Below are 72089 nucleotides of genomic sequence, written 5' to 3'. Positions count from 1 at the left end.
TTAGTTTGTTGTCAATTATTATTAAAAGTGAGAATTTGTGATCCAATGTAATATTACTCTGAAAAGATTTAGTATCTTTCACAGCCTGTAAATAACTTGGTTGTATTTGTCTGATGCAGAGATGGTAATAAGAAACAGATTTCAAAAGTGGTGCAAAAAGGAATGTGTGGTTGTTCTGACAATATAGTTTTCTTAAATTTAAACCTGATAAATCAGCTTTGGGCTCTCTTTGGGCTCCTCTCTCTGAGGAGAATATTTTTAAGTGAGGCAACATAAATGAATTCCTTAATTGGAACATAAACATTAGCACTATGTTTCTACCCTTCCGTTCATTCTAACGAGTAAACAGACACATGTCGGGGCTTTAAACTACGTTTGGCAAGGCAATATAGAGAATTTGTTCACAAATTGCAGAAGGAATCTGATTAAGGTCTTCCCACTAACAACTTTTTGACCCCCAACAAGCAAAAAGTGACCTATGCATTGCAAGGCTAGATACATCGGTGTCACAGAGGGCATTGTGACATATCAACCGTTTACCAAAAACATTTCTCTTCATTACCATGAAATACCTATCTGAAGCCATATAAAATTTGGCAAATGAATGTTAATAGAGCTGCAGTAAAGAGATTAGATCAACTGACCCCCTTGTATGGAAAGTTACTCAGGCACAGGAAAGCTCTGCTCAGTTTCCTTCATCTTGTTCCTTTTTTTTTTTTAACTCAGGAACCACAGGACACGAGATACATCCATTCAGGCTCTGCATCTCCAGCATGAATGTTGTTTATCCTCCCCCATCCTGCTCATTCCTATGGATTCACACTACAATGGGCTTCCCTCTAGTGGGGGGTAGCCCTAAAAATCAATCTTAATGTAAAGGGTGGAGTAACGCTTGGCTGTTGTACCATGAAAAAGTCAGTTTAAGAGATGCAGAAATTTTCTCAGGAATATGGGATTTCCATCCTCAGTTGTCTGAGTCTCCATCCCCTAACACCAAAGGGTTCCCAACCCTTCCGGGTCATAGTGCACCAGCTGAGGGTTTGTTGATATTGCTGCTGTTCTCCTTTTCACAGGAGCAAGTAAGCACACGAGTATGGGTCACTGATGTGAAGCAGCCAATTTGTCTGTGGAAAATGAAGTCTGGACTCTTTCTTCCGTGGCTGAGGTTTCTTTTATGCTCTCAAGCCTCGTAAAGCCACTGTGTAGCTCCAGGTGTATGTATGGTTTTGTGTGCTTTTAACGTAGCTTCTTAGATCCTTTAGATTAAAATCCATAATATTTTTCTAACATAATAGTTTTGGAAGGGTCAGCTCTAATGAGTTTTATTGTAGTTGGTAGCAGCTCTTGGTGTATATGGATCTTTAATGGAATCTCAACTTCCATGGAGCTGAAGCAGATAGGAATTTCTCAGAAGAACAGAAAGGAGTGAGAATTCTAGTCTTTTCCATATTTCTAAGCAGCCAGTTATTTTTGAATCTATTGCAGATGTATCCCATTAACTGTCAAGTTACTTAGTAAACCCACCAAATTACTGCACACTCACTCAATAAAAGTGCTAGATATATAAAAGAGCAAGGAAGTTCTCAAGGTTTTTCTTAAACCTCACCAGGAAAAAAAAGAATTGTTTGTTCTTTCTTTTTTTTTTCTTCTTTTTTTTTTTTTTTTTTTTTGAACAAGGAGTACTGCCAGGGAAAATGAATGTTAAAAAACAAGCAGCACAAAATGAGGGCTTACATTTCCAAACCTCGACATACCACATGTGCCTATAAAATACAGGAAATGGGTACAAATGTGAAGCTGCACACAGGATTAGAGGCACATGAACACATTTAAAGCAGGTGGAAATAATGTCAGCTGGAGCTGTAATGTTAGGTTTGTACCAGGGGGCAAAGTGTAGATGGGGCTATACAGCTATTAAAGTACTCTTGGTACAATTTTCTGAAAAGAAATCATAAACACAAACAATTTCTGGCATCCTTAAACAAATGTACAGATGTTAGTTGCATCTCTTCCCATTGCTTTTAAAACAGGAAAGCCTCCAGGCTTTCAGCTCAACTGCAAAGCCTTCCAAATCCAGAGAGCTACTTTGTCAACAAAGGGAGCCTTGGGGAACATCACTAAAGTGGCTTTTTTGTCAACTGGCATTACAATACCACGCAAGGCCAACACATGACATTAAGCTATTGGAAAATTTGTGGCCTGGTGCTAAGTTATCCTCGAGTAAGTGTGTCACGCATTAAAGCAATGACGGGATGTACACAGGACAAGTAATAAAATGGCCTCTACTGCCCCCACAGACTCATCCCTGCAAGATCAGCACGGGTGGGAACAATCCTCCACAAAAACGTGTCCGTTTTCCCCTACCAATTCCCAGTTAGGACTCTTTTGATTATGCTATATAAGAAAGACCCTGGAAGAATCAGTGTAAGATCTACAGAAGAAACCACCTTTTAATTTCTTTATGGATAAGCCTACCAGCAGTGAGGGTAAAAGCTATGCCCGAGGCTACAATCTTCTTTGAAGATCCTGGGGGCAGCTGGATCTAACAGAGCCCAGCAGCCAGGGGAAAGGGCTCAGAGCTGGCACAAAGGCACAGCAGAGGATGGTCCCGACCCTGTCTGCATCCTCTGGGATATGAGTCGCTCTGTGTGCACAGTTGGTAAAGTTTACTGCATCCTGTGCCTCTCCTGCCAAACTCTCGCTCACAGTGAGGATCCAAATCAAAGACCCTCCTGCCTCTCCAGCCCTGCCTCCTCATAGCAGCTTAGATTACACATTTTCTACGGACTAGAAGAGCACCCATATCCTATGGTTTAAAAGCAAAGACTGAAGAATTGCCTGGGTCCGAAGAAATTTGTGTTTCCAAAAAAGACAAAATGTGAATGATTTCAGAGTCTGGAATCCCTTCAATCAACGCCTTCCAAAAGCAACCCAAGCCCTACATCCAAAATCTACTGAGGGAGAGAAAACAAGCAAACCTTTCCCACTTCTGAAGATATGGCATACTTGTTTCAGTGCCCATTAAATGAGATAGTAAGTTTTCCTCCTCTTTGCCAGGTTAAACTACAGATATTCCTTCCCATTCTCTTGTACTGTCTTCCAGAGCACAAATAAAGCACATCTGGCCCTTCATTAACTCTATTTGATTTTCTTTGATCTCATGTAAACGATGAGAAAAAGATCTAAGACTTGCTTCTCCTCTTTAGACATGTGCATAACTCACGTCAGTGTCAATGGGAGTTAAACATGCCTATGGAGAGGAAGAAATAGAAACCACTGTGTGTTTCACTGTAGCATCTTTGCATTTGCAAAATGGAAACAAAATGGTCCAAAACCTAATTCCCAGATCACATTCCTCCAAGTCTGAAAGTGGACCTTAGAGAGGATGTAGAAATACCAGGATACTGTGACAGGACACAATAGGGTAGTTGATGTTCTTATTCATAAAGCAAACCATCTCGGTTGTCATGAATTCAAGTGTCTGCAGCTCAAAGGAAGAGAAAAACAATAAAATTTAAAATGCATTTTGAAGTTTTCCACAGTTTACTTTATCTTCCCTTTATATACAAGACAAAAATTGCTGTAAATTAAAGCCTGAGATCACAGAGCCTTCCAAAGCCCCTCTTTCATTTGCCCCCCCTCCCTTTCCCAAACAGCACCATCATTCCCCAGCTGAAGGGACCAAGTTCAGCATTGTCTTCTCTCACTGCTGGTCAAGTTTGTAAGGATGAAAGATATTCTCTCTGTTTCGCATTGGCCAAAGGAGCAATGGATCTGGAGAGCTGGCAGTTGCCTGTTAACACCCCACACTTTCTAAGGCATGTGGGGAAGTTTGGGCCTATAAAACATCGCTAGTGGTGAAGACCAGGGCTACATGCAGCCACCCAGGCAGCCATGGTCAGTCGGGGGGGGCAGGGACTCCGCGAACCCCCTCACATCCCCTGGAGCAGGGTGTTTGGGGCAAATGCTAACCGAGGCCTTCACCCTGGCACGCACCACACCCTGGCACCGAGGTGCCAGCTTTGCCCTGCTGCCAGGGGGGTTCTCAGCCCCCATCCCACCCCTCGGCATCCCCTGCTGCCCCTTTAGCGAGGCTTTTCACGACCGAGCGATGGATTTAAGGGCTCATGAGCACTGACAAGCCTGCCCAAGAGCGCATCGGTCCGAATACACAGCCCCTTCGGCCCAGCTGAAGTCCTGTATATGCGGTGTGTACATCTGTATATACACGCGTACGCACATACAAAGGTCCGTCCCGCCCAGGTGTTGCAGGACGCGCCGGCCGCTTCGCCGCCGCTTTGCCGCCGGGCCGGGTCGACAGAAAACCGTGCGAGAGGGAGGGGCTGGGGAGCGCGGGGGCCCCCGCCCTGCGCACCGGAGCTCCGCGGGCGCGCAGGCGGGCACGGCCCCCGCCCGCCGGGCTTTAAGGCGTTCCGCGGCACGGCCGCGGGCGGCTCGCCCCGCCCTCCGCGGGTGCGCAGCCCTGCGCCCGGGCAGCGGCGTGGCCCGGCGGAGCCCCGGCAGGGCGGGGAGCCGCGGGCGGGGAGCCGCGGGCGGGAGCCGGGCCCTGGGCCCTCCCAGACGGCCCGTTTCGTTTCCCTGGCGTTTAATGCGGGCTCTGATCTAGTGCAATAATCAATAACCATCCTTCAGCCTTTGAACACCAGGGGGCTGAGAGGACTTTTCAAGACAAATTCCTCGGGCGATGATGTATACTTCACACTTACTGTGCACTTTCCACTGAGAAAAGAGAGAGAAAGAGAAAGAAAGAAAGAAGAAAAAGGGGGGAGGGGGAAGCGAGGGAAAGAAAAAAACCCCACCACACCAAACAACAAAACAAAACACCCCCACCAAACACAAACCACCAAAGGGAAGAATTGCATTTATCTACAGAAATCAACGAGTGACAGAATCCCGACCGCAAGGCGTGCCTCTATTTAACGAGAAAGCTTTAATCGATATACGTTTGTGTGCCTGTATGTATGTTTATCCGTACGTATATATTTATATTATAATGTATACGTGTATGCATATACACACACGCGCTAGTTTGTTTTTAAAAAGGCGCCAAGGGGCGTCACGCACGCAAACCTTAAAGGAGAGTGACTTTCAAGCCCCGCTTTGCGACACGTAGCTGGAGTCTCCACAAGCGCCTCGCCCTCGCCCCGCTCCCCGGGTAATTACAAGCAGAGTGCTCTCACAGTTTTTAATAACTGTCTCCCTTTCAGCACATCGAAAAAGCAATATATTTAAAAGATATATTATGTATGCAACACTTGATAGGGAGCTCGGGGGAAATGATCTCCTGGATGTTACTCCGAAAGTATTTTGGTCTGGCTGATTGCAGAGGAATTTAATTTTGACGAGCCAAATCCCTTCTTTCAGGTGACGGGGGGAATCGGACCGGGCTCAGGGGCTCGGCCGGCACCCTCTCTGCAGTGGGCGAGCGCCAGGGGCAGCGTGGCGAGCCTGCGTCCGTGGGCTGCGCGGCAGAGAAGCCTGTTTGATGGCTTCTTCAAAAATCGCTGCCCAGATGGAGCTCAGCCTTCTCCTCGACAAATGCCTTTCTGCCCCTAAAGCCTATCCGCCTGCCTCTTTCTCCGACGGCTCACGGCAAACCCGCCCGCCCGCCGCCGCCGGGGTGTCCCGGCCGGCCGTCGGGGCGCGACGGCCCCGTTCCCACGCGGAGTCCCCCCAAAAGCGGGCAGGCGGAGCCGAGCGGTGTTGATGCCCCGCTACGGACGCGGGACTGCGGGGAGCTCCGGCGACATCCCGGGGGGCGCGGTGCCCCATCACCTTCCCCCGCCGGCGGCCGCGGCCCGGGGCTCGTCTGGGCTTCGGGGGTGTTTCCGGGGGGGGAGAAAAAAAAAAGCAGAAAGCGAGTGTCCGCGCCCCCGGGTGCGTGGGTTTGTCTTTCCCCGGGAGTGAGGGACGCGCGGGGCTGATCCGAAAATCCGAGCGTGAGTCGCCGGGGCGAAGCCTTCGGGCTCCCAGCCCCGTGTTCAGCCGCCCGGGTGAAAACCGGTCGGCGAAGGTGCGTTTCGCTCCGCGAGGCATTTCAATTCTCCTCACATATAAACACATGAACGGCCTTTCAAGAAATTCAGACAACTTTGTAAAACACCATCTACTCACACGTTCACACCGAGAAGAGCAGTAAAAGGGTATGAGTGTAGGGTCTGGATTTTATATTTTCCTGTCCTCTGGGGTCTGGTTTTAGACGGAGGGAATTGGTTTTTATTTTAGAGATTTTTTTTTTTTTCTTTTTCTGTGTGGAGAAAGATTAACCTTTCGGGCCGAGAAATACAGGTGCTCCCAGGAATTTCTCACTCCTCAATGCACAGATCTAGGCGAGGACCGCAGAGCCGCCTTCTGCGGGACGGCGAAAGGGAGATTACAACTTTGAAAGGTAAAACAAAGGGCTCTCGTATTTCCCACTGAGCAGTACCTAGTTATGGCAGGGAAAAAGCCAAGTCCTTAGTAAGTGAGAGAAGCAGGAGGAAAGCCAGTTCAAGGCGGAGAGGCAGGGACTTTCGTTCAGAAATTGATCTGCGCTTGAAAAAGGAAAAATTGACTCTTCACATCTGTCCGACTATTTCGGTTTATTTATAGCTGATGGGGAAATATCATCTTTTCCTTCCCCTCCCTGGAAACGGGAAAAGCGCTGGTAGCTCACTCCTGCGGGATGAGCTTTTCTGCGGCGGAGAACAAGCGCGGCTTGCGAGACCCGGCGGCGGCCGGTGGGGGCTGGGGGCGGCACCGAGCACCCCCCGCCCCGGGCCGCCCCGCACCGCCGGGCCGCTGCTCGCCGCGGCCCTGGCGTCCCGGCCAAGCCCTCGACCGCCTTGCAGCAGGTCGGGGTCGTGTTTCGGGGGAGCTGTGCGAGGCGCGGAAAAGGAGGCCCGATCCTGCTGTCAGACTCGCCTAACGTTCGGAGGAAGTCTGAGCGAGGCAAAGACTGGGAAGATCAGCTTCTAAAGCAGCCCACTGGGCTGTTTTGTGGCCATAAAGTCCTTAAATAACCTTGCGTTTAAAAAAAAAAAAAAAAAAAAAAAAAAGGAAGAAAGAAAGAAAATAAAAAGAATGGGGGAAAAAAAAGGAAGCCTTCTTTGACATGGTTCAGTAATAAAACAATCGAAAAAGCAAAACCTCTCCCACTCGGGCGCTCCAAGAAGGGAGTTTGCAATTAGCTGCGAAATCCCCCTGTGAGTTAATGACCTAATTTGTGAGGTATAAATTCACTAACTGTCTTTGCTTTCTTATTTATTTTTTTAATTTTTTGGGTTTTTTTCCTCGGACCTTCTTGGAAACGTCTTTATTCATTTGTTTGTAATATACCAAAAACTACGAGACATTGCTGCGCAGTATTCAAAGAACAGAAAATACTCGCTTGGGTATCCTTGGCTTTGTAAATAACCGCTTTGCCAATAGATGGCATAGTGTCCTTTCCATTGTGAGGAAGCTCCGCTTCCCCGTTTATTTACCTTGCTTGTTTTGTTTTGCTCACAGGAATTTTTTTTACGCATAAACGTCTCATTGCATTTCCTTCCCTGGAGTACAGAAAACATAGGTATCTTTAAAAAGGTATATTGCAAAAATTAAAATTACAGATGTAATACATACTGTGAAACCTATAAAAATGCGTTTACAATGGTTACTTAAAAAAGAAATTTATAACTTTCATATGTACCTTACTCGTGCAATATGCAACTGCCATATGTTTCCTAGTTCCATAATTCAGTTTTTCCTGGACAGCTGGAGCAGGTAGTACTTCTTAAAGTACATTTCATGTAATATGAGAACTAGCCCTGACTAAAGACCGAGGGTTACCATAAAAAGACACAAGCTTTGCTTAAAAAATGTTGTTTAACTACACATCATTTCTTACAATAGTATGATATAAATGTTCCCGTAGCCCCACGTTATGATAAAACCGGGAATATACTGTATCTTTTTACGGCTGAAATCCCAGCCTCGCAAACATAAATATTGCCAATTAGTGACTCTACCCTAAACTATAGCGATTTAAGGCTACCTAATTTAATTTAATTCCATACATGTTTTCATATTTTTCCTGAGACAATAGTGAAAATACGAGTTAAATTTATAGGAAAGCAATAAAAAAGTAAAGCCAGAGGTTTCTTCAATCCTCATTTAGCGTTCGCAAACGTTTATTTTGTGACTGGAGTAATGAAAAGGCTGGGTTTTTAAATCGTTTGTCTGAAACGAACAATAAATATAAGTGGGAGCGTCGTATTAAAGGCTGGAGATTTCCTTAAAAATTATTCATACTCGCGGCTGCGTAATTCCAAATTAAGGTAATAATTTAAGCGCTATAAAACGCAATCACCAGAATATTTATAATTTTAACACGGGTGCCTTTAAACTCTGCTTTCAGTTCTTGAATGCAATTCCTCAGCATTTTCACCCGCCTGGAAAGCCGGGCGGTTGGCCGCGCGTTTATTTCCGCACGTCGATCTTATTTATACCCCGCAGCAGGGGACCGAATATATATATATATATATATATATATATATATATAATTTTTTTTTTCCTCCCTCAGTTTTAAAACGGGACCCGAGACTGCGTGGGCACGGGCCGGTGAAGGGTGCGCGGGGAAAGGCCGGTCTCCGCCGGGCGGGGGCCGACGAGCTGCTGCCGGCCCCGTCGGGCGTCCCGTCGGCGGGCGCGGCGCGCCGGCCCCGATCCGTTCGCCTCCTCGGTGAGCGGCCGCCCCGAGGCTGAAGCGGGAACGAAAGGCGCCACGCCACGCCGCGCGGCTAAGCCCTCCTCTCGCTCCACTCACGGCGGCCGGTCGTGGGCCGCCGTCGCGCCGCCTCGGCTGCGCTCCTGGCACGCAGGGGGGCCACCGGTGGCCTCGGGGCCACCGGGACAGCCGCAGTGGGGCTCCCTGCGGGCCAGGTTAACTCAGGGTCACCGCAGGCGACGAACGGCTGTGCGAGCGGTGAGGGCGCGGGGCTTCCCCTCGCGGGCCCGGCTCCTGAGCTAGGACCACCGGCCGGGATGCTGCGCGCACCCTGGTCCTGGAGGCTGGGGCCGGGCCCCCTTGTTTGGGGAGCCCCGGCGGTCTCAGGTGTCGGGGAGGCCGGTCCGCACCCCTCCGCCCCGGCCCGGCCGCGGAGCCAAGCCCGTCGGGCGGGCGCTCGGAACGGCGTGTCCGCGACAGGCCCCGGGGCGAGTACCGGGGGGATGAGCCCAGGGTCGCCGGGGCTCCGCGGGCCCGGGCCCGGCGCAGGGTAGAGCCGGGGCCGCCCGCGCCCCTCGCCGTGAGCCGCGCTCGTTACGCGCCCGCGCAAGGCGACGCACGCAAGCCGAGGCAGGGTGCGGGCCGCTCTCATGGGCAGCCGAAGGAGAGCCCCGCCGCCGCCCCGGAGGGCCGGGCCCGCCGGGCCCCCGATGCCACCTCCCCCGCCGGGCTGCCGCCCCCCTGCAAGCGGCGAGAGCGCCCGGCCGGAGCGGGACGGGCAGGCTGTAATACCCCGCCGTGGCCGGGGGGGCTGAGCGGGGCTTTCCTGCCTCTTTTAAACTTAAGCCACGCTTAACCTTCTCTCAAGCCTGTTTGGAAGGCTGTATCTGTATCTCGGGGAGAGCCGCTCCAGGCTTACGGCGCACCCTGTTCCGGGAGAGCTGGAACCTGGATTCGCCCCCAACACCCTCAGTCCCCTCGCTCAGCCGCAACCGCGGAGGGCGAGGAAGAGCGACGGAGGTGAAGGTGCACTCGGGGTGCACAGAAACAGATTTTACTTGGGTTTTCTCACTGGCGACTATAATCTTCCTCCATTTATGATAAAGTTTGACTGACTAACCCCCATCAGCTACCTGCTGTCAGTTTTACACGCCAGGTCTCCTTCGGGTGAAGCGATTTGGCTCACGGGGGGGAGAGGGGGGAAGGGGGGAAGAGGATAGCGATATAAATATGTTTTCCTTAGTGACCGCTCCTATGGTCCCCTGCTGGGAACTTACAGAAGATCGTGTCTTTGAAGAGAAAAGGACGCTATGGGTATTTTACTCTCTGATGGCACCCGGCTTTAACGTTTGCAGGAAAGGTTTGCAGAAATCACACTGTGAATGGCAAAACATGGCCATAACCAGCCCCTAAATGTCACTCGAGATTTTCGAAGGGAGCGCAGGAAAATATCTTTCGGGTGGAAAACAGTTTAATTTTTTTTTTTTTTTCTTCCCCAGGAAGTCTAAATATGCGATTCTCCTACATCAAATAAGTAGCGCCTCAGCCGACTGCCTAAAAACCCGGACTGCATTTTAAAGTCCGGAAATAAAAGTAACCCCAGAAAGGTGTTTTGAATATATATATTATTCCATTAGCAGATCACTATATATAGAGATTCTTCTCTCTTTCATCATCCCATAAAAAAATTAATCGGACAGACATATGGATCACAGGTTGTTCGAAAAATTTAAATCCACCCAGTTATTTTTAAAAAGTCAAGGAATGAAAACAACATGCCGCATAGCGACCTACGGAAATCTGGCAAGGAAAAGAAAAAAAAAATGAACAACAACAACAACCAGCGCCCACCCTCCCGGAAAAAAATAATCCGGCCGATTTGTCCATCCGCCATAGGACGGGCAGGCTGCGCGCACCCCGCGGTGCGGCGCGGAGCGGCGCGGAGCAAGGAGTCAGGGTCTCCTGCGCGGAAAAGCGCGGCGGTTGGCTCTAGGGGGAGGGAAAGGAATAAAAACGGGGCAGGACCGGCAACCCCATGCCCGGAGGCTTCTCCGGAACCCCGCGGCAGCCCCGCCGCTCTGTCCCCGTCCCGGTCCCCGCCCGTGCGCCGAAGCCGCGCTCCGCCGGCGCTGCGCCGCGGAGAGCCCGGCGGAGGGGAAGGGAAGGGAGGGGAGGGGAGGGCGGCTCGCCCCCCGGCAGGTCCCGGCGGCCGCCCGGGGCCGGCTCCGCTCTCCCCGCCCGCGCCGCGCTCCGCCACAAGCGCAGGCTCGGCCTAGAGCCCCCGCGCCCCCCGCCGCTCGCACGCCGGGCCCCGGCGCCGCGGAGCGCACCCTCCGCCTCCTCCCGCGCTCCTCCGCGTCCCCCCCCGGGGCCTCTGCGGCGGGGGTCGGTACCTGCTCCCGCGGGCCCCGCCGGGGCCGTCGCACCGGTGGCGGTGGCGGTTGCGCGGGCTGCCCGGCGGCCGCGGGCGGCGGGAGCGCGGAGCGGAGCCGCGGAAGGTGCCGTCGGAGATGGGCGGGCGGGGAGGCTGCCGCGGCGCCCGCGGACAGATAGCATCCATTTCCTTCCTTCCTTCCTTCCTTCCTCTCCCTATCGATCTCATCCCCACCGCGACGGCGTTTAAACTCTTGCAAGATCCTCTAGCTTAGCACGTTTCGATCACTCCCGCACATCTGATTTCCTTCAGATTCAATCATGGCTGGAACAGGCAGAGCAGACAGGCTTTAGACCACGGAACAGTTAATATGTCCCAGATTTAACGTAAAGATAAACTAACTCCACAGCACAGTTCGTCGGCGACAGGCATTAGGCATTTTCTGCTCTCCTATCGATTCAGAGCGACAGCCTCTACAGGGGAATCTTTCGTAGTGATGAATTTTTCTCGGACAAATTGCCATCTCTTTCAATGTGGAGAGAGTTAGTGCTCCTGCGGCGCTTTCGTTTTTGTTTTGTTTTGGTTTTCTTTAATCAATTATCTCTCTGTCACATACCTATATTTTCACGTCTGGAAAGCATTTCTACAATTTTGACGCTGATAACCTTATTTGAAGGGATACTTTAATCTCTAGGGTATATTTTATTAATCAGCCCCTTCCTCAGACTTTGTGACGAAGCAGCTCTTAAAAAGAAGGATAAATTTGCATTTTAGAAATAGGTAAAATGCGATAGTGGAAACGGTTACGTCTCCTAAATGGCAGCTATTTCCTTTTTAGATTACGATCAGAAATCTCAGCTGTGCCACTCGACGGCCCGAACAGGACCTCGGAGGCTGTAACACAGGCGAATCACACTACGAATTTCTCTCTCTCTGTTGCCCAAAACAGCGAAGTGAAGCTGAGATCCTGTTTCCCGAAACAGTGAAATTTGCCCCGTGATTTTTTACAGAAAAATTATTTTTATTCCGTTTCCTTCAACGGAGCATGTCACCCCATTTAGTTCTGCGAAAAGAAAGAGGAAAAAAACCATCTCCCAATAAGAGAAAAAAAAGAAAGAAAACAACAAAAATCTCAATAGTTTTTTCATTTCACTGGACATGCAAAGAAAAGAATATCTGGTTCCAAATCTGTAACAGTTTTACTCACTGGAAAAATACTAAAGGATTTTCCCGGTAACTATTCTATGCACCTGAATATGATTATTATTAAAGTTTCTGCGGCGGGATGCATCGATGTTCATACAAGGTTCAGTTTAATTCTCTTTTTATTGCAGCTTCAGCGCCTAATGGGCTGGGTTTGAATGGGGCTACGGATGCTGCACTGAAACCCCTCTGCATCCCGTATTTGAGTAACAACGCGATGAATCTCCGAGTGTAACAGCTGAATAATGCTAATAATTACTAATCCCTAACAGCAAGAAAGGGCACAACGTCATTTTTTGTTTTTTTTTAAGTCCGACCGGTTTTCCCGAGTGAAGCGCAGCGCCCCGGGAGGGTCCCCCCTTCCCTCTGCCTTTCGGAGGGAGCTGGGGCTCCCGGCCAGCCCGCGCTCCGCGGGGGGGATACGAAGGGGGGAAGGGGGGGGGTGTTTCTCATTAGCGTGTATTGCGGGGTGCATCGGCCGGGGGGGCGGGGCTGCTTCAGCCTGGGCGCGGGGCGCGGCGGGGCCGGGGGCGGGACGGCGGGGCCGCCCCTTCACCCCCCCCTCTCCCGGCCGCCGCGGCGGGGGCCCCCTGGTAGGACGGCGGGGCCGGGGCGGCGGGGCCGGGGCCGGGGCGGCGCTGATTGGGCTGCGGGCGGCCGGGCCGTCGGAGCCCCCGCCCCGCGGCTCCGCCCGGCCCCCGCCGCCGCAGTGACACTAATGAGCGAGTTCTTCCCACCGGTCTCCTGCCTGGACGTGCTGACAGATCAAGGCAACAAATTTCAATTACAAGCCCTAATTTGTGTCCGCAGAGCGTTTGTTACCCATGTCAGTCCTGCCTGGCCCATCAGACGGGGCAGAACGTGGAGGAGGAGGAGGAGGAGGAGGGGGAGAGAAGGAGCGCATCTGCAGAAAGGAATAGATTTTTTTTTCTCTCTAAAAAAAAAAAAGCCAAACCAACCCAACCCCCCCCCCCCCAAAAAAAAAAAAAAAAAAACAACCAACAACCAAACTTGGCTGATAACTCGGATTTAAAAAGAAAGGCGAGGAAAAGCCCTAGCCCCTTGCCTGCGCGGTCGGGAGGACGGGAGGGCGGCCGGCGCGGCGGGCCGGGCGGGTGCCGGTGCCGGCGGCCGCGGCGCGCCTGGATGCGCGGGCTGTAGGGGGGCGGGCATGGCCGACAAGCGGCGGTCCTCGCCCGGCACCACCATGAGCCTCAAGGCTCACGCCTTCTCCGTGGAGGCGCTCATCGGGGCCGAGAAGCAGCAGCAGCAGCAGCAGCAGCCGCCGCGGCAGCCCAAGCGGCGGAAACTGGGCGGCGAGGACGAGGCGGCGGAGGACGAAGGGGGCAGCGGCTGCTGCGCCAAGAGCTCCCCCGCCGCCGCCGTTGCCGCCGGCGGCAGGACCTGCGGCGACATGGAGCTGGGCTGCGCCGCCCGCGCCACCGCCGGTGAGTGCCGCCCCGCCGCTCGCCGGGACTGCCGGGCAGGAGGGAGGGAGGGAGGGAGGGAGAGGCCCGCTCGCTCCCCGCCCGGCCGTCGGCTGCCCCCTTCCCCACCCGCAGCCGGCGCTCTCTTTCCCCGTCGTTCCTCCCGTCTTCCCGCACTGCATGGGCACCCCTTAACCACCCCCCCACGGCCCGCGCCTCCCCGCCGGCGCTGCCGGTTGAAGCCCGCGACGCTCCCCGGGTCCCCGGCCGGCGGGGCGGCGCGGAGCAGCAACAGCTGCGGGCTCGCTTCCGAGGAGGGGGAAAGCGCTCTTACGGTACGTACGTGTACGCGTGCTGCTAGCAGTGTACCCGCGACTCCGCGCGTGTGTTAATACAGCACGTACACGTACATACGCGCGTGTCTAACTCGGGGCGTGCGGCCGGCGGTGCCCCCCGCGCTGCGGGGGCTGCAGGCCGCGGCCGGCGGCGGCCACGCGAAACGCGCCCAAGCGAAACGCGCCGCCGGTCCCGCACCACGGACCTGCCGCCGCCCGCTTCGGCCCGGCCCGGGAGTGCCCCCCGCCCGGCCCGGCCCGGCGCTGGCGGCGGCTGGTCCCGGGACTCGGCGTCGGGGAGCCCCGCACGCCGCCCGGCCTTCGGGTCGCCCCCCCGTCCCGGCGCGCAAGGCCGCGGCCTGGGCCCGGGCTGAGGGAGCCCCGCCGGCCGCGGAGTCCGCGCTGCCCCCGGCCCCTCTCGCTTCCCCCGCTCTCCGCTCTCTCCGCAGGCGGCTGCGAGGAGGGCTTCCCGCCGGCCTCCCCCCCCGCCTCCCCCGGCGGCTCCCCCGAGGGCTCGGGGCCCGGCTCGCCGCTGCCCACGCCGCAGGCGCCGCGGGTGGAGCTGCAGGGCGCCGAGCTCTGGAAGCGCTTCCACGAGATCGGCACCGAGATGATCATCACCAAGGCGGGAAGGTAACGGGCTCCCGCCGGGCCGCCACCCCGGCTCTCCGCCCGCGGCGGGCGGGCACATCAAAGCGGGCAAAAACCGGGGGAGCACCCCCACACCCCCCAGATTTACGAGACAGGTAGATGGCGATAATTTTAGGTGGGCACGGGAGCATGTGGCGTTTCGGGTTTCCTGTTCATTAGGGCGAGCGAGGTCTGGGCGCGCCGTGTCCTTCGGAGGGGAAACTTCCCCTTTCCAGTGGATACACATGGTAAAAACCTGGGTAGTATAAAAGTATCTGAACTTATTAGAAATTACAAAAACATATTTTATTGAATCCATATGCTACCTTCTACATTTTCAGAGAGGCTTTATTAATGATTGAAACGCAGTCTTAAACAGCACAAAGCAACATTTGTCTTAAGAGAGTCCAGTCGGGGATTTTCTGTTTTATCTTACAGGTGCACTGAAATAACAGCGAAAACTAGTTAACCGCAGTCAGGTTTACCCTCCTGCTTATTCAGAAATAACGGAGATAGGATTTTTCTTCCCAGTAACGACTTTTAATTGATTTATAGATTATTTTTTAAATTATTATTATTTAGAACAGCAGTAAATACTGAATAAACTGGAATAGCTTTCAGGTTTATAAACCGCAGCAAAGTACCTTTCATTAGCTTGCAGTCAGTTGGTCACTAGGACGTGGATTTGTTAGTGGTGTTTTTTTTTTTTCCCTTGACTTCAGGAATGAACTTTCTTGATAAAAGGCATACCAAATGTGAGCTACGAAGTGCATTTTTGCGTTAAAACCGCCGCATCGGTTATTTACTCCGTTTTCTCCGCAGAAGGATCTAAATCATGAACGTTTGTTTGGTTTTTTTTTCGTTTTGGTTTTTTTTTTTTTTTTTAGAAATTACCTCGTAGATTTGTTTCTGCTTTCAATAAAGAAGTTTTACTATACCTTTCAAAGACAGAGTAGCTCTTGCACTTCACCTTTAGTAAGTTGCAGACAGGAAGTCCCGTCTCAATAAAGACCATATTGTTGGGTTACAGCATGGCACGTTGGCTTTTATAACTGCATCCTTGCGGTGTTACAATTGTATCACCGTGTATTTAGCTTTCTCATTTGCTGCTACAGAAATGATATACCATTTGCTGCTGTCAGTTGAAACCTCAGTGGCAATTTGCATTTCTGTAAGTATTGCTCTCCCTGGGTGGAGGTGGTGTTTGCACATCTCCAGAAATACATTTCTACCTAATATCTCAAACGGGCTTTAAATGATTGTACTGCTAAAGTCAGGTCTCAAAACCAAATGATTTACTGTCTAACAATAAAGTTGAAATGATGTGGTAATAGCTGTACTCCCAAAGCATATCCCAAAACATACGAAGCATTGTTCGAGTAAATGCACTTTAGAAATCTGTTTTGACATATCGAATGGGCCATTTCATGGCTATGTAACTATAATCGTCCAAAAGGACTATGTAGGCTAAAAGGAGGAACGAGAAAAATCCCACGAACCGGTTACTTTTCCTAAACAACCGTTCTCGAGTCTGTTTCATATTAAACATGACCTCTCTCTTTCCATGTTCAGGCGGATGTTTCCCGCAATGAGAGTGAAGATCTCAGGTTTAGACCCACATCAGCAGTATTACATTGCTATGGATATTGTGCCAGTGGATAACAAAAGATACAGGTATGATGACTTTAAGGCAAAAAACATGATGCAAGCTGTAGGGAGCTTGGCTATTGGAAGAAAACATTAACACTATATAAATTAGCAGAAGGTCGTGTTTAACTCTCCTTCAGATTCCTATTTCCATCCCAGTGCATTTAAAAAAAAAATTGTGTCAAGTATGCAAAACCAACTAAAATTTCTGTTGAACCTCTTTCTATGTTTGCCTTATGTTGTGTATCTACTGCAGGCAGATGCTGAGGTTTTGGCTTTCAGAGAATGCCGTTCTAGCGTGGTCAGGAAATGTTACCGTATTTTATTCCTCATCATGTCAGTGGGAGTTATTTCCTATTAACAAATAAATATGAAAATGCACATTCTTCTAGTGCTAAATGGCATTAGCATTAATAACAATAGCATTGATGTCCAATTTAATGGCATATAAACTTTCTTGGTCATGCTTCAAACTGATGATGTAACTTTAAACTGTTTATCACTTAGATATTTGGTTGCTTAGATTCACAAAGAGTAGTGTTTCTAATTACTGTTTCTTAAAGAATTAATGGCTTTATTGTCTGAAGAATAACATGAGGAGCAAAAGTAGTTGTTCTTCAAACATTTAAGAGTAGGGATTCCATTCTTGCTGTTTCAAGGTAGTCGTGTTTCGAGGGAGCTACTTGTACTCTGCTGAAACCACTGGTCTTGTAGAAATGCTTGCAGGATTGGGCCCACAGCAGTTATTATTCTGAGTTGTAGATGTTTTGTAGGTCTTGCTTTACAGATGCGATCCCATGCTTTGTAGTAGCCAGGAGGAGCCTGGCCAAGTAGTTCAGTGGAGGCAGGATCAAGTCCTTACCAATTGCTGGTTTGATTTTCAACCCTATACTTAGCATAATGTAGGGAAAACCACTGCAGATTTAACTGTAGAACTAGGAATATTCCAGACTAAGACTAAAAGGTTTGTTCTGCAGGAATGCCGCCTTGTTTCCTAAGCAGGCACTGCCCTGTGGTTTTTCGTGTCCTTACTTCATTGACTGCAATTTTGTCCTTTTCGTGCGGTGTATAAGACATTTCTTAGGACCATTTTAGATTTTGTGCTTTTCAACAAGGTGCCGATAGCAGTGCTGAGGATGTCCAGTGCATACAGTTAGGGGAGGCTTTCATGACTGTACCGTAGAGAAAAAATGCTTTTTTTCTTTGGACCAGTGCAGTGCAGCTCAAATGAAAGCCCTTTTCTCGCTTTGCGTTGCACGTGTACATTTAGTTAGCAGCCTAAGCATATCATTCCTAGAAGTTCTGAGCAATTCCTTAATTCATAGAGAAAGTGAGGTAATTATTCCAAATTGAATAAAAATGTTAATACTAAAAATTAAAAACAGTTATATTGAATATAAGTTGTTTAAAACTCATTTAAAATAAGTAACAGTCATAATGAACTGCACTGTCTGTCCAGTGTGGTATGTGATGCCCAGATAACTGAAGTAACTTAAAAGTTGCGTGAAGGGCAGTATTAGCTGGCACACTTAAATTTCACTAATCATGTACTAGTACCATGCCTTTAACCTTCCTGCTAAATATTGTTTCACGTTTTACTTGATTCCACTTTTTGTTCTCAGTTGTGCAATCTATGATTTTTTTTTTACTGCTGACTGTTGTTGTAACTTTGGCCGTTCATGTGGCTTTACAAACTGTCTTGCAGATCTTTAGATGTGAAAGATAGAACAGCAGTCACATACAGAGCCTAGTCTTTAGCTGTCATAGCAGATAGCAAAACTAAATGAAAATGAAGGAAACTATAGCTAGGTCTAGATTTCTAGCAAAATGGGACCTTGTAAATATTTGGAAGCTAAAGCTGTTGCTCAAAATATTTTATGTGTATTAATGGCTTTATTTACTTTCATAAGGAAAGCATGTATTTCGTATAAACCAACAAATATAAAATAAATGAAAAACATTACAACGGTTGACTGTGTGATCTGGGGTTGAGAATTTGCCTCCAGAAGGGAATTTCACCACCATTCTAGATCTTAGCTTTACAGCTTGATATGAATTGTAAGGAGCGATGTGTGTATTTGATCATTTTGTTTTCATTTCCATTTCCGTTGTTTGTCTTTTTCTAATAGGGAACTGAATTGTACAAAGAAATGATAAAGTCACTCTTGTTTTTATTTAAAAATATATCTGAATTATTGGAATTTTACTGTACTTGAAAAAAATACCTTGAAGTTTTTAAATAGTTCGTTTTAAATCGCTCTGTGAAGTATCTGCCTTCAAAATAAGTTTTCTACCAAAGCAGGCACTATTTTTAATAGAAAACGACTTTGTCAAGGTTGGCCTATCAGATTAAATACGGGCTCTGTTTTTTCATTTTTAAGCCTTTCTGCAATACTATTGAAGAAAACTAGTATGAGCTTACAGAACTAGCAAAAGCGTAGTTTGACATAGTTTCATTATTTTTCCCAATCATAATGTTCTTTCCCTTCATTAGCCTTATTTATAGACTCTTATATTAGACTCAACATGTTAAGTATTCCAAATATGGAATTACTAATCAATTTGATGAATGAAGGACTAGATTCTTCCCTGTTTTCTGATGCCTGTTCAGAGCAGAGCTGTAGCAATCAATGAACTGACACCCGCTTGAAGCTCAGTGTGGGGCCTAGTGTTCAGGCTGTTACTGATTTTTAAGAAGATTAAGGTTAAATCAGAGCATGGATTGTAACCATACTTTTTCAGATACTGGAACTATGTTTTGAAACAAAAAAAAAAGCTTTTATTTATTGTCCTTCAATGTTTTGTTAATTGGTGGGTTCTTGCTGTATGTATGGGCCCTACTTCTTAAATACTGAATGGGTCTGATAAATTATTTCGGGTTTTGTGGTTAAAGGTAATTTATTTTCTTTTTATAGATATGTTTATCATAGCTCCAAGTGGATGGTGGCTGGTAATGCTGACTCCCCGGTACCGCCTCGTGTTTATATTCACCCCGATTCACCTGCCTCCGGGGAGACGTGGATGAGACAAGTGATCAGCTTTGACAAACTGAAGCTTACCAATAATGAGCTGGACGATCAAGGGCATGTGAGTACTTGCTCTTTTGTGGTATTATATGTAGGCGCATTGCTCGGTCCTAAAAGACTGACGTACAGCTTCAGGGTGCCAGAAATAGGCTTGACTTTTCAAAGCTGTTTTGGAACTTTACTGTCCAGATCTAAAATCTGCTTACTTTCTGCTCCGATAATTAACTGCTTATTAGAGCCTGCTGTTTTACTCCCCCCTCAAAAACAGAACTCCTTCTGCAAAGTAAGACTTTACAAGGCTAAATTGCCTAATATGAAGGGGCAGAATTGCTCTCATGTTTTCCCACCGAGTGTGTTACTTGCAACTTTTGCTCCGATCAAAAAGGACGCTTAAATTCACAAGTGGCTAGAAGAAACATTAATAGTGTGTAATAACTTCATGTGAATAAAAGTACACTTAACTATTTTCTTAACCTAAACATTTGTGTGAAATCCCATGAGGTGTTAATAATTGCAGTCAAAAACGAACAACATGGGAGCTGGGTTTGCTCCGATAATGATTTATTACATACCTTATGAAGCAAGACCCTTTCACAGCTGAGGCTCATTACTTCTGAAAAAACTGGCGAAGACGTATGCAGTATGAGTGTTCTGTTTGCAAGTTCTAAATTGTTTAGTTATGACATTATCTAATGTGACAAAATGTGTTATGTTAATATTTCCTTTTCTCTTCAAAACTGTTGAAACATGACAGATGTAAGCCAGTATCTTTCCAGCAATCCCTAAAATAGCTTTACTTGACACCTTAGGAAATAATTAAAAAATGACAATTGTTTTTAGTCAGGGTGAAGTCTTTAATTTTGCAAAATTTTATAATAAATGGCAAATGTTGGCTTCCTTGCAGAAGGAGCATTGAGTTCCAAGTGGTAGAGTTTTAAGATGTTGGAGGCAAGTTTTGAGACAGGATGTGGATTCCATTGTCTTTAGTGTAGCCTGATTTTTTTTTTTTTTAACCAGGATACTTTCTCCTTCATGGAAGGGAGTGAAAGAAAATGTACCTGGCACAGAATACAACAATATTACATGCAGTCTTTCAGTATAGTTACAACTTTGTGATGTTAAGCCAGGTATTTTGTCAATACATAGTCCAAGTTTAAGTATGAGATTTCCCCCCCCGTTTATGTTTGCAAGGGAGATTAACATGAGAGTCTGGTCAAATTGTGCAAGAGCTACAGCTTTTATGTTACGGAGGCAGGAATACATGAGACTGGCTGGACTGAGCTAGTGAATGTGATAACAAAGACAAAAAGCCTCCTTTTCATGTAATACTGTTCGTAATTTTATTGCTGTCTTCCTTAAAAAGAACGTGGGGCTTTTCACAGCTCTTAAGTTAGCAGCAGTGCTTTTCTTTAGGCTTGTAAGAAAGACATTTTATATCGCTTCTTTCCGGAATTACAGTTGTGGAGTTTGATTTGACAGTGTCCGTTTGAGTTAAGGTTAGCACACGTAGTTCCCTTAGTTTCCCCAGCATTCATGTATTTGTGACTCTTCTTGAGTGGGAATTGCTTTCTCTGAGTCCTGAGTCTATTGTAAGGGCTTTAAAAAGTGAAGCGGATGCAAATGGGTAAAATGTCGCTTTTCCAACGGAGCAAGCTGGCTGGTTTTTGTACTCCCTCGTTTCAGAGGGGCGGTGTGTAAGTGCTGCAGTCACCCGTGCACTTGCAGTTACACTGCCCTGTGATAAAATCTTGGCTATGTAGAGAATTGTATTGCTGTATTTTTCCATCCCAGATCTTAACTTTGTTTTTATTCTGAACTGAAACCTGTGTAGTGTACACAGCACGCCATTATTCATAATGTGGGGGGATATAAATTTTCTGATCTTTAGTTAAGTGTTTTGATTTGGAAACTAGTGAAGCAAAGCCCTAGTATGGTGATTTGAGACACATTGAACTGATTCAGAGCTATGGTAGCGCCCCTCCTCCCCAAAATGGAAATTTAAGTATTAAAATAAAAGGACAAAAGAAGGATGACTGTAAAATAATTTTGTATTTCTCAAATCTGGGAAATTGCAAACATGTCATTCATAATTACCAGAAAAGGCAAAAGCAGAAAGCAGAAAAGTGTCTCTTCCAATGGGTACATTTTTTTCTTTTAAAGCTATGGTAGTGTGGAATGCTGTATTGAAAAAGCTATGTAGCCTCTGAATGCCTCCAGCAATAATGGAAAACGAATAATCATATTTTGTGATGAATATAAAAACCAATTGTTTCTCATAAGCAGGAAGGAACCATTTTTCTCAAGAGGGTACCAGGGGAGGGATGGGGGATTAGAAGAGCTAGGGGTCGAGGCTGTACTGTCCCTCGAATATTTGTTTATACATCAGGTGTTCTGACTCTCACACCCCTGTATGGGAAGTGGGATATATTTTAGATTATTAGAAAGTTAGAGATCAGAGAAACCTTGGTGGGGTCTCTACACTATGCCATGATTCCTCCAATAGTTCAAGAAGTGTCGAGCTTTGTTCTTTGGGTCTGCTTTCTGTGCTGTCTGGTTCTGGGGCTTTAATCCCTGTCAAAATCATTCCTTTATTCTTCCCCTACTGCTCAGAGGTGTAAGATTTTGCAGAATATTTGTGTTAAAATCCCAGGGCTAGGTTTTGATCTTGCAGGCGTTGAGGTAGGGAGCTCCATAAGATCAACCCGGAGCCCTTGTACCTATTCCAGAGTATTAACTCTGAGTCAGTGAGAGAAGTGACCTTTGTTCATGGGAATGGGGACAGTATTTGCAAACAGATGCTAAATATTCCTGTGCAGTATTTATACTGTGGTTCAGGCAGTAGTTCATGGCAGCCTGCTCCCTTTGCATTGTGTTGGCCTGGTATGAGCTTCTTGTGAAAGGAGATCAGCCATCTCTAAGACGACTTGCTCTGCTGCTCGAATGCTTTCTGGGCTCCTTGCTGCCTGCTGCTATTTTCATCAGTATTTTGAGTGGGAGTTTGTGACAACGTAATTTTATAGCACTGTTCTGCGGAGAGATTTTGAAGTACATCTGCACGTAGAATCCTCTGATACATGGGTTCCACTTGCAGGCTGAGAAGATCAAGCAGAATTTGTAAGGATATATTTTCCTTGTGTGTTTTTTGATCTCAGAATAGAGTCCCGGGATAAATTCCCTGCTTTGGAAAGACTCTGTGCTTATAGAGGCATTAAGGCCTGATGGCATCATTAAGACACATACTGTGACATTTGTGTCTTTCATCTGAGTTGTGATGGTAAGAAAAAAAAAAATTATATTTTGTAGTTGACACAGAAGTGCATAGTCTTGGCGCTCTTTGTTAATGCCTCTTGTCCCTCTCTCATCTGTGGAGTAAGTGCTGCATTGTAAAAGCAGTCTCTCCCTCCGGCTGGTTAGAGCTGGCTGATTTTTCTGTTTTGATGCAGTTTTTAATCTGAATTTCAGTAGAGGGGAAAAGTCAATATTTTTGATGCTATTTCTATGCTTTTCAACTGAGGGTTTTTTTGATGCAGAGGAACATCTTTTAACTTTTAGTGAAAATGAGGCTGTTAGCGTGTTAATTGTTCCTTGGTGGTTGGTTTTTTTTTTTCCCCATTTGAAAGTGGGGTGAGGCTGGAAGCGAAGGCGGACTGTTACTCTGCCCAGACTTGGCTCCAAGTAGCAAGCTCTGCTTACAGTCAGTGGGTAGTTATATGCTCTTGTCACAAGGAAAAGCTGGGAAACATCAGCGTTTGCACTTGCGATTTTTGTCTTTGTGAGGAGGGAATCCATGCTTCTTGGCCCCACACACTTCCCTGACTGAAGAAAGCCTGAATGCATGAGCTTTGCAAGGAGGATGAAAGAGGATTTTTGACAAAAACAGTGGCAAGGTGAAGAGCGTGTTAGTGGTGGGGAGGTGACTGTGTTGTTTGTGCACCACCAAGCTGCCGGTGGATTGGCATCTCCCCCGTGAAAGAATATCGGGCTCTTGCTTGTTCTGGCTGTGATGGTTGTGCCACAATGGTGCCCAGGCTCATGGTCAGCTCTGAGGCCCCATCATGGCAGCATCTCCCAAAAGGCATATTGCAAAGGTAATACCAGATTTGTGTGTCTGCAGGTGCTTTGGCTGCCCTTGCTCCGCCAGGCTGTTGCCTTGCTCTGCTGCCTGCCTGCAGTGTCTTCCATCTGATAATGATGTCTTGACAGCTGCTGTGGTCAAACTGTAATTTTACCTCTGGCAGGAGAGGTTTATTCCCCACAAAGTGTTTTGGTCTTTCCCTGTGAGGGATTTGTAGAGAGAGGAAGACTCTTTAACTGAGTTGAAAGTTTCCCAGTAATCCCAGTTTGTGTTTGGCATTTGGTGGGACTTGTTCTGGTTGGGGGTTTTTATTGTTGGCTTTTAACGGTGTGAAAGGAAAGATGATGCTTCTGCGGATAAGCTGTTAGATCCCGTTTGTGCTGTTAAATGTGCAAGCACAGCAAAATGAAAAGCTAGAATCTCCTTTTGCTTAACTTTTTCTTCACAGTAGCTTTAGGTGATGCTAAGCAGTTTTTCTCCTTCTATGTCCTATCTTCATACTGTTGCTCTTTAATTCATCAGGGCTCTGCAGTTACATGTTATTTATTTAGAATTCAGAGTCCTGATCATTAACAAATAATCTCGTTGTACAAGGCAGTACAAAATCCAGAAGAAAAGATTTCTTGCTATGGATTTGCTAGTCATCTAACAGTGTGTCAGTGCAGGAAGTTTCAGTATAGCACAGAGCCAATCCACATTGCTCTTAAAAGATGACAAGGATAGCAGTAATAGCCACTGCGATAAGGAGTGGGAGGTGTTCATCTCTCTGCTGCTGTGACTTTGCTTGTTCTGATACATGAGCAGAGCTGTTTGTGGCTGCCTGGGTTATCACTGCATACAGTCAAGTCTGCCGTGTAGGCAAGTGGTAGTTTGCACCGCAGAGCTGATGAGGTAAAGTAATTGGGGTGGGAGCAGAACGTGGCACGCTCAGTGGCACCCAGGCAAATGGCAAGACACAGAATAGTGATGAGTTTGAACAGTGGAACAGAGCTTAAGATCATTATTTTTCTGTTGCACCAGTACCTCCCTGGTATCACTGGGTGTTCACAGGAAAACAGGGTCAGGAATGTGCTGTCCTCTCTACATTTTCATTTTGTAGATCTTTGCCAGAAGAGAACTGAAAGGAGTGTTGTAAAAGAGAATACACATTTGCATGATAAAAATCTTGCTCTGTGCAAGATTCAGAAACTGGGAAAAGGCTTCATATGAGAACATCCATAGGGCACTCCCTGAGCAAATTAATTGGAGCTTGTGATGTCATTGTCAAAACCTTATTACAGGCTAATAAAACCCCTGATTATCCAGAAACTTGGCTTATCCAAAATGGGGTCATGTCATCTGGCCAGAACCAAGTGTATTAAACTAGCCAAACTCTAGTTTATCCAAATGAATGTAATGTCCTCTATGTCATTTGGATGAATGAACTTCCACGGTGTCTGGCATAGGGGCTCTGTCAAGTGCCTGAGCACATGCACATTCTGAGGCTACTCAAGGAGCAGGAAATTAAAAAGCTTCCCCTGAATGTTGATTAGGGGTTCCACAGGCCAGTTGCCATAGGACTATTTATTTATCGAGTTACTAATTTCTTAGGCCTTCCAACAACAATAGTTGAGCTTCCAATTATTTATGTTCTTGAAATCTTCTGTTTTAGTAGTGGTTAGCTGAAGTGGAGTTAAGTAGAGGGAAAATTCTGTATTTTAGATCTCTAAAATTTGGGAGCAATACCAAGAGGTTTTTTGTGTTTAATTTTATGCGCTATTAGTTCATATACTTTTTGTTTATACTTTATTCTTAACTGAGCATTTGTATGCTGGAAAAGGTTTGTATATTGGTATTATTTGTATGTATTATAAATCTAGGGTTATTAACACTTCAGAGTTTTGGATTTTGGTATTATTTTACTCTTTAAATTTTTGCTTCTTCAGAGTGTGAGTCTCAGCTTGTGTTCAAAACAAGGTGTTTCCAGCCTCCGGGATATCAGGAAAAAAAACTTCTCCAAGCATATCTCGAAGGTTCCAAAAACAAAAGGCAAATGCTGCTGCTGTCAATTCTGATAGATTAAATCCAGGCTCTAGTGGAAAAAAGTGACAAAACTTTCCTAATCCCAGTGGGACCAGGACTTCACTCCTGATATTTTTTTTTTTTTTTTTTTTTTTTTTTTTTTTTTGGGTCTCAATTGAGCCAGTCTCTGAATTTGGAGCTTGTGAGTCGTAATCTTTAAATGCTTAGGGTTGGCAATAACATAAATGCACAGGGATTAGACTACTGTAATAAGAACCTTCAGAGGTTAAAGAAAACATTTGATTTCCAGTAAAAGGCATGGTAAACACATACCATAATCTGTTCCAAAAAGCTATTAGTCCTGAAACAGCAGGGTGTCCTTTCTAATAAATGTTATCTTTTTCCTTTCATGACTGCATAGATTATCCTTCACTCTATGCACAAATACCAGCCTCGTGTCCACGTCATCCGAAAAGACTGTGGAGATGATCTGTCCCCGGTCAAGCCTATCCCTTCAGGAGAAGGGGTGAAGGCCTTCTCCTTTCCAGAGACAGTTTTCACTACTGTCACAGCGTACCAAAATCAACAGGTAACTTGGGCTTTCTGCTTAGCACTTTACAGGCTTTTCAGAGTAGACAGGGAAGTAAGAGATAGAAGAAAATCAGGTACTTTCATTATACCACTTATTAAAAAGCATCATCTAAACCCTTTTCGTATTACAAGTAGTTTTCACTAATAGTGCCTGGAGGCTACAGCTGAGACTTCAGGCCATGTGGCCTAGCTGCTGCATGTAAAAAGTCAGTTGTATTATGGAGATCACTCTGATTAGCATAGTCAACAGTGTCTTAATTATAAATATAGCATTGAAGCACAAGGCAAAGAGCAGTCTAATTTTTAAAGGTCTTTTTGTACCTTTAAGTGTAGATACATGTCTGTATAGAGTTTTTAAAGCACTTTTGTTCCTGACTCCAGTGATTTCAAAACTCCCAGGACCTTAACAAAGCAGCTGAGGTCTGAAGAAAGTTGCAGTCATTTTAATTAGCTGCATTGAGCATATATTATTATCCACAATTTATCTGGGTCCACACAGATTCAAAGTCAAAAGTAAACTACAGGTTGTGTGATTCCGGCTCTTATTACCACTTGTTTAAGTGGTAATAATTAAGTGGTAGTAGTTAAGTATACATAGTGACATCATAGTTAGTGTTGTGATATTTTATTAATTCCACTTAACTTACTAAGTTGTTATAATTTGTGAAACTATATATGCCCTGCTATCTTTACAAAGATAAGAACGGGAGAGCCATGTAAATACTGAAATACAATTATTCAGTGTGTATCCCATTTATTTAAATAAATTACAAGTATTTGGGGGTGGGGGTGGTGTTGCTGTTTTTTTTTATGGAGGATAATAGCCTAGAGATAATCTCTGTTTCACATTTCCTTCTTGACCCATCCAGAAGTAAAATTTAATTTAAATTTTATTGCAGTTAGGCAGCGTACTCTCTTAGGTGAAGAACGACATTTTCCAGAAGACTTTTTCTTAAGAATTCCAACCTGCCATTTGTTAGCATTAAATACCTATTAGCTTCTCTGGGGATTTGCAAAAATAATGATCAGAAGGCTGGCCCTTGTTTTGCTGTGTTTCAGGACAACAGTCAATGCAAACGTGAAGATGTTTCTACTCAACTGTCAACTTAATTCTGTCAAGATGAGTCATTTTGAGTGTTACTTAGCTGAATTTTCAGGTAATAATTTCTCTAATCGTATTTACAGATAACCCGTCTGAAGATTGATAGGAATCCATTCGCCAAAGGGTTTAGAGATTCGGGACGTAACAGGTAGGTGTTGGGGAAAGAGGTGGGCTTGTTACTCATTATGAAATCCATTTGTGAAGGCTGGTCGAGGGGAATACCTGTATTTACTGACAAATCAGTCTGAGGACTCGGACTCCTTGAGGAACCACCTAGGTTTCCCAATGATATTTTCCATGGTGGGCTCCACTTGGCTTGACTCATATACTCAAGTTCCCTTTTGGTGAAAGTGATGGCATACTGTGAAGGCTGCACATGGAATTAATGCATGCTCAGGTCTGTGATTTCAGGCTACTCCTGATACTCTTCTGGCTGGAGACACAAATTGCAGATACCAACGTCAAAATGTAAATCCAGGTTCTCTTGCGTGTAAGTGGCATTTAGTATGGATGAATGGCTTGTTGTTTTCTCTTGGAGGGAGAAACTAAGTTGCCTCATGCAGTAACCTTATGTTTAGTACACTTGTCCAGGAGGTGGGAGACCTGTGTTCAAGTGTCTCTTAGCCTAAGGAGTTTTAAATCCACTTACTAGGTGAATGCATTGAAACAGGTCTGGTTTCCACTTCTGTTGTGGTTGGTTGGATTGATTAATTGTTTGTTCTCTCTTGATCCTTGAATATTTCAAAATAACAACGAGGAATCTGAGTAGTGTAAAGTAGAGACTTATGTCTAGTCCCTGCTGCCAGTACTGATGAGGTACTTTATCCAAAGACTGTTTAATGCAAAATACTCAAGCCTGTTATGAATTGTATGTTAAACCATTTCAGCTAAAAAAAGCAGCATTTAATTGTGGTGCATATTATACATCAGTTCCAGTGACCACATGGTGTTTGGTGTCTACAGCTGCTATATTTACGACCTAGCCTTTCAGAGAAGGGAGCAGACTGTGCTGGTAGGAATGCTCAGAGAGTATCTTTTGGTAGCTGCTTTATTCAGCTTCTCTTTTAGCAGAGGCTGCAGCATTAAAGCCTGTTTTGCGCTTCCACCTGAGTTGCATAAATGCTGAGACTGGACAGCAAATGAGAGCAATTTTTGGAAGATGAACAGTTAGAGAAGGGGTGGGGTAGTTGTAAAGATTTATGGGAATTCACTGTAAGTATCTTTTCAGTTTGCACTCTGCATTTGCTGCTCTCTTAAAATTTTTGTCTTCTAGCAAGAAAAAATTGACCATGCTCCGTCCTGGGGCCTGGAAGGCATGCCCAAGGCAACGACATAAATAAGAGTTTTGTACTCCTTTGTAGCCTTCTAGTTTGAAATTAAGTGAACAGTAACTTCCAGATAAATGCAATGACTGAAGAAACAAAACGTGCTGTGTGTACTTGGAAAAGAAAAAACTTTCCATACATGTCCTGTTTGACAGCTCTCTATAGGCCATGTCTCTGCTATGCATGATATAAAATAAATACTAAGGAGCCTCCTAAGAAGTGTAAAATCCTGACTCCTCTAAAATTTCTGAGCTTAAGTGGAATTAGAATTTCTTCCATTGTGTTGTGTGAAACAAGGGAAGATGCCCTTGAAAATGGAGAAGAAAGAATTGTTCAGAAACCGCTTTTGAACTGGATTTCACATGGTGAGACAGCCCTGGTATTACCTGAGGACCATGTAGGTACAATGAGATTATTGCATCTGCAACCACGCAAATCCAGTTGTAGGACTGGGGATATGCAGAGAGGTTTTTGGTTTGGCTACTAGGAGTAAGTTTGGTTCAGGCATTAGAAAAAAAGCGGGATATTTTAATTGAAAGGCAATTATAGTTTATAGAAATGGTTAGGAGGCCAATCCTGTAGGAAGGGTCAGCCTCTGGGAAATGTTTCAGAACTGACTTTAGATGAGGTCTGAATGCTTCTACTGTAACAAACGCAGTCGTTACAGAAGTGACTCTGCAAACTGTTGTTCATGCAAATTGCTTTACTGAAGTCAGTATTGCTGTTTTTTTTGATAGGCTCGGTGGTATTGAGTAAGTGTGTTTGGGAATGCAGCTCAGACTTTTAGTTGAGGAAAATTTATTTTTTAATTTAAATTCCTTGTTTACTCAGTTGATTATTAATTTGCTCTGATGCTAAATATTAAAATTAAATGTTAAGATTCTGTTATCTTCATTGTTCTAGATGGTGTATTTATCACCAAGGCATTTTAGTCTGCAAGAAAAGTGTAAAAAAAAAAAAGAAAACCTGTGGTACCATTATATCCAACTTTTCATTATTGCTTTAATTATTGCAGCTATCTTACTCTGCACTGCTGCATGCTGTAATTCTGATTAATTAAAAATACTCCCTTTCAGGTCATTCCCGTTCAGTCCCACAGGCTATTTTACAGAAATCAGTAGCTTCACCTTTTAAAAGCATTCCCTGTGCATTTGCAAAGTGCAGCAGAATTTATGTGCTGAGAATAGTTTCATTCTTCAGTTAGGCCTTAAGTTTGACCCTATAAAAACTTTTACTCAGGAAAGGACCAGAATTTCTCCCTTTAAATACTTCAGGAAAAACATAACTGTTTTGTTAAATAAACTTGGCCATTTGATAGCGTAAATTAGGGTGGTGATAAAATGTGGAAATTGTTCGAAGGCATCTTGTATAAATTATCGCCTTGGCTACACTCCTCCAGGAGGTGGCTTTTATCTCTGCTTTAACTAGAAATGAAAATTCACTATTACTGCAGAAAATGAAAGCTATCTTTTTAGTCCAGGTTCAGCTAATAAATACTTTATAAATGTTTCCTGACATACATTTGTGATCCTGCTGGAAATGTAATGGGGAAGAAGCAGTATCAGAAGAACATGTTAGTAGCTTCAGATTGGGCTATTTGCATAATTCGAGTTTACAGAGCACTGCTGCTCAAAGGCAAGCACTTGTGAGCATCAGGCACACACCAAGTACATTTAACAGGACTTTGGGGCTCAGCAGCCAAAAGTAACAGCAAAATTATACTTCTGAGGTGCATTATTCATAAAATTATGTTGGAAAACAAATGAGCCTTCACCTTCAAGAAATAGAGATTCTTCTAAATACTGTCTGCCATGATTGTCTACCTCGTTATTTCTATTTTGTCACGACACTGTTGAAAGAAAATGACAGACTTTTAGTTTCTAAAGGCATTTTACTCAGCATGTAACCAAGACACAACATTGCTTTACACATTTTAGTAGCAAAAGAGCTGTACTCCCATGCCTTCCTCACGTTGTAAGTGCGATTTTCCAGTTCATCAGGAATGACTGGGAATTCTGTTTTAATAGTTGTCAGTGGATTACCTTTCTAGGCTGAAACAGGAGACCATCCTTCTGGCAGTTAGAGCAGTTGCTCTTAAGGAAATATCATACTAGGAAAACATTTAATGTCATTTTAGCCAAGCCCCCCCCCCAACCTTCCCCAAAAGGCCAAAACTATTGAAATAGAGAGCCAGACTTGCGGAATTGTGAAACTCTTTGCATGCTGCCAGCCCAGTGGCTGCAGATCACAGTGATCTCATGGATAAGGATGTAAGGCTCTTTTCTAAAAAGCAAAATGAACTTCAAAATAATCCTGAAATGTTACTAATTTTTATGTTTCTGAAGTAAAGTATCCAGAGACATGTGACAAAATACGGCTTGCTTTCATGACACTGTGATGTTTTTGTTTTAAACAGAATGGGACTGGAAGCTTTGGTAGAATCTTACGCGTTCTGGAGACCTTCCCTAAGGACGCTTACATTTGAAGACATACCTGGGATACCCAAACAAGGTAATGGTCTTCTTTGTGTTCTTTCAAAACAAAAATGTGTGAAGATAAAGCTTTGGCCATCACGCTTTACAAAGTTAGGTAAGTGTCACTTGGAGAGAAAAAGCAACCAACCAACCCCAGTGCAGGCCATCACATCTCATCACAGTTATTCTGAGTTAGAAAACTAATGCTAACTTAAACACTGTGGCAATAAAAATGTTATGTTGTAAAGAAAAATTAGATCTCATGTGGAGGAGAATTCCAGTTATTTAAAGATGGAATAACCTATTCCTTAGCATTATGCTTGGGCTAGATACACAAGGTAGAGAATATTTACAGATTGCTTCCATTGTACACATCCAAACTCCAACGTAGGAATTTCTTGTGTGTTTAAGAGGAAAAAAAAAGCGAATGAGAGAAGAAGTGTCCTCTTAAGTAATGAATAAAAAGTAGCAAGCTTAATTGAGTTTCTTCTTTGGAAAGCCTTCTTGATTCTTAAAGACCTAAAAGTTGTTCAGTAAAAGTCCCAAAGAACATTATCTTTATCCTAGAGCTGGAAAAAACAGACCTACTCTCCATTTTGTTTTTTCCTGCTTCCCAGTCCATAATCTCTTTGTTTCTGCTTTCCTCATTGAACAGGTAGTGATGTGAGGGAAAGAGATATTTAAATGGCCTGTTTGGACAGAGATAGGAGTCTCTGTACTCTTCTGAGTTCCTTTAATACCAAAGTACCCCAGTGCATATAGAAAACTTTTCAGCCTTTTCCCAGCTAAATTAGACATTTTGCTCCTGATTCTTCACATTTCCTGCTACCCAATTTACAAACATCCTACCTGCTTTCTTGATAATGTATTGCAAAGTCATTAAGCATCTTCAGAGCAAAAATCCAGAAAACATGGAAATAAATAGAAACCACTTTTGTCAACTTCTCCTTAGCCGTGTCCTTTGAGAAATCTTGATCGTCAGTGCTTCATATGGACAATTAAAAAGGAGTTTTTCTGACAAGTCATAGATACGTTGGGTGAGGATTGGCAGAATTTTGGGCAAAGCATGGGGGTGAGGTATGATCCCCTTAAAAAAATCCCTGTAATTAGACGTCAGCATCAGACCTGAAATACTTTGTCAGACCATGTAAGACCAAAAGGCAACTCACTATGAAGTTAACCTGTCTAGGAGACAGACCAGCTGTGTTGCCATGTTGGTATGTAGCAGCACTGTTTGAGAGCGGGGGAACTGCTGCCATGAACTTTGCACTGCCTTTTCTGTTCTTGTCTGAGGTTAAGGAGCTTGTTGAAGTTACTGTTGATGATGGGAACTGGGATCCTTGCAAAATCTTTAGTCGTCTATGCCTTGAGCAGTAGGGTGGTTTAGAAACTTGCGGAAAGACCCCATTAGAAATTTCTCCTGATTGTTATTTCTGGAAGCGCTCATCTTCATGTAACAGAGGCGCTGATGTAGATTGAAATAAAAGTAAGTATGCCTTACACCAGGATTGCTGGAATGTGGTGGTGTCTTATGGTGCTTTGAGCTTGTGGTGTCCTGTCAACAGAGCAAGAGGCAGCAGGCGGAGTTCACTAATAATGTATTTTTCTTTATACTAGCTCACCTATCATGAAAACCTGTTAGCTTATTGACAGCCTGTATCTCTTTGCAGCATCAAGCTGTTCGATTGTTAATGTTACTCACAAACAGGAGAGTCTTCCTTGTTAAGTACCTTTCACCTGGGAGACTGTGGAAGACCCAAATCAGTTTTTCTATACCCATTTTCTGGGGAGATGAAATCCTGTAAGAAAAGGGAGCATTTCTTGCAGCTGTGAGACTTTCAGTCTTGAGGAAAGTCTTCGCCTGTAGCAAGCAGTGTGTTTCCAGAAGCATTCAGCACTGGTGTTTGTCATATAAAAAGTTCTGATATCAATAAGTGAACGGTTTGCAGTTTGCTGCAAACCTAAACCTCCACCTACCCATTCAAGAAATGAAGCCGCCATGAACACTGATCAGCCTACACTTTTTGTGAAGTTGTTCTGAAGTTTTGTTCTCAATTTTTTTTTGGCTTGAAGTTGGAAGTTTTTTCTTCTGAAGATTGATTCTGAGGTTGTAAACTTTCCTGAAGCTGTTGAACTGTGTGAGCCTCTTACCATTTGAAATAAGGAGCCAGTTCCTTAGCTGGTGCTCTGACAGTGAGTCAGGCAGAGAGTGCTCGAAATGCATCCTGGAATGTAGCAAGCGCATAGACAACACAAAATTTGTCATTTTGAAGAAGGCTTCCTGTGATGTGGTACTTCCTTGGCTACGTCTTAGCTGCCTTGCAATTTCCTTCCAGTGTTAAATAAAGAGTAGTTAACCTTTTGGGCAGGAGCTCTAAATATTGAGTGATGGTTGCAGTTCTCCTTGGTCAGGTTGTTTCTTGAAAAGTATGCCCATGCCACACACCTCCTCCCCCACCCCCATGCACATATATACAATATATTTTGAATTAATTTGCATCGTGTTTCATGTCAAGGGTTATAAAAGACAAAGGTCTTGATCTGTCACCTAGGAAGTGAACCTTTCCCAACATGCTTCTTACACTGTAATATTCTCTTCTAGGAAATGCAGGTTCCTCTACTTTACTCCAGGGATCTGGGAGTGGAGTGCCATCTACCCACCCTCACCTTTTGCCGGGTTCCCCTTGCTCATCTCCAGCTTTCCACCTCAGTCCCAACACTAGCCAGCTCTGTAGCCTTGCTCCAGCTGATTACACAGCTTGTGCCCGCTCAGGCTTGACCCTGAACAGATACAGCACTTCCTTGGCTGAAACCTACAACAGGCTCACAAACCAAACCAGTGAGACATTTGCACCCCCGAGGACTCCCTCCTATGTCGGTGTGACGAGTAGCACAACTGTGAATATGTCTATGAGTGGCAATGATGGGGATGCATTCAGCTGCCCGCAGACTGGCTTATCTATGCAGATTTCAGGGATGTCTCCACAGCTCCAGTACATCATGCCATCCCCATCCAGCAATGCCTTTACCACTAACCAAACCCACCAAGGCTCCTACAACACGTTTAGACTGCACAGCCCCTGTGCGCTCTATGGATATAACTTTTCCACATCCCCTAAACTGGCTGCCAGTCCTGAGAAAATTGTTTCTTCCCAAGGAAGTTTCTTGGGGTCCTCGCCAAGTGGAACCATGACGGATCGGCAGATGTTGCCCCCCGTGGAAGGAGTGCACTTACTTAGCAGTGGGGGGCAGCAGAATTTCTTTGACTCTAGGACCCTAGGAAGCTTAACACTCTCGTCTTCTCAAGTGTCTGCACATATGGTTTGATGAAGCCTTTAAGTAAAAGTACAGTATGTTTGGTGTCTACAATGTATTTCTTTTGGAATATGAAAGGACACTCGATGTAGCTTGTAAAGTGTGTGTATATATAATATGAGAGGAAGTTTCACTGAATTTTTGATTTGCTTGTGGCCAGATTATTCTCCTATTTTGAGTTACACAGAGTTTGCTGCAGCACAGACTGCTTTAGTTTTCTGGTATAATACACTTAGTTGTACAACACGTTGGGACATATGCAACAAATTAAGTAAGACTTCCTCCCCTTTCCCCCTCCTTTGTTCTAACTCCTTTAAAGAATGAAATGACACTTGGAGTATTAAACAACACAAACAAGCCCACTTACATTTCCTATAGTACTAGTGAATTTTTTGAAAACATTCATAAAATGATAAGCTGATGCACCGAAGGTATTTTACAAGTTTCTTCTCTGTTATAAGGGATAGGAAGAGTATTTGGACTTTTAAGTGTTATGCATCAAGAATCCAGCCTAAAATAGAAGTTTAGGTAATGGATTATTTACGAAAGATTAGTTTGCCTTCTCATGATATGCTGGTTTTAGCTTATCAAGGGCACAGCATTCTCACTAGGAATTTTTTTTTTTCAGCATTAGTCTAGATTAATGATTAGGTACTTGAAGACAAATAATGCATATTCAAATTGTGGTGATAGTAATTTAAACCAACAGCAGAAGAAGCAGCATTCCTTGGTACAGAATGAACTTCAGGGTGCTTCATTTTTGTCGAAGGGCTTGATGCATTTTTTGCCTCCATAAATATTGCCTATAAGACATTTACTGGACAGTAGGATATTCTAATGTATCTTTGTTTTTATATTTTTACTTTTTTAAAGGAAAATGCAGGTTTGATTTAGGAAAAAAAAGCAAGCAGGATGAGAAATTCCATTATTGGTTTTACCTGTTTGTGTGTGTGTAATGGTTTGGGTGTGATTTTTTTTTTAATTAGGGCAAAAAGTCCTCCATCCTCAGTATCTCATAAATACATCACTTGTATCAATTAGGCAGATGACCCAGTTTGCCTGCAAGTGTTTCTGGAAGGAGAACTTCATTGTAGCTGCCTCCTTGCTGCTCTGTTTCTCAGACAGTTTATGCTCTGGAATTGGAGAGGTTCCCTTCCTTCCTAGCTCTAGTTTTAAATGGCACTTGTAAGAATGCAGGTCACAACCTGATCCTGAACAGGCTTCCCCAGAGTGACAAGGACACAGGGAGACACTTGTCATGGCAAAATTTCTGCCCTCATCTGCACCTGCACAACCCCAGTACACATCAGTCCTTCTGCAAAAGCTGCCTCTCAGCTGCCTGCCTGTCAGAGTGGAACAACAAAGGTTATGGAACAGATTTTAATGCTTGAGAGAATGGGTTGTCTTCAACAGTATGCTAAGAATCCTTTAAATTATGCAGGTGATGTAAAGGCATTATAAAGTGGGTACAAATGTAGTTGGAAATGCTTCTCTGGTCAGCATTGAAAGAATAAGGCCTTTCAGATTTTACGTTTTTCTCTGTTGTATTTTCTTTATGAAGGTGGATTGTTATGTTTCTCAAGAAAACTGTTTGTCTTTTCTGGCAAACAGTGGGCTTAATTACTCCCACTTCAAGAAAGACTGATTACAGCTAATATTTCTTCAGTGGGATGGAGATGATTAATGCAGAAACAGCCCTTTCGATATCTCCTCTTATTATTTGGGAATAGAAGAGAAACCACAGCAGTCTTTAAGCCTATGCCTGGAGAAGGCTTTATTTCTATTAGTTCCATACTTGTTTATGTTAAAGAAGACTTGTAGAAAGTTCTCATTCAAAGCAGGAAAGACAAGAGGATGCAGTTGAGATGTGGGCTTGCTTCTTTGCTGTCTCAAACTTCCCAAGTGACCTTGGGCAATTCACTCAGCCTTTTTATATCTAATTATTTTTTTCTTCTGTAAAATGTGATAATAGCGCTTCTCTGCCTCACAGGAAAGGGTGACAGTACATAGAAGATGAAGATCATCTTTACACCTACTGTACTGTGGACAGTACATTACAGATGAATGACTAGGTAGTGTTCATATATGAAGATAAGAAAGAACATTTGTGCACTTCAGGTCTGTTGCTAGTTTTGGCATTGCAGTGTCCTTTGAGGCAGACCTCCTAGCAAAGACATGCAATGCTAAAAACACTATTCAAAAACCTCACACTAATGATTTGTGACATGGTTCTAAGATGTGTAGAAGATGGACAAATTTTCAGTTATGTAAATTGTCATAACTCTATTGGTTCAAATTAACAAGAAACTTGTGTATAGTAATTCGTGCTCTAGCCAAAACTTTGAAATGTTGCAGCTGGACAAATCAGAAGAACAGTACAATTAATCTGTACTCAAAAAGGATAAAGATAATTATCCACATCATCTTAAGGGCTGTGACTAGGTAGAAATGTGGAAGAACTAAATCTTGCATGTTCCTACAAGGGAAAGAAAAAGGGTTGTGCATGGATGTTCATTGAGGTGTTCCTGGCAAGAGTATGTACTTTATCATCTGGGAATTTTTAAAAACTGGTCTCTTATTTTTCCTCACATTATTGTTATCATATAACCACACAGTATTGTTTGAAACATTTGTTCCTTAAAATTTGAATCGTATTGTAAATACTTACTGGTGTGTCATTGTGAAAAGACTAGCTTTTTATCAATATAGTAAATGCTATATGTGCATTATATCTATAATTATATATCTGTATTTTACAAAAATGCCACAGAAAATATATTAAAGTGTGTATTCAAACACTTCTTGCTACATTTGGAAAATTGAGGGGCTTGGGCCTTTTTTTTTCTCTACAACTTCAGCAAGACCAAAAGAAGTGACTCTAAGGTAAGCTCTGAAATTCAGAGAGTTAATACAACAAGCTGCAACAATCCAACGAATTCACAGTTCTTACATGGTTTAGTTTAACCAACTGCTGTTGAACCTGGCAGTAATTTGTATGCAGAGGTCATGACGTGTTGGGTACAAGAAGATGCTGAGGCTGGTAGCAGAACTGTGAGGTTTTTATGTGGGAAGAAGGGACTGAGCAGCTCGCTGGGCTCATTAGACAGTGATTAGCCAGTTTACTGGTCCCTCATAGCCCAGCTCATTGCCGCTGCCAAGACCAGTCCAGTTGCCCCCTATCAGCCAGATTTGGGAAGTCAACATTTCTATGTGACCAGGTGCTTGAGTGGGAGCTCGGTACCCTGCATATTTTCCTTGTGCTCTTACTTTGGCCATTCCCTCTCTGTTCTGCTTATTCTAAATGCAAAAATCCATAGATTCCTATGTCACAATTTGCAACCTATAAGCAGCTGGTTATACTGTTACTCAGCAACAAGCAACATTTATCCCCCTAAAAGTACTGTTATGCATAGTGGCCTTATTTCCTATTGTACTGCAGTAAATGATTCCATGTGATGTAGGGCACAGGGCCGGAAAATCTGATTACTTTAGAGACTAGAGTTTCATAGTCACTTAACACCAGCATTGTTGCAAATGACCAGAATTAGGGCAAGAGAAGTAGGCATGAAATGCTTGATCATAAATATCAGGCCTCAAGAGAGAATGAGAGCTTCTGTTTTTAATAAGAGAAGAAGCCTGTTTTGGAATAGCACAATCAAACTCTGAGAGCACTCATTTCTGCTTCAGTAGAGGACAACAGGAGAAACTAAAATCTTAGACACTGTTGGCATTAATGCCAGCAAGTCTATACCATGAGCAGTTCAACAGAAGGAACTTAAATCATCATGAGAAGTAGCCCAGAGTTTCTGTGGATATATTTTTTCCCGTAAAGGTAATATAGCTAATTAGTCTGTATTGAAGTGTGTTTAAAAAGGCTGAAGAGTAGCTGCTTGTAAAGGTTTATGTACCAACTTCACTTACAGGGTTACTATTTTGTTGCACTCTTCTCTCATGGCATTAATGTATTTTTAAGTTTACTTTGAAGTCCAATTTTTAATTTAATACCAGTAACTGCAATTTATCATAATAAGGTAATGGTTAGCCTTTGTGGGCTGATTGCACTTCAGCTGAAAAAATATATTGGCTTTTCGGCTGAATTTTCATTAATGTGATCCTCAGATTCAATATTTTGCCTTGTATTTAACACAAAGTTGTTGGTATGTCAATTTAGTATGTGCAAAACTACGACAAAAATCATGTTCTGCCTTATGTTCGACCATATTCCTCAGTTATCCTGTTAATTCAAAGCACTGACATGCCAAGATGGCACACACTTTTAAGAGGTGATGACTTGCCTTATTAGGAAATGACATTTCTAGAGAATTCAACTTGCTTTATTTTTGTCAGTGCTGTTATGTTCATGCACTGAAAACGTGTTTTTTACCCCAAAAAAACAGAAGTTCTGTATAGTCATCACTCTTGCAAATCAGTGTTGAATTGGCCATAAAACTATATTATAGTTTGATGCCCAGATCCCTGACAGAATGGTCCCAGCAAATGAGAATCTGAGTCTTCTGGACATACTTGGATAAAGATAGGGGCCTGAATTCGTGATAGTTTTTTCTATTCTTTATATTAAATATGAATCATCTTCATCTGAAAAGGCTAGAACTAAAGTTGTGTACAGGAATTTTCTAGGTCTTTCCTTGTCAAACATAACCTGCTGCAGGCTGGTTGAAAGTGTGTTCCTCCTTGAAATATTGTCATTGTTGCAGTTGCTCTGCTCCTTTAGGGTCTGCTTGCTAAAGCACTGGACAGGTTTGCAGGAGAAGAGATCAGTACTTGTTCCACTGTTAGTTACTACCCTAAAGTATACTTATACAGCAGAGACACATGACTCACATGAAGTAAGTAATCCTGCTAAGTGTCAGCCATGATGTTTGTCTCAATTCGAAGTCTGTAAACATTTTTAAGAAGCATTGATAAATCAGAAGATCGCACTGCTATCAGGAAAATACAAATGCTGTGGGCAACTAGAAATGCTCACCTGAAATTTATTTGCCTGTCACCTTCTCTTCAGAGATTTATGACCCTTAAATAGTTAATATCTCAAATTTTCCACTCCACCAGAATGAGCATTAAACCTCCAGGACCTGGATACTTTTCCAATTTCCTTTGTGGCCTTTCTGAATGTTGAAGGTGATGCCCAGGTTTCAAGACAAGCGCTTGAGCTCGAGTTCTGCAGCGGGGAGTGGCAGGAGAAGTGGAGATGGCAGGAGAAATGGAGATGGCACAAGTGGGCCCTGCAGTCCCACCATATACCTCTGAAATGTCACAGGTACTGTGGCACCCACAGGTATAGTTCTAGCCAAATATATCTCAGTGCACCTCTCACAGGAGTCTGTAGCCTAAAATGAGAGCTGATATCAAAGGCTAGTCAGGAAGGATAAAGCATGATGTGAAAATGCCTGTGCTACCTGAAAGCTGGGATGTTGCATAAGTGTAACCCCAGCACAGACTTAACTTATGTCAGTACTGCAGCCGCTTGGACTACACAGTGTCCTTATGTTCATTTGCACACCACTGTGTTTTATTTGGATGCTATAATATAGAGCCAAGAGCAAATTTAGAGCATGTTGGAGGAAACCTGGACTCTACTGTGGCCAGTGGTAATGTTGCCGCTGACTTAAGCTTTATGGATACCACATTCTCAGATCCTAAGCCATCCTTCTGTAGGTTGCTGTGTGCTTTACCCACGCAGCAGCTGTAGTCATACTCTTCCAGGGACGTTCTTTCAGCCCTTCATGGCATTTTTCCGGTGGATAACTGACGGCATGTCACATGGTCATATTTTGTTTTTAAATTTCTGCTTCTGCAGTTTTTGGGCCACAGTCTGTCTCGCACTGAAAGATAAGACAAGGCTGGAACATGGTGCTCCCTTCTCCAGAAGCCCTGCTGATGGATGGTGTATTCCCTTCCCCTGCAGATAATTGACTATATATTTCCCACAATGTTTTTATTGTATTTTACAGAGAAAAGTAATAAAAATAGAGGCTATATCGCAATCAAAGCAGTGTTTCCATTCCTCAGGCAATATTTTTCACTAACCCAAAGGAAAACACCTCCCCACCCTTTCCTGGTTACTATGCTCAGTATATGGTTCTCAGTAAGAAGAAAACCAGATGCCATATTTAAATGTAAGATGGCAGAAACCAGAAAACCAGAAAAAATGGGTCACAATTCAGGGAAATGTTCCCGGATAGTCTTTGTGTTCTTTGAAGTACAATATGGACACTAATGTTTCCAGAGACATCCTCAAAGATCCTTTGATATATCACCAAGTAAAACACTGTTTGTGTATGGTAAATGCCTTGTTGACAGGGTGTGTACTACAGATTACCTGCCCCATACATAGACAGGGTGTTGTCAGTGCCACACAAACACGTGCAAGCAAATGCCGTTTATGTCATTCTAGCAATCCTACACAGAACTGTAGCTTCACAAGTGTTAAACAGACCCCAAAGCTATGTTAAGAGACCAGCTCTCAGGGAGAACTAATTACATGCCAAGCCCGTGCAATCCAGTCATCCTCATGATGGTAATTAAATAGCGTCTTACAATGAATATAAAAGCAATTAGTCTAAGCAGGCATTTATTTCACTTTGCTATAACTGGAAAGGATATATTAATTTCCTGAACATTTTGAGAGGGAAACGGGACCGAATGTCTGAAGGCTGTAATATTGAATGTTTCAGCCCCATAGGAATTTCTTTAGTGGAAGGAGGGCAGCCTTGGAAAAAAATATTTAAATCAAGAGAAGGCAAATGAAGACTGGTCTGTGAGCAAGGAACCTTTAGACAACAAACTGTACCATCACAAATGTCTAAAAATAGTCTGTCTGGTGTCATGTCCTTTCATTCTGTAGAGGACAGAACTGTTAAATTAAGGAGTAATCTGTGTTACCTTTACCTTATGAAGTGTTGGGTAGAATGAAGGCCTTTGGTAAATTAAAGGCTGAACTACTTAAAATAATCTCAAGATTGAATGTCTGCCATTTTAAGTCTTTAACATTCTGTTTTGTTTTTTTTTTTTGAATGATACTGTTAGCAAAGATGAGATGATGCTTCAAAATTTCCAGCCAGATGTGTCTCCAAACTTTCCCAGAGATGAAGGATATTCAAATGTAGTTTGGATTCAACCCATTATATAGATAAGTTTGTTTTATAGCTGGCCGCAGCTGTGAAGTTTGGATTCAGATCTGTAATTCCCCTAAACTTTGAAGGCTGTAGTCAAATCTGTGGTTTTGGATTTGAATCTCCAGTTACTTGTTGCATCAGACTGTCATTCACATCTGTTGCACCGACAACTCAGTGCAAAACTCTGATACCAGTTTCAGACTCCGCAAAGTTGAACCTCAGAAAGACTGCTTCTCAAGCACACTGTAACATATGAGCAGCGACAGCAGCGTATTGCAGGTCTGTAGGTTAACAACTTTCTACATGTCATCTAATGGCCATTGGTGACCCACCACAGAGCACTGGTTGGTGGGTCACAGGTTGTTGGCTCCTGCCCTGCCAAGTATGCTTTACATACTTCCTTCATATTATGTTTCTGTGTAAGTGAATGCTGTAGCTTCCCACAGGGATATTATATGATCCTGTGTGGAAGGAGAGAGGATTGGCCTAATTGCAAATGGGATGAAAGCTGGTCCTTGAAGTACTCTCTGAGGGCTTATCTCTGCAGAGTGGTTGCTGAGAAATAAACTAGGAGGTGAATTTACAGCACCTCAGCTCCACAGGTGGGCACTCTTAACATACAGTAAGCAAGGGGAAGGTACTCCATGTGGAAAAGAAGAGAGAAAATACTCCAGACAAGCAATGTTCCTGTGAGGATACAGTGCTGTGAGGCAGAGGTCCTGCAGTTTCCCTCTTGTTTGCTCTACAGGCAGACCTTAAGACTTCAGCCACACTGTAAAAAATAACAACCCACAAATGCCTGTCTGGGAGGGTGTCATTGGTTGTCACCATGGCATAGACAGCCTCACCAACTGCAGTGACAGAGCCACCCATGGTAAATGCTGGACAACTCTTCTGACCTGTTAATAGTTGGCAGACTATTTGATGACAGTTGCAAGAATCTGATGCACAGCAGTATCCTTTACAGCAGTTTAATCTTTGTCATCAAATCCCCCAGCAGCCATGATTAATAGCCACACTTGAGCTTGTTTTGAAAGTTGTATATTTGGCAGCTATGAACTTTGATCTATGGTTTCGCTTTAAAGAATCATTATGACACAAACTTCTCCTGTAATCCTTCCATCTAATTAAACCACACACAAATACTATGTGGGGAAATATGATGCTATTGATATAAGGCTGTGTGTTTATTACAATATTTTAGGCACTTTATTAAAGTGGATAGTTGTTCCCAGCAAGATAGTAGATAAGCTCCCCAAAACCAATAACATCACCCAGAAAGAATATGTAAGAGAATTTCCCAAGGCCAAATTTGATTAGTAACTTTCTTTGTTGATTAATACTGTGCCCTTGAACCTATCAAGGGCTCAGATGTTTTAACCTGAGCTAAAATTACTAGTATTTAATGAATCCAGTGTACTAATGCGTATTTTTCCACAAAAATTTTTCCTTTGTTCCTGATAGTCAAAGGACTTCAATGTCTAACATGATAGAATATGTCTTTCTGTAGTAGATTGTTCAGTATTTGGGTACAATTTAATGGGGAAGTTTTCAAAGGTCCAGGAAAATTTATTTTCATATAAATATTTTAAACATCCATCTTTCTGTAGCTGAATCAACCATAAACCAGACACTTCTTGCTAGTCTCTACTTTATCCTGCTGTACACTGTGCAGTGAAATTCCCACAGGTATCACAGAATCATCAAGGTTGGAAAAGGCCTTGAGAATCATCTAGTCCAACCATTAACCTAACGATGACAGTTCCCAACTACACCATATCCCTCGGTGGTGTGTCAGCCCGACTGTCAAACATCTCCAGGGATGGGGTCTCCACCACTGCCCTGGGCAGCCCATCCCAACGCCTAACAACCCGTTCTGTAAAGAAATGCTTCCTAATATCCAGTCTAAACCTTCCCTGGAGCAACTTGTGGCCATTACTTCTTGTCCTGTCATTTGTTACTTGGTTAAAGAGGCTCATCCCCAGCTCTCTGCAACCTCCTTTCAGGGAGCTGTAGAGGGCGATGAGGTCTCCCCTCAGCCTCCTCTTCTCCAGACTAAACACCCCCAGTTCCCTCAGCCGCTCCTCGTACGACCTGTGCTCCAGACCCTGCACCAGCTCCGTTGCCCTTCTCTGGACACGCTCGAGTCATTCAATGTCCTTTTTGGAGTGAGGGGCCCAAAACTGAACACAGGAATCGAGGGGCGGCCTCACCAGTGCCGAGGACAGGGCTCAGATCCCTTCCCTGTCCCTGCTGGCCACGCTATTGCTGACACAAGCCAGGATGCCATTGGCCTTCTTGGCCCCCTGGGCACACTGCTGGCTCCTGTTCAGCTGGCTGTCAATCAACACCCCCAGGTCCCTCTCTGACTGGCAGCTCTCCAGCCACTCCTCCCCAAGCCTGTAGCGCTGCTGGGGGTTGTGGCGGCAGTGCAGAACCCAAGGTAGATAAAGGTCATGTTTTCAAGCCTAGAATATGAACCATGGATCAGAGTCCAAGCAGTGTTTTTTCTAGGGCCGAGGTGCAGGGCTGCATAGTCTTGTCTGAGCTGACTTGCTTGTGTGTTGCAACTTCATGATGTTTGTGCAGAAGAGGGTTCCTTCCTCTAAAGCAGACTACTCAGGTTGTGAGAAGCAGTTTTTATGGAGCTACGTGGAATCAATGGCGTTTCTCCTAATTGGCCCAAAGTGTGATCTGGGTGCCACAAAATGGAGAGATAACAGAGGTGTAAATCGCCATCTTGAGGTTGCTGCTGTTTCCAGGTCCACCAGTGTTTATATTTGCCAATCACCATCTTTTCCATATTTTTGGGGTAGACTTTCAGCCAGCTGGCTTTTGCCTAAAACATGACTCCTGTCAGTACTGGTTAAGCCCAGTGACCATGGTTTCTGAGTCAGCTGGAAAACAGACAAAGTACGAAGTATAATAATTTTCCCAAATTGTCTCACAAATTTCCAGAGACTTCATATAAATGTAGAACAGCTGAAGCAACAAGAGTGATCCCTTAGGGAATTCACAGCTGAGCGCCCTCAAGCAGAGGGAATAGCTGCCCATCACCACTCTCTGGACTTGATCAGAAAGGAGTGAAACAGAACTGCTCTAATGCAATTCCATCTACTCGTGCCAGGTTCTCCAGTCTTGGTATTAATCCCCTGTGACAAGCTGTGTCCAAGGCTACCACAAGACTGAGCAGAATTAGCAGGGACATTTGTCATGTGTCTGTTGTCATGAGGGAGGCTGGATCAGTGGCCAGAAATGGCCATGACCTAAAGTGCTCCTGAACAGCTGGATACAAGTTACTTGAGCTGTCATCCTCTTTTTAGTGTTTCTTCTCTGAAAACCAAAACTTGCTCAGGTATCCTGGAATCCCTCCTACATCTGCACAACCAGGACTTTGACAGTTGCTGTTTGGGCAGGGTGAAGGTGTAACATTATTCTCAACCAGCCACAAAGTCTTGTGGGTGGATATAGGGTCAAAATGAATTTCATATACAACTGGAATAAAGTTTTGTATAAAGAGCTTATAAAACCTCATAAGGACTTTTTACTAGATCAAGGGCCGCCTCTTGTTCTTATTGAACTCAATGGGAATTTTGCTACTGACTTCAAAGGAAGTTGAAAGGAACCATGAGGGGTTGATTTCCACTACTACATGTGTGCTTCTGCACACCAAATTTGCATCTGGAAGGACTGTGTTTTAGTTGTTTTTTGTTGCCTTATTTGCTGCATTTTTTGCTACTTGAAAGTTTGTGTAAGCACAAGATCTGCAACGTGCAGATTGTCTACATGCATGGACAAATAGCCTATTTCTGTTGTGCAAAACTACCTGTACACTACACATTGCATACATGCAATATATGCATCGAAAAAAGCATCCACTCAACTTACCTCATCCAAGTGGCTTCATTCTCCTGGGAGATCAAAATCTCTCCTAAGTACATAATGACTGGTGAAGTAGGTCCTGCTTTTACCACTGTCAGCTGCATAAAATTAAATCAAATATAAATGAATCCTTTACAGGTCTTTTTCCAGGCTGCAAAATGGAAAGCTTCAGCTTCTATTGTATAAGCAGGCATAGAGCAGCCTTAAAACCTGATTCAAGAATACAGTTGTCAAAATGGTTTGGAAATCACTTTAACTTAAACCACTTCTGAGTTGCATACTTTCCCATTTGTTCTCTGCAGCAGTTTGTGGAGGATGAGATTTATCAGTTACGCCCAAATACGGTACACTGGGCAAGGGGGCTTCTTACACAGGGGTATGAGTTAAAACTTTGATGGTTCAGAAACAGCATGAAGTTGTTAGAATGGGAGCACAAGTTAAAAAGTAGCAATTCAGTATAAATAGGGGAGTGACCTTGCAAATACGTGTCAGTTCTGTACCAACCTTGTGTGCACTAGAGGCTCCTGGGGCCTAAGTAAAATCAGGTTGAACTTATTTCTATGTTAGTAATAACATACTTTACAGTTGATTGAGACCTTGCTGCTGATAACTTTAGGGGTGATTTCATAAGCTGTAGATCTTCTTATTGGAAAACACTCCTGAATTGCCTGCTTCGATAATTACCGTCCCATTCTTGTTACACATTCTCTATGAGTCTAAATACTGCCGCTACTTCACAGATTTTTATATACTTCAGATATTAGAAAGCATTATCATAGCCTTCCTCAGTGATCCTGTAGTCAAGCCATATGTATTTAATTCCTTCAACCTTCCCCTGTGAGAAGATACAAGGGAGACCGGAAGAAATGTTGAGACAGCATCTGCATCTCTGAGTAAGGATGTAAGAGAAAGCAGAGTGGTTGGGCCCTCTCAACCTCTCCAAAGAAAACTGCCCTGCTTGCTCCTCTCCTCCAGCATGACTTTTTCTGATTACTCAAACCATGAAGCTTCGTGGAAGGTGACTCCTCCTAAATTGGAGAGTTCAGGGACCAATATGATGCATGCAGGAGGAGACTGACTGTGTGGAGATGGAGTAGCAAGTGGGGAGTCTTGGCAAAAGCCTACACAACCTTGGGGTAAAGTCTGGATAGTCCCATAAAGCATCAGCACCTGGCTGTTGATGAGAACAAATCCAGTTTTCTGAGCTGTCTGATGTTTCTTTCCTCTTCATGAAAAGTATGTACTTAAGATCTCACACTCTGAATCTAACCCAGTCAACTTTTCAGAATAGGTTTAATATATTTAGTTGTATTTGAGGTCAAAGGCCTTTGCTGCAGCTGCAGCTCAGCCAAATAATCTGGACCTGTTGCAGGAGTTACTAGTCAGAGCTCTGATTTGTGTCAGGTGTAGGTTCAAACCAGATGTGACAGGGATACTTTCTGGTGTTGAAAGCTAGGGAAGGTGTCCCACACTTCCTGGGAGCTTAGCCTTGGGCAATATATACTGAAGAAAATAGATTTAAAAGGCAGACAATAAAAAAGTGACATTGGAAACTGAGTTATAATTCATCTAGTAAACAGAAACATCCTATACCATGGTTGCGGTTGTGCCTAGTGTTGATTTTTTTATGCTTTCTGTAAGGCTTGCTTTATGTCCAGGATTAGCTTTTCAACATCCAGGACTGATAAGGGCTTTTGAAGGGATGTAGGTAGCTAGCCATAAGATAAAGGCACAGAGCAGCTACTAGATTTCTTTTCATTAAAGCAAACATAGCTACCAGACCTGAAAAAGAGTGTCCTGGAGACAGGCACTGACACAGAAGCCCAATATGGAGATCCACATCTTTAAAAAGTTGGAGTTTGGACTAAGAAGCTTTCATGGTTGAGAGGGAATGAGTAGACTGCAAGTATATCTGCTTGTTTAAATCATCGATACATGCAAATTGGAGCTCGTGGTATCACAACTGGGCTAAGCTTGCCTGTCAACTCTGGCAGCCCTCAGTGCGGAGTGAACAGGTAAGGATAGGACAAATCCTTGTCACCCATTTTGACCTGATAGGCAGATGATTCAACCAGAGCATTTCACGCCATTTTGTCATAGGGATTTATGCCCACAGGTCCTGGTGGCAACTCATAGATCCTCAATTTGCACTGACAACAGTGTTTCAGCATAAAATAATCAGTGACCGAGAATACTCTGATGGACAGTTTAATTGCAATGACTAACAGGAATTTTCTCACATTGGTATGTTAGACTTTTTTTTAAGCTGTCCAGGCTGCTTGCTGTTCACTAAAAGTCCAACACTGCACCCTGTTCCCCTAAATGTCAACAAAAAGGAGGAAATGTGTGAAATACCTATATGTTACAGCCTGCTCCTTAGAAACCCAGAATACATTCTGCATATGTAAAAGCACAGAACAGCTCTCTTCAATAAGCAAAACGACAACACATGTATTTAAATATCAGAGCCTGAATGGAGTCTGCTTCTTTTCCCACACCTCTGTAAAATCAAAGTTTGAAACCCTGTAGGAGCTCTTTTAAAATATCCTGGCTTCCTTGCTGCAGACCATATGTTGTTTCAAAAACCAGGACTGCAAACTCGAATAATTGCATGACTTGCATTCTATCACTGTAGACTGTGCTCCACTGGCTTCAACTGGCACGGTTTGGTAGCTGTTACAGATGCCACAATTCATTGCTTTGAAGTCTGCACATTAAAAAAAAAAAAAAAAAAAAAAAAAAGGGAGGGGGAAGGGGAAAAAGAAAAAAGCTTTCAAAAGATTTGCCTGACTTTCTGTTATGAATAAGTCGACATTTCGCAACATCTGTCATAGTCCCTGCCACTTCAGCTTCCTTCCTCTGCTCAGGCTTATGTGTTTTATGTTAATACTGGAGCAGCTGTGGATTCACACTCTGAGTGAGGGGCAGCAGAGTGGTAAGGGCAGGTAACTGTTTTCTCTGAGGATCAGGCCATGAGGTGCTGCTTTGCTTCTGATGACATGGGGTAGGGAGCAGAGAAACCATGGATATTGCAGTAGTGTCTGTCTGGGAGCAAACTGTCATTACAGTGGTCTGCAATAGCCTGTCCTTGGGGAAGAGTCTCAGCTCATCCCTGAGGAGCCTACAGGTACCCCAAACCACTTCCCAGCACTGCTCTGACATTCACAAGTTCTTCTCTACTGCTCTGAGGAAGGTGTTATGGACAGTTATGGTTTGAGTTACTGGGATGCAGCTAACTTTTTATTGTTGTTTGGAGGCTCAGGGCAGTGAACCCATGCTCTGCTCAGCCCCTCATCCTGAGTAGTTCAAGTGTTACCATCAGAGGAAATAAGCCTTCCCTGTACTGTTTCTTTGATTATTGATTTTCATAGTCCTAGATGCAATCTGTATAACCTCATTCAGCTGTTAAATGATAGGACTCAGAGAGAAAAGCATATGCCATGTGGACTTGCTACCAGCTTGTTTTAATTAGTTTTTGAAAATAAATACTGCCAACATGAGAAAGCACTGCTATCAGTGATAAGATCAGGCTTTGACTATTAAAGTACTTGAACACAGAAGAAGCACCTTCACTTTGGCAGCTTCAGCTGACTCTCCAGAGAATTTGCAATGCAATGCAATTTTGCGCACAGTACAATTTCCCCATTATGAAAGTGATGCCAACCCCTCCTTGGCATGTTACTAGCAGGGTTCCTCACATAGTGCTCATGCCTGGGGAGGTGCCCTGGCTATCTGCAGGGCCCTGACTACACTGAATGTTGGTTCTTTCATTCAGGCTCCACGTGGAATAGTTCCACCCGGGTTGTTTTCAGGTTTGAATTTGAGGGCTGGAATTCATCACCTCGGAGGCTGCTTCCCCTGATTCAGTGGTGTGTTCGATCATGAGCATCTGTAATCCCTGTAATCCATTTCACCCTGCTCGCCTTTTGCATGGAGGATGGGAAGAGAAACGGTCTGACTCCATAAAAGCATGTAACACTGCCTGTGACCCTGCTTAAAAGCCAGAGGAAGGTGTCCTTGAAGCTATTAAGAGGAACTATGTGACAGCTCTTTACACTATTATTTTAAGTATCGGCTTCAGCTTCCTGATTCATTTCCAGTATATTTTTGTTTTGGTTTGGTTTTATTTGGTAATAATATCCTGAGCATGGCACTCATCTGTTTTAGCTGAGGTGGTGCTACTGAGGTGGGGTTTTTTTTCCCCCTCTCTATACTGTTGGTCTGTTTTATAGAACATGGGAAAAGGGTCAGGGCAAACATAATTAAAATGCCAGCACATGAGCAGATTTTGTCCACATGTTCTTAAGATCTTGTTGTTCTCGGGTTTGCTGTTTCTATGCACCAGGTGTTAAGACCAAGTTATGTTAAATGGGTTTCATATTAAAAAAGTGTATTTGATGTGGTATATTATTAGCTGGCAGTGGTGCTGTCTTATCCTAGTGAGGTGAAATGGAAAATTTTTGCATAGCGCTGCACTTTGCAATCTTTTACAATGTGAAGCATCTAGGTCTTGGGAAAGTAAATGCATTTCAGCAGATACTGCTTTGTCTCTCCCCTGTCAGCCATGATTTGGGAGGGTTTCTAAATCTTTGTCACTTGAAATCTCATTGAGCTGAAACTTGCCCAAAAAACTGTCAGCTTTGTTGCTTTTTTTTTCTTTAACATGCTGTTCATTACTTCCATATACCTTCTCCCACAAATAAAAAGTGGCAAAAAAAAAAAGGAAACAAAGAACTTTTCAGAAAAACTACTAGAAGACAGATTTCTAACTGGTGGTGATTTGCAATCTTTGCAAACAATTAGGCTTCAGTGCACGCAGAGATTTTTTTATTTTGATGATTAATATTGTTAAGGAAAAATATTTTGAAGTCTTGAGATATTGACATTTGAAAAAATTAATTAGAACCATACTGTGGTTTTCATAAGGATGTGATTGTCTATCATGGTGCTTGCAAAAGTTCAGATTTAAAATTCAGAAACATTTATTGAGGATCTCATGTTTAACTAAGACTCAATATAAGAGGCAAGAGTGAATGCAAAAGTAGTTAGGGGTAGGAAGGAACATTTTTCTCATGTAAAATTCTTGAGCTGAAACCACCTTTGCTCCTGCTTTTGCCCTTTTTAGTTAACAAGATGCCTAAACTGGAGATCAAAGTGGCACACAAAAGTGATTCTCTGAACAACCAAGGTTAAGGCTCACCTGCACCACTGTCATTATCTTTCTTGCATCTTCTAAGATACATTCAGGGGCAGAATTCAGGGACAGGGGAAAGGCAAGAATGAGGATGCAACAAAGTAGAAATAGAGTGAAATGTGACTGTGTCATGCATGCATGAATATACCATGCCTAGGTCATGTCATTTTGTGCGATGGAAGCTCTACCAAGAAGGCAGCCTGGGAATCATGAACTGAGCAGCCACTATTTATCAAAGAGTGGAGTCTGTGCACATACATGGGCTTTATACATATTCTTCATAGATACCTTCAACACATGAACTGATTGTCTAGTTACTACTTTTATTGCCTGTGGCTGAAAATTGGAACTTCTAGGTTTCTATTCCTCTTTTTTCCCCAAAGAAGGCTTGTAAATCAGGTCAGATAAATTACTTTCTATGAACACTGCTAACCCTCCCAGAATTAAAAAGGGCACCTGGGGAGCCCAGCTCAGATGTAGCAAGATGTCTGTAATTAGGTGGGATTAATTTTATCTGTAATCACTGTGCTAATGATTCTGAGTTCCCTTGGATCTCCTTGCATTTGCACAGGCATCACTGTAACTGCTTGTCATTTGTCCAAGATTTGCTCCTTCCAGCCCTGTGGTTTCTTTGGAAAAGGAAGTTCTTTTCTATCAATGCTTTGCAAGGTGCTATCCGTTAGACAGAGTGACATTTATACCTGTGCCTGAAGCAACACACTCTAAACTTGGCTGGACCAAACATGAGCCCTTTCTGTTTTTCTTCCCAAAGTGACACTTGGGAATGTTTTGCACAACTGTCTGTTCAGAAATCTAAAAACCTTAGTTTTTTGAACATCAGCTGAGGGCTAACTCTTCCAGCACTGTAAAATAATACTGGCAACACAACTTAGATGTCTCTGCTCTTAAAACAGGCCTTAACTCTTCCTGACACCTTTTTACAGACCTGAGAGCAAAGGAGATCTGTAATTTCAGCAAAGTTAAATCCCTTTCCTTTCTCAAAGAGACTCAGTATAACTAAGAATTAGGTATGGGCCAGTCTCTCCCCCTCTTTCTTTCTTTTTTTTTTTTTTTTGTTTTTTTTTGTTCTTTTTTTTTTGTTTTTTTTTTGTGTGTGTGTGTGTTTTTTGTTTTTGTTGTTGTTGGATTTTTTTAACAAAAATTTGAGCTATGCCCCCTTCCATACTGACACAAAGTTGTTAAGTAGTTAACATAAAGTGCATGGTTGTTTTTTCACTTGGTATAACTCATTAGCAGTAAAACTGTGTATTTACTTATCTATGCTGAAATAAACTCACTACAGCAATTGTGACTGCTATAGTTTAGACTGAAGTGAAACTTCCTGTCACAGCTCCCACTTTTATATCTAATTATAATGTTCTTAATCTCACACCAACTTTGCTTGGCTGAAATATTGTATTTGCACTCATTTGAGAAAAGCATTCATGGTTTTATCAGTCATGAGTAATGTAGTCATTTCTATTTCATACCAATATCCACACAATCTTGTCTTCATATTATATATATTATGTTTACATATATAACTTGGTATTGTATATGAGTACATATACGTATTTACACATACATACACAAACACATATACTGATAAGGAAAAATATTTCAGCATTAGGCTTTCAAAGAATTATGAAGTTAGAAGAGAGTGAAACATTCACAATGAAACTTAAAACTTTACTGGCTATAAGATTTCATTACTAACACAAAACTCAGTCCAATACTTTGCTCAGGCCAGGGTCAACTTATTTTTAGCAGGAGGGATGGTCTTGTAGTTAAAATATAAGTGAGAGTAAGGTTTGATTTTCAAGATAGAAACTTCACATTGCTGAATAGCTCCTCAAAAAACAAAGAAAAAAGGAATAAGGTCTGTTTATTGGCAAGAATTAAACCTTACTAAACTGTACAACTTTAGATTTGCCTTGATCTGCTGTGTATATGGGAAGGATCTATATGTTTGCTTCCTCATGTTTCTTCTGCTGCACCACATCACTACTTTATTATTCTATTGACATTGCAGGGCAGAGGTGGATGTGAAATAGCTCATCCATGACCTAGCCAAAACTAGTTCTTCAGATACAGATGTTGGCATGGCCAGATTCTGTGAGCTCCCTCCTTTCTCATACGAGTGCGTTCGTGCCAATGAGAAGGTTTTGAGAGAAGAAGCTGTGTTAATGCACACATAGTTGCACCAAGTTCCTGAATAATCATCTTGGAAACAGGTCTGCAGTTTCAGGATTCATCTCTTCAGGCAGGAGACAGGAATGCTTCCTATTTTAGTCAGCCACAGAGCCCAAGGTGTGAATGAAGAGAAAGAAGTTCCTGCAATAGTAGTCACAGCACACAGTTAACATGAGCAAATCTCACAACCAATGTACATTTACGTGATTGTTTGCTGAAAGGATCAACTCAAATTAATAACAAATTAATTTCTAAACTTCGTTTGTAAGTGGGATGTATTTTCTAGATCTCTAGAAACCTAAAGTGTATATAAAGACAGTAGGTCTTAGAAAGACAAAAAACAGAAAGAGGAAAAGCAGGTGGGTTTTCCCTTGTTAATTGCTTAACACTCTTCACTAAATAATTTACTCTTATAAAAAAAGATATCTGGAGCTAATAAAACTACATAAAAGTTGATGACTTTGCTGATAGATCTTATATGTGAGAAAAGTTGAGAAGGGAGAATGAGTCAGTATCTCTGTCATGCAATAAGGTTTCAAAACATTCATCATCAGGAATTAGGTTCTTGCATCTCTGAAGCTATTACACAAGTCTGTGACATTTTCCTCATAAGGATTTTGGAAAAAGATATGCACACATTGACATTTTACACCTGCCATCAGTTCCCTCCCCTGCATGCTGGGGAAAACAATACTTTGTGAGTAGAGACATTTTAAAGTCCTTTTATGGAAAGACCATTGTGCCCAGAATTGTGCTAATATTTTCTTAATCTAAGCAGATGTTTAAACAAAGTTGTAAGACTGCAGCATCCGCGGCTGCTGGGAATTGCCCTGTTCCAAGGCAGAATCATGGAAAGTTGCCATAAGGAATTATTCCTCTGTGAAAATGAAGCATAGGTTTGGAGGTGACAGACTACCCCTGAGGAGAAACAAGGAACCCCTGGAGAAGTTCTTTTCTTTGGCACTTGGCTTTATATGAGTTAGAAGCCCCCCTGGGTCTTCTGCAATTGTTCCAATGGGTGGGAAACGCAGTTAACATTTAGGAAAAGCAATTTTTGACTGCCAAAACTGCAGTGTCTGACAGTTTTGCATCCAAGCAGAACTGATGAAAATCCAAATATTTGTGGATTTTGCTTCAGATGCAAATATTTTGTATAGCTTCAACCCCAAATTGAAGTCCCAATAGAATTTTGATTACAACTCCTGATATTCATACTTCAGTGTTTCCCTCATTTCAAATATCAAGCTGAATATTTCTTAATAACTTTCTGAGTGGATATACATGTCAGAAATATTTTAGCCTAGTACATGTTTATAACATGGTATGTGTATCTCCAAAGCCAACTTCAGTGAGGATATTTATGTGGGGTGTATTTTATGGCCAAAATAACAAGCTGAAAAGATTATTATTTGCCAGGAGGTATCATTCAAACAACCAAACCACACACTTCTTGGCCTTGAGTCAATCGTGCTATCAATTGTCTTATATAAAATCAAACTCTGCAGCAAAAAAAATGTTACAGCTTGAGACAACAGTCAAGCTTGTGATACCACTTGGATTAGCAGAAAGGATATTGCTGAGGCTGAATAAGTATCACTGTCTTCTGTCAGCTAAGTAGACACAGCAGACCCTGCAGAGCTGATCGTTGGAAGGAGAATTATGTGTGAAGTGATCACAATTTTTTAAAAAATATATCTGTATTTTGTTTAATATATTCAGCGATTACAGCTACAAGCTTTCATATTAGTTCTTTGAAGCACACAGATCAGGAAGGTTTAGCTGTTTTGTCCTTACTGAAAATCCAGAAAGCTTTCATCAAGGTTTCCTCACTAATGCCTGCTAGAGAAACTCATCTAGCATGGGATGAGAACCAAAACTCTGACATGACTAAGTAGCTGATTAAAAGATATAAAAGAAGAGGTTAGGAACGAAAGGTGGACAAAAGTAATGAGTGAAACTCTGCAGGATCTGTGTTCTGGACTGTGCTGTTCAACATGTTCATAAGTGATATGGAAAAAGGAGTGAATAATGAGGTGGCAAGGTACACTGATGATAGTAAGTTATTTAGGGTGATAAGGACAAGGGCCTCTTCATGGTTGAATAAGGACTTGACAAGATTAAGTAACTAAGTAAATGAAACATATTTGTTCTAGGTAACAGTAAAATAACACATAAAAGAAAAAACAATTCTAGTTTTTCCTATCCAGTGGTGGGCCCCAAGGTCTGTTGCCACCATCTTTCATGACTGAGATCTTTGCATTACAGTAGAAATTTCCATAGACACGCCATCTCAATGTGAAGAAGAAGTGAAGAAAATAAATCACATGTTAGGCACTGGTAGGAAATAGAGGCCAAAAAGTACATATGATTATGCCACCATAGAGCCTATGGTGGTGGTGTCTGGAACAGTACATGAAGTTCTGGCCTCTCTGCCTCCACAAGGATGTAGCAGAGCTGGAAAAAGGTATGGTGAAGAGGGACTGTCAAAGTAGGGCACAGCTTCTGTGAGGAGTGACTGAGGAGATCAGGAGACCCCTGACAAGATATACTGTACTGTTCTCTAAAATCATACTTCTACAGAAGTCAAATAGGAAATAGACACCCACTGTCTCTTCCAACACAGAGCCAGCCAATGAGACCTTTTATGAAACTAATGGGAGGCAAGTATGAAAGAAACAAAGGAGACATTTCCTCCATAAATCAACAGTAAACCGTGGAACACCTTGTGACTGGATAATTTGGATGCTAACAGTTACTTGGGTTGATAAACCTAGTGGAAAAAGAAATGGAATAAAACTCCATTGAAAAACCCCATTGAAGGTATGGATGTAAACACAAAAAAAAAAAAAAAAAAAAAAAAAAAGCAAGCAGTTCCAGACTAGAATACTAAACTACAAATAACTGGGGACTGAGGTTGTATTTTGGGGAAGTATTACTGCAGACTTGCCCTGTTCTTCCTGCCTTCCCTAGACATCTCCTACTGACGCTCTTGGAGACAGAACATTCAGCTAGGTGGACCTCTGGTGTGGCCCAGTCAAACTACATTTACAGTCTTGTATTTGTGACTCATGATCTATGTTAGCTTGGTTGCACCTCAATGGACAAGTGAATCTTTAACTAGGAAATGTAAAAATTCTAACCTCCTCCCCAAACCAACAAAAACCCAAGAAGTGTTTCTGGTATAATTCTTGTATAAGTTTAGATGAATAATGATTCAGAAAATAGTTTGATGATCACCATTGTTTCCTTGAGCATTTGAATTTCATACAGAAAACCAAAGACAACTAGTGTGAATCCTTCCCTCCACGCTCACTAAACTCACCTTCATATTTCTCTTCTGCATCAAATCACTCCAGTGTTTTTAATCCTGCTCTTGGAAAAACCACAGGAATACTGTGACTATAAAGACTTCTGTTTCTTTCCATTTGCTGTTTTCTTCTAAAATAAAAATATCTTATATGTCAAACTGGTTTGAGACACTGTTTAGTCACATCATAGAAAGCTACATAAGCCATTAGTTGAGCAATATTCCTTATCCAATCTCTCTACAAGCCTCTCCCCTGTATGAAAAGAACTTGACCCAGCAATCACAGAGCACACAGGAATGACTCGGTCCTGGAGAGTGTACAACAAACAGGAATAGCAGCACTGCAATCAATCCTGACAAAAATAAGAAATTCAGAGTCGTTGAAATGACAGACATGAACACTGTTCTTGCAGAAGAGATAACAACAACACTACCAACCAGAAAGAAGAGCAGCAAGAGCAACTGTTGCTAAACACAAGGGGATTTTTGACAGGTTGTGATGATAAGGAGTTCTCAGCTGGCAGGCAGACAGAACGCATCCCTGCAGAACATCTTTAAGTCAGGGGATGCCTGTTAGCCAAAGTGTATGCAAAGGAATAGTGTGATGCAAAACAGGAGTGAAAGATAGAACTCATGTGGCAGAAAGCATCATCAGGGATGGAATTTTTAAAAAAGTAACACAGCCTTGTGCCACTGTGAAGCCTGTACTTGAACTCCTAGCCAAAGTTGTCTGCTGCAGCAGAAGCTGTACCTGACATTTCTCATGTTCTGTTTTTATGCTAACTGTGCCGTGAATCACAGAAAACCTCAAAAATTGTTATGAAATCCTGGGTTATGAAGCTCCACTCCACCAGTTCTAATTTCACTATCATCAATGGGAGATATTTGCACTTAGTCTTTTTTTCAGCTGCAAACACATTCTGTTGAATCTAATCATAATTCAATACCATTTTATTTGTGTTGTTGCTTGGAGAAAAAGGATATTTTGATTTTTCCTTCTGTCTTAAAATGAGAAAGTAATTTGAACATCTTAATATCTTTTAATATAAGAAAGAAAAAGAGAGAGAGAAGGAAAAGAAAGACTCTACCACCAGTAACTACTTCTTTCTCAGTTCTGACAAGAATTATTTAAGATCTAGAAAATGTGTTAACTGTGAGATTCCCCTAGAGCTCTGTCTCTCTATCTTACCAGAAAGAAAATACAGAATCACTTAACTCTGGTAAGAAAAAGATACAAATATACAACATCCTTCAATGACTGGAAGCTCAAGAAAAACAATCTGAAAGACAGAAACCTAATTGACCATTGAAATAACCAATGTGATAAAGGTTCTCTTCCAGGAAATTTTAAGCCAAGGCTGGGTATTTAGCTAGAACACACATTTTATTCAATGCAAGCTGTTGAGTTTCAACAAGAATTCAGTACAGAAAGTTCTGTATCATTGAGGACCTGCAAAACAATGTGCTCCTTTTATAGGTAAAGAAAGGTAGGACCCCTGAAGTGAGTCACACTCATGGTTGAGAATTAGCACCCAGCCTGTCAGAATCAGCTGTGAAATGGGCTTTTTGAGAAGGGCCACTTTGAACCAGTGCTCAGGGGCCTCAGGCAGTGCAAACAGCAATCTGAAGCCCATACTTTCAAAAGCTCTTGGTGGTAGCTTGAGTACTCCTTTGGCCAGAGGTCTGGTTCCAAATAAGGAACTCCAGCTTTGGTGCCAATCCTTTTCCTTTCAGAGAACAGTTCACCCTGACAATACCTGATCTCTTTTTCAGACATCAGAAGGGCAACCTTGTGTGCACACCCAGACATCAGCTTGATCAAACTGAGATGAAGAACTTCCTGAAGTCATAAGAAATTTGACCTCTGATCCTTCTTCTTGCAGAAGATAGGGTCTCCATAAGACAAGGAGATGAGGTGGGATTTGTCACAAGTCTAAGACTGTTCTCCTTGAGGGTGTCTCCTTATTCTACCAATAGCATGTCCTGCAGTACATTCTTATGTTCCAATTGTTGATGCTTTTATTCAGCTCCTCACCTAGCAGAGAGATGACAATGTCACCTGAAAGGATGGATTTGGCCAGATACCAGTGTTCTTTTTTCTATTTTTTCCCCCTGACAGCCTCTGGTTTGCTATTGCCAAGAACCTTATTTGTCTTCTAGAAGAGCTCTGTTCTGCCACATAGCAACATCAGAGAATAATATGTAATAGGTTTATGGTGATAATGATTCCAAATTTCGTATTGCAAGACCAAATGGGGGACAACAGTGACTTATATATGATCCTAAATCATGTCTCTTTGGTTTAGTGATCTATGCAAGGTAAATTTACTGAGGTATGGTCTGTTCTGTACCAACAGAATACCTGATTAAACTGCCACAAATGGTTTTAGATATCTTTTCTCCTTGCCTCTCTGTAAAGAAGTCTTGAAGACAGGGAAATTGAGAATATATTGCAAGATTCTTGCTTTGAAAAATAAACTATTCAGAGCAAATTTATCTGAAGAGGGCACTGGGTGATGCCACAGAGCTCTTCTAATGTGAGCTCCTTGTATTCCCAGACATTTCAGCATTTATCATTAGTTGAATCCTCCATAACCGTTAGGAGTCCACTCTTCCACTTCCCATCCAAAAAATAATTAAAAAAAGAGACTCCTCAAAAGAAGAATATGACACAGGCTTCCTACCATCACAGCTATGTGCTAGCTTCAGCAGAGCTGCTGGCTATTGCTCTTAAAGCATGCTGACATTTGCTGATGCCTCTGTGAACAACTGGCATGATTTGTGATCTGCTCTTTGGGCAGGTGAATGGCAGGCGAATGCAGGCAGTGCACTTAGCTGGTGGGCGCCTGTCCTCGCAATCTGAATCCCTGGCTGATATGACAGAGCCAGTGTATTGCCATTTCTGCTCTCTTGGCTGCTGATACCACCACCTTCTTCGTTATTTATTTTTAGCTGGGACTGAAAGTGGCAAAGAAAGTTACCCAGCAGACTGATACATAGTTTGCTATCAGACTGTTTCTTGGAGTTTGTCAATGCGCAATGTCACCTGTGGATTGCTATTTTGCAATGTAAGAAAGGAAGGGAGCAATGAAGGAAAGGCAGGATATTAGAAGCAACGTCACCGCATATGACTTTTCAGATTCAGTTTCTGATTCTCTGCAGTTACACTAATGTGTAAGCAGACTGCATTTACATTGCATTCACATTCAGTGTACTTGACTAGAGAATGTGGTCATTCATTTTCAGCTGGGTTATTTTGCATATAATTGTCTTCCTTGGTCAGAACTTTTCATGAATGGAAATCAAAATCCAAACCCAAGGAAAGGCAGGAGAAACAGAAAAAGATATGAACATGTGCCCTGCCCAGCTTCATCACTTGTGGGTTTTTTAGCACTCATCAAGATGAAGAGGAGACTGAATCACGCTCCTGCAAATCTGCAAAATGCTGCTGAATTCACAGAATCTGGGTCGAATTTGGGGATTCTACGTGTCATGGGATGACTGAAGCTCACAAACATTGGCTCAGTTTCGGAGTCTCAGAGCATGAAATATAGAAGTATGCCTAGAACAAGCTTCTAAGGACAAACTGAAAGTACACAAGTCGAACTCTTGCTGGGAAGGGAGTCACTATTTCCTCTTTCCTGTTCTGGTGCGAGCCCTGAAATGGCTGAAATCTCTGGGAGTAGGAAGCTTGCTATTGACATCTATTGATGAAGAGGGAGAAAAGCAGCTCAGACTGGCCCGAGAGCACCACATATCAGAGGATGGATAGGGCTAGGAGCCCTTTGTGAGCATCTGCTGGTGAACAACGGTAAACAACTAAAACATCCCAAACTTATTTTCATGGTTTTTGTGGCCTCATTTGCTAAAAGTGCTTCCAGGTAGGGATCTATTCTGAGAATCAGTTTTACTTCATAAGAACTAAACTCAAAGGGCAGACCATAAAAATCTACTGTTTACAGCTAGCTATGTGGATATAATGCTGTGTGCCATTCAGTTTTTATCCTCTTTAGGTCATCAGCTCTTATCCTAAAATAATGTCATGTGTTATAATACACTAGCAATACTTTGTGTTTTTCTATCAGAAATTCAAATCATTTAATAACCAGCATTGTGATTCCACAGAACTTACAGTGTTGTCATATAATGGCTATGTACATACATAAATCCCATCTTTCATTGTGTGTACACACTGCATGACCAGGGGATCATTTTCACATGTAGTTATTTGCTGTAGTTCCCTCATTACTGTCGAAGCGTGGTTTTAGTTCATTTGCCAATTTTTCAGCTTTTCAAGAAGAAATATAGGCAGGAATTGCCATCAGGTTCCCATTTCTAGTGATTCAGTTTGCCCTATGCCATAAAACCCTTTGATACACATAAATATGCTTTCACATGCATGCAAAGAATTGTTTTCAGAAAGTACAGCATGGTCCCACAGACAAGGAAAACTGCCTGAACATGCTTCTAAACACGGACCGAACACAGTCCTGCTGGGTTTGACTGCAGCTCTTCACAAGTAAATGAAGTTGTATCCACTTACACCAGCTCTGAATTTAGCCCTAGCTTTCTTGAAAAGAACAAACAAACCCCAACAACAACAGCAAAACCAAGCTTGAATGTATTAAACAGCTATTTAAACCATTAAACAATATGGGTTTTCTTGTGCATCAGCAGGGAGCTAAGCTTTCCCCGACAACACGCTGTGATGGATGGTGGTGCATTCCTGTCAGCTCAGCTGGCAGGTCCAGCACCTATAAGAAGGGCATTTTTCCCAGTATGTACCAGTTTGTACTAGGCTTGGAAAAGTTGGGAGGGGAAAGGCAAGCTTGTCAGAATATATGAAGGAAGACTTCAGGTTTTGCCATTTAATTTGGCAGATCCTGAGGTAGCAGGGCAGTGCACTGTCACCTAAACTCAGGAAAAGTACCAGTAAAAGACAAGAGATGCAGAGGCCACAGAGCAGCCAGAAGCCCAAGTTGTTCTTTCTCTGGCTCCTGCTCCTATTCGTTTTTTTTTTTTTTTTTTTGCACCTAATGAAATTTCACCCGTTTTTCAACACTAAAGAAAAAGGAGTAAGTACCAACAGCATAACAGAAGCCCTCTCTTGAAACTTTTACAGCAGATTTTGGGAAGACTTAATTCTCTACAAATCCTAACATGAAGACAATAGCAAGCCCTACTCATCATATTTATCCCAGGTTTTTTCCATATGTCAGTCTTCCACCTCACACAGGGCCATGTGGTTGCTTTAGTCAGCAAAGCAAACTGCATGGATAAATTAGGATGATAAAAGCACAAAATAACTGAATCACATCACCTCTTCTGTGAATCACAGTTGACAAAGGAGGGACATTCAAATACAAAATTTTTTGGGTTTGTATGAATAAAAATACAAATTTGATATACAAATCAAATACATATATACATATCAAAATACAAATTTGTTAAACACATCATCATGTTATATTTTGCCTTACTTCGAAGCCTTCAGACCTCCTTGAAGCTGTGAGGAACTACCCTCTCTGAGAGACAGACATATTCTTTCAGAGGTACTCTGAAGAGTTGCCACATTGCAAGGTAGACAGACGTTGACAAACTCTGTACATCCTCCTGATCCCCTCTGTGCACACCAGCTGTTTTATGTATTGACAGAAATATACATTTCTGTCTATATGATGTTATAACTAGATATTGAAATAGGACAAAAACACTTGGGCCACCTCTGCTCTTGGATGCAGCACTGAAATTCAAATGTCTTGTGTTTAATCCATTAGCAGAAGAAGATAACTGCTTTTTTATTAAAACTTGGCAATATGTTTCATATTAATATAAACACAAAGAAGAGTATAAATTCTTAGTGAGCAGTGCTCCAAATGTACATTTGATTAAAATGATGCCTCTTCAGAGAAGTAGACTGTGTTTATATATTTTGGATGGAACACTTATATTTTTTGGCAGGACCATACATAGTATTTGCATGTTAATATGGCGGTATGGATACGCTCGTTTTAAGTAGCACACATCAGAACTCATATTGTTTTCCTTTGAGTCCCTACCACAACATCACTGACTGTAGGAGGTAGATGAGGCTTTTAAAAGAACCTAGGAATACAACACTGTTGAGCTTCACAACTTCTAAAACTCATTAACCACCATCCTGTGTAAAATTTCATAACATCTGAAACATTTATCAACCATGCCCATGAGAATGGAAACCTAGGAAAGGCTGAGAAAAAATGATGGAAGGCTGTCTATCAACTAAATCTATAGATCATAAATTCATAATGCATTTCATTGTCATTCATGCTACCAGCCAAGCAAAACTAAAAACATACTCGAAGACTGACAGAATTAATCTAATGGCCTGTTTATGAGGCATCACTTTTTAGTTTTATTAATCCTTCTCCTTCAATCTCTGAAGTTTTATGCTTGGAGTTCATTTGCTATTTCTGAAGACAAGAGAATTCCAGAAATTTAAAAAGCCAGGGTATAGATATCTACTATAACTTTCTCCAGAATATACTGCAAGATACTAAGCACAGCCCTAGTTTAATTTTTCATTTGTTCAGATTTTCAGTAATAATAATAGTAACAACAAAACCACTCCTAGCTACCACAGATCATTTCCATATAGTCTTGGCCAAAAGAGATTTTCTGATTGTGTGCCTTAAAAAATAACACTTAAAAACTTCAAAATGTTCCTCATGTGTTTCAGACTGAAATGCTGTAAATGGCTAGCCTTAAAATAGTAGAGCAAGATTTACTTTGTAGAATAAGATTTGGCAATCAAGACAGATCCGAAGAAAAGTTAGATAGATATATTCAGAATTAAGGTGAATTTGGCTACTTCCTGCAGGTGCCTTGGAACTTTTCTGCTTTTGAACAATGTCACTCATGCCTATGAAGCTTGTGATCACATGGCTGATACTTTGGGCACGTCAAGAGCATGTGCTTCATTTTGCAGATCCAGATACCCAACCTGAGTGAGGGTTACACAGCAGGAGTCAGCACTGGACACTTCTTACAGGCACACTAGTATCTTCCACACCAAGACACTGTTAGGAACAACATCTGAGAGACATAGTCTACAAGGTATAGTTTGCTAAAGGAAAACAGGTGAAACTTTCTGAAAGTAGGACAGGAGAAGGAAAGGAAGTCCTCAATGTATTTGAGGGGTAAGTAGAATAAAAATTTTTCTTACAACATGTGCGTGCAATTTCCAGTTACTTCAGTCAGACCTGAAAGGTTTCTATTTAAGAGCTAGATATGATCAAATATTTAGGTGCTTATAAACTAAGTGCCAAACTTTAGGGAGGAATCCAGTCCCCGTAGTCAGGTACAGAAATTTCTAGCATTGTCCAGTGGGAGAGAGAGATGCACAATGCTCGGTGGTTAACAATTCCCTCCCTTCAGAAAGCAGTCACCTATGGCCACCTGCATACCTGGCATCCTCTCACACAGACACTTCCCCAAACCCAGTACCTGAAAAAACAGGCAGCATCTGCCAGTCCTGCCTGTCTTTTGGCAGTATTAAAGTACTACAGTTCTTGTCCACGAAGCAGAAAATTAAATAGGAGGTTCAGTGCCCTGCTCAGTCTTCATGTGCTCAAATTTCCATCTCCCAGGAAAGCATCCTAATCACAAATAGGGAGGTGCCATATAAATGTGAACAGCTTCTCAGAGGAATGGAGATTTTGGACTTAATCTGCTTGACTCTGGCCATGATTCATATATCATTGAAGGAGAAGGGGAGAAACTAACCCAAAGTGCCCCATCCAGCAAGAGCCTAAGCACATTGCTGTTCGTATGTGGGTGCTGCTTGAGTATCTGGGGTCAGACTGGAGCAGGAAGGGAAGATGATGTGGCTCTTCAGGGTCCTCCCACAAAATTACTTCTGTCCCTGTGAGATGTCAGAATGAATTGCTGCTCACAGTAGATTGTGCAGCTGTTCAAACTGTGATTGTGCTGCCCTCTGGGTGCTTGGAGCTTGGCTCTCTCTCACGCTGAACATGCCTCTGAGGAAGAAATTCCCAGATAATAGTGGTTAGATAACATGCCAAAGTAGCTGATACTATTTTTTAAAAGGTTTTATCCCTCTTACCCTCCCTTAATCTAGTGGTTGACATCTTAGATACTGAGCTGCTTGGGGCAGTGCCCACATGGTCCTATTTTTAGAATGTATCCAGCACATTATAGGCCTGATGCAAGCCAAATATGTTATTATAAGTCAGTACTGGAAAAAGGTTGTTGTTAAGAGCAATGCACTTCAGAGGTTGCCAAGCCGGCTGTGAGGACTGCTGGATGGTACACAGCAGATTTACGTCCTCCAGCCCAAATGCCTCCTTTCACATTTCAGAAGGTAGGAAAGTGGCCACTCCACTGAAGATACTTGCTGCATGACTTCATGCCTGTGAAACTTCATCACAGTGTTTACCTAATCCCATCTCCTTAAAGTTGAAACAAAAGGGATCACTGGCTGTTTCTTAGTATTTCTTCCTCCTTCTCAACATCCTGGCAACTACAGATTAATTTTCTGTGTGCCCTTTACACAGTCCCAGCCTCTGGATAATTACATTTGTTGAGGGAAGTTGCTTCAAAAATTGCTTCATGAATTCAGTTCCTTCTGAATTTCCTTAACAATAATCCCAAAGCTTTATTTTCTTCAACAAACTCATTTTAGATTAATGCAAATGCTTTCTTACATAGGTAACTCTAATTATTTATTTATTTAAACAAACGCTTTTCACTAAGTTCTATCTATTAACATCTATCTATAAATATATATCTATTAATATATGTATTGATATTGTTTTTATATGTATTGAAGAGCTTCTGAAACACAGCTTTGAGTGTTCATGATACAAAGGACTATCAATGTTCTTTTCCAAGTCTCCCTTGCAACCTTATCAGACAAACAATGTTTTCTATTCTGTGCTTAGATAAATTGTGAAAAGCGTACCTGTGACACTTTGGAAAAGAAACAAGAAATTCTAACAAGAAAACTTTTAATTTCTGATCTACATGTTTGGACCAGAAGAGATTTATAGAACTGGAGGCTTTCCAGTCAGCAGGGACTATCCATCTAAAAGAGGACAGAAAAATAGTATTGCTGTTTACACCTCCCAAGGACATTATTCTCTGAAGTCTGTAAGATACAATGATGTACTTTCAATTTTCTCTCCTATTCCAAATCCCATTTAAAAATCAAAGGAAAAAAATCCAACTAGTAATATTAATTTATATCTATAAACCTCTGAAATAAGACACTTCTTTTCTGAAGTTACATTTGTGATATCTACCCCTATGTCTTTATTTGCTGTGTTTCTCTTCACACTTCATAAGAAGATATGCAAAGCTTTATTTGGATGAGTAACTAGTGTTGGTGATTTAAATGCACTGGTCTCAGGACTGCATTCATTTCTACTTCTATCTCGTTTAATATCCCTTACACTAGTTTCTAAGATATGTAAGCCTGTATGTATATATCACATTCTATTCTGCTTGGTTTTGTTCTTTAAGGTTTTCTTTAGCAATTACAGGTGTCTGATCTAGTTTTACCATGCAGATCTGGGATACGTTATGTCTTAAAGATTACTGTGTGAAGAGGAGAGCCAGTGAAAGGCACTCAGATTAGTTCTCATTTATCTGTAGTTTATTGTCATTTGTATAGTTCATTGAGAATTAGCCACTTCTCAAGTGAGGGACTAGGAACTGATTATAAAGCTGCATAGGGATATTTGTATAAAGTGTTGAAACAGTGTCTTAAACTCTCTCTAGAAAAAAAGGAACAGAAGATTTAAAAACATTTACTTCCAATAAATACTTGGAAATAGCTCTAGTTCATAACTAGAGGTATCAAGTAGTTTTGATATTATTCAAATTCTTATTCAAATATTATTATTCAAACTTATTCAAATAACTCTAGAGTTATCTATGTATTTATTACACCTGCTCCACAGCCACTGGAATATATAAGAGCTTCTCAAGGAATGGTGTATGAGTCTAGTGTATTTCTGTGGTAGAAGCTTTTTAACTTACTTTATTTGAAACCTTTTAAATTAAAAAAAACCCGTAGATGATATCCCAAGGCAAAGTCAGTGCTGCACTGTGTATACTGGAATAGATCACAGTGTAAATACAGGAAAAATGAAAATAAAATTCCAGCTGAAATACTTGTCCAGGAATAGTCTACCCAGATTTAAAGGTTACAAAAAGCCAAAACCAAAGAAGTCTTTTCAACACTAATCTTATTTTCAAATTATTAATGTCTTTCCAATAATAACATTGGTTTAAAAATAATATAATATTTACCATCCCCTACGTGCCAGGAATCAAACTCTTTGGGATATTCATTTTTAGTTTCTAAGTGACACATGGCAAGATAATATTACCTTCCAAGATTTTCTGTGCCTGGGCTGAGGGCTCAGATAGGTCTGCAATCTCCAGACCTTTGAGAGCTGTCTCTGGGATGTGCCAAAAGCTTATTGTTTCTATTAGATACTGCTACTTATTGCCACTGTTTAAATGGGTCATTAGTCCGTAATTGAAGTAAAGCAGGAGGAAAAGGTAGGCTAGATGTGGGGTCAGGAGTAAATATGCACCTTGGAGAACATCCATCTCGTCTTTTTTTTCCTTGTAAATATATGTTACATAGTTTCCTTGTAAAAGGTATTTGGGCTTTGCTGCCCAGATACACTGAAACAGTGGGAGAGTCTGAGAGTTGGTATTTTTGGGAACATGGATGGCACTGCCAGGAACCAGGAGTGAATACGGGGATGTGGGTTGTTGCGAAGTCACATGTGATCTCCGTGTGTGTGGACATGACCTTACAAGAAAACCTTGAAATTTGCCTTGCTTGTGCATACTTTTATGGGCAGCAAATGTAGGAAATAAATGCATAACCCTCATCGAAGACGAGAAATCTCAATAAGGGTGATTTGGAAAAATCCTTCCTGTGGATTTTGCAACATAACTTTTAGTTATTCAGTGACTGATTCCAAAGCTACTGAAACAGCTTTTCCTGGCTACACTCAAAGCAAGCCAAATTTCACCAGGAATTAATTTGACTTACGGAATTTTTGGGAATGGCAGTTATGTGGAGAGGAAATTCACATACATCCTTGTGAAACAATACCCAGGGTGGAAATCACAAAGAAATAAAGGCAGAGAAAATCTACTGAAAATGCTGATTCTTTCTACAGTAAGCGCTATTACTTGTGGGAGTTTTGTTTTTAGATATCGTGGTTGTACTTGTGGTTTCAGAGTGAATGGTGATTCCTATTGTCAAGATCAGAAAATAAATGAATAATCAGGTATCTGAGAAAGTATTAGTAATTTTAGCAGCAAGGGCTTGATTTTTGAAAGACTGTTGATTTTCTGTTCTTTATCTCTGTATGCTCTACTACAAAGGTTTAAAAAAAACTGGACAGAAATCTCTACTACAAAGCTTTAAAAAAAAAAACTGGACAGGACTTTAAAAACTGGACAGAACCCCAGTTTGGTGTATTTTATTGCATTTTATCTTTACATAAAAATCTTAAGCAACCTTGTTTTGTCCATGTGCTGGAACTTCCAGAAAGTATAGAAATAAGCTCCTCTTTGCCACCCAGGCAGACAGTTGCTGTGCTAACCTGCCAGTCAAACTGAATGGGCTGCCCTGAAAGCTGAGGAAATTCATTGGAGTTTGGACACTTGTGCAATGTCAAGTGATCTCAGTTCCTGAGGTTGGAGATGATGTGAGGAGTGATTAGCACGGCACTTGTCCAAGACACAGCAAGGGTTATGGCCATCCTTATGGTCAGCAACTGCACAAATATGAAACAGGCTGAGTTTGTGGAAGTAGGTTTCCACAAATTATTTGAAGTGTGAGGCTACATCCTATCTCTATTTATTATTCCAGTTCTTGGTGTAGCACTGATGAAAAACTTTGTTTACTTTAAGCTGTTCCCATTATCGGGATAGCATTATAGGCATTTTTCCACAGTGCTGCTTCCACAGTAAAGCACTGGCAAATGTGACATTATGACAACCTTGTTTAAAAATATTCAGCTTAAGATGAGGAGCTGTATTTGTTCTGTAAACGTCTTGGTGTTTTAAAAAACAAACTTGCACGTCTGTCACCTTCTGAGCCTAAACACTCCCACCATAGGATCTAAGGCAAATAAATGTTTGTCCATTTTGTGTCACAGGCTGGACAAGGCAGGGAGCAGAAAGGAGTGACAGAGGGCAGGAGCCAATGGCCCCAGCCTGCCACAACCTCTCTTGACGTGGCTGCGTGATTTGGGAGAACGGTTCCCCAGAGCCTCAGATGAGAGCTCCTGTCTGGGATCCCCTTTGTAAGAGGTCATGGACAGACCTGGTGTGCTCAGGCCCCTGCTTTCATTTCGAGCAATACTGTCGGCAGATGAAGATGTACAAAGAAACCCATTTAGACAGGCTTTATTACTCCCGTTGTCTGGCGTACCCCTCTCCCCCCAGTCGCGATAGCCTTGGCAGACAGGGAAAAAGGAGGTTCAGAGAGATTTTACTGGTTTGTTGTCACTGTCAATAAGTAATAGCTCTGGTTTTAATAGCCAGCCTCTGGGTAGCACAGCCTCCACCCGCCGCCCGGCAGACATCTGAGTAAGCGCTTTTTGCAGAGACAGCAGATGGATGACTATATATTACATAACCTGCCGCTGCCAAGTCCTGCGCAGTTCCATGTGTGACGCTTTAAGCGAAATTTCAAATAAGCCCATGAAATGTGCATGCTTGCAGATTTGGTTCTGGCTGTAAATTCTGCCAGATGGTTGCCGTGCCCTACCCTGAACAGTGCTGCTGCACACAGCGCTGAGCTGCACCCGGCATGGCTGCAGAGGCACCCCGGGCCTCTCTGGGGAGATGGCCGCACATGGGCCTCGCTGGGGAGATGGCCGCACGTGTGCCTAGCTGGGGAGATGGCCGCACGTGTGCCTTGATGGGGAGACGACTGTGTCTGGGCCTCCCTGGGGAGACAGCCACACCTGGGCCTCTCTAGGGATACGGCTGGACATGAGCCTCTCTGAGGAGATGGCCCTGTGTGGTTGTTGCTGAGGAGATGGCCATGCTTAGGTCTCTTCCCAGAACTAGCTGGTTCGTGGAGAAGCTGAGGAGAAGGAGTGCATGGCTGAGATGCCACTTGTGGAGGGAATGGCCCCTCAGGGCAACCAGAAGTGAGAGAGGGGAGCAGTGCAGGAATGGGGATTTTCTCAAGGGCCACTCCTTGTCTGCTCAGAAAGGGACATGCAGCTCTCTGGGGAAGCACAGAAAGTAAGTATTGCTCCAGGTGTTTGTCTGAACCCTTGTTCATGTGGAAAGACCATCACAACAGCCCGCATGAGAGCTGTCTATCTGCTCGGGACAACCAGCTTCCTGACTATTAAGAATGGTGTGAGCACTTCAGCAAAGATGGGAGCCTAGGTGTAAGTGCTGCAGATACGTCAGAGTTGAATATCTCTTGAATAAATTAATAAATTAATAAATCTGATCTCAGAAAGAGAAATTTTAATTTAGAGTATTGTGTGGGTGTATGTTAGTGCTGTGGACATACCAGATGATAATACCTATGTCTTACTGAGTCTTTATGTATCAGAACAGTTTATGAAGGAGGACAGAGAGAAGCTGGCAAGAGATGACTTTTCAGAGAAGCCCTGGCAGCCCTGTTACTGCAGTAGGATGACTACTCCTTGAACAATGAGCAGTAACAACTGTGGGCTCAGAAGTAATTACACTCTTGGTTTGATGGCAGCCCTACCTACTGAATGTGAAACTCTGAGAAGGAAGGCAGTCTTGTACTGTTCTCCAAGTTCCAGGAAGGTGCTTATAAATTGTCTTGGATGTACATAGAGTACTTGGATACCATGCTGAGGATGGTAATAGAGGAACATGAACAAACAAACAAACAAATTCAGCTAAAGTACAGGACAGAGGCTTGGCTAACAAGTCATGTTGGATCATGACCACAGCATCGTACTACAGAGAGTTCTGCATGTGCGTGTTTTAATGGGCGTACAAATGAGTGACTCACCCAGTGCTCTGCATTGTAAGGCACTAGATCATGAACATGGCATAGCTCAGTTTCCAGCAAAGAAACACTTCATTCAGCAGTTAAGTGAGTTGTTATCTGGCAGTCATTATATCTGTGATTTACAAGGAACATACAGATCTGCATTACCAGTGTCAGAGACCACCAATATAAAATACAGCAAATGGGATTTTTATCTTTCAGCACACAGCAAGAGTGGATGCATAAGCCACACTTTTCAGGCTGTATGTAATCAATCTAACGTAAGACATTATCTCCAAAACAGAAGACTAAACTTAGAACTACTTTACATGACTTCTTACCTTTAAATATATTTGACAATCTGCTCCCCCGGTATCTTACAAGTTTTCTGTGACCACTACAAGATATTAATCACCAGCATGAAATGGTTACTGATGCAAAGTGAAGCTATTATGTCAGAGTCATCTGCTGACAGGCTAAGGAGCAAACACTTAACAAAAATCAAAGTCCATTTCTATTTTGTGTTTTAAATCAGCTTCAGCAATCTCTCAAGATGAGAAAAATGTGCACGGACTACAAAAGCAGGCAAGGAGTGAATGAATACTTCACAACAAAAACAAGGAAACAGTAAAAAATGAAAGTTAAAAAAAAAACCCTGAGAATTTAGCAGTAACTATATACCTTTCACATTTTGCAGAGTTATTTTGTAACAAGGAAGGATCTGAGAGTGGGAAAAGAAAACAGAATGTCTTAAACTTTTCATCTGGAGTAGATATGGGTATCCTTAAAGCAAATAATTTCTAGGGATGGTTTTCAGAAAGTACAAAGCCTCTTAATTGTATTCAGGAAACCGTCATTAGTGTAAAATTTGGACCAACACTACTCTCCCTCAGTCTCGGAGTGTATGAACAATCAAGAGACTCTCAGACCTGCTGGGCACCCTCAGTGGGAAGTGAGAACTCAAAACCTAATGACACTTGGATCATTTAATTCACTTAGGTGGGCTCCAATCTGGCAAGCACTTAGGATGTAATGATTAGGGCTGTGTAAACAAATGGAAAATTATGGCTTTGGTATTTAATAATTTAATTAATAAAAGAAAGCTGAAAAAAACATGCTGAATAAAATATTTAGTTTACACCAAACAAAATCTCGAATATTGGCTACATGCAAGTAAGCTATAGGAAATAAGTAAACTATAGGAAACAAATTGGGTAAAAGTCAGAATAATTATTATCTCTGTCTTTCTACAAGAATCAAGCCAGGAAAAATATTTTCACAGACAATGCTATTCAACATTCACCACCCAAACTTGCAAATAGACTTGGGATGACCAAAACCACATGTTCTGGGGATCCCTGAAGGGTTTTTTCCCCCAGTCCTTGTGTGTAACTGCACATGCAGTCAGTTTATTTGAATGGAGTGGGGCTACTCCTACCTTAAAAAAATGCCAAGTATTTGAAGTATGCAGCCTTTACATGTGTGTTACAATCTATATTGAGAATTTAGAGTCCATTTTTTTGTGAATAATTGTATGGATATTAAGAGGAGAATTTTACAATGAACATTGCCTTCTGGTTTTACTGTGTTAATTGATAATAAATGCTCTGTTTGCCAACAGTGTAGGATGAACTCAGAAGCAAATGGATTTAAAATGGGGCTGAATTTTGGTTTATGTGTTTATGTCTCACCCAGATTTTTAAAAATGTGTAGTGTCAGAGCAGGAAATTTATGCATCCTATGATCTCAGAGTTGTGTATTTATAACTTGGGTTAAAGGTGACATCATAAACCTTCAGAAAGTCCTTGTATACAGAAAAAACAGTGAGGGGGAGAAGACTGCTGACCTCTCATTCACATCAAGAACACTCAACCATAAAATAAAAGGTTGGTATCAGTAATTTTTGTAACTAAAAAGTTCCTCTATGTTGAGATGAGAAATGCATTGCTCCTGTCCTGGAGATAAGGATTTGATTGTTAAAATCCCTTTCAAATGTAGGGATTTGGGATTTGATGCTATTATAAATAGTCCTTCCTGCAAAAACTAGGGAAGGAGAAAGGGAAAAAGAAAACAGTTTCTTCTTAAACTGTCCCACATAGTCAAGAAAAAGGGAAATTTC

The 72089-nt window shown here is 42.5% G+C and overlaps 1 protein-coding gene across 1 annotated transcript; it reads left to right on the top strand.

Moving 5' to 3' along the window:
- Positions 1 to 13113: 13113 nt before the first annotated feature.
- Positions 13114 to 37040, top strand: TBX18 (T-box transcription factor 18). Its single transcript, XM_074895980.1, has 8 exons — positions 13114 to 13732; positions 14496 to 14679; positions 16249 to 16350; positions 19239 to 19410; positions 25847 to 26014; positions 27202 to 27266; positions 30860 to 30954; positions 33520 to 37040. The coding sequence occupies exons 1-8, from the start codon at positions 13456 to 13458 to the stop codon at positions 34242 to 34244; spliced, it is 1788 nt and encodes a 595-aa protein (XP_074752081.1). The 5' UTR covers positions 13114 to 13455; the 3' UTR covers positions 34245 to 37040.
- Positions 37041 to 72089: the final 35049 nt, after the last annotated feature.

Source organism: Athene noctua, chromosome 1 (assembly GCF_965140245.1).
Source record: "Athene noctua chromosome 1, bAthNoc1.hap1.1, whole genome shotgun sequence".
NCBI lineage: Eukaryota > Metazoa > Chordata > Aves > Strigiformes > Strigidae > Athene > Athene noctua.
This window is presented reverse-complemented; position numbering and strand designations above follow the sequence as displayed.

Coding starts and splice junctions, on each gene's coding strand:
- TBX18 (XM_074895980.1), top strand. CDS start 13,456: ATGGCCGACAAGCGGCGGTCCTCGCCCGGCACCACCATGAGCCTCAAG. Junction 13,733..14,495: donor CGCCGCCCGCGCCACCGCCG/GTGAGTGCCGCC, acceptor CTCTCTCCGCAG/GCGGCTGCGAGGAGGGCTTC. Junction 30,955..33,519: donor ACCTGGGATACCCAAACAAG/GTAATGGTCTTC, acceptor ATTCTCTTCTAG/GAAATGCAGGTTCCTCTACT.